A 72,089-nucleotide genomic window follows, 5' to 3' on the forward strand; every position below is an offset into this window, starting at 1 on the left:
CTGGATGGAAAGGATCTGGATTTTTGCATGGTTCTGAAAACCCTGCTGGATATACACCATATCCTGCAGGTATAGAAAGCCATTGTAAGTTTTCTGTAGCAGAGTAAAATGACTAGTGAGGCCACCAGGTTTAATAGACCCAGGGGTCATCATTCCAAACCTAACTACTAGTAGAACACATGGGCTGGCACCAGAGGAAATGGGCAATGTTGGGACATTGAACTGGATTTTGTCATAAATTGGGTTACAGAGAAAATTTACATGAATTTTATGCAGAAATTGTTCAGGCTACATTCTTTGGTCAAAGCAAATCAAATTAAAATGTAATAAAAGAGTAGCTAAAAAATATAACCACAAAGGGAAAAATTGTAAATACTCTTTTAAGCTTATACTTGAAAATGGCATTTAGAAACTACTTAGAAATTAAAAACAAATTTCAGATTTATGTAGGATATTTTCTTATTCTGTTTTGTGTTTCTACAACAAAAGACCTGAGACTGGGTACAGAAGAGAGGTATATTTTCTGATGTTTCTAGGGGCTGGAAAGTCTAAACAACATGGTGCTGGTGATTGACGGAAACTTCCTGGCTGTATTACAGTATGGCAGACAAGCAGAAAAGGGAATGGCTGCCTGCAGAAAGGAGCAAGCACCTGGGGTGGCCTTGTTTCATAGCAATCCACTCTTGCAAGGACTAACCTAGTCTTGTGAGAATTACTATTCATCCCATCCCAGGGTGGTTCCCCCCATGATCTACTCATGTGTCCCAAGGTTCTACCATTTAAAATTTCCACCAGCTCAATAATGTTACATCAAAAAATTATGCTTCAACTTGAGCTTCATCAAGGACAAACCACACTGAGACCATCCTTCCCCTGACAAGGTCTTTTCAACTTATATTACTATCTCTATCCTCCGGCTGGAATACAAGTTTCCTGAGAGCAGGGACATTGTTTGTCCCCTAATGAATCCCCTACTTCTTGAGGCGTGCCTGTACTAGGGCTCCATGTGGCAGTCTCTCTGACTAAATTTTATTAATTTTACAATGTTTCACTGGACTTTTAAAATAATGAATATTTTTTGAGATATAAAACATACATATGTAATTATTAAACAAAATATAATTATTAAATTAAATCTAATGTTAAATTATTTATTTCACTATATCATCCTTTTGCATCTAATTGATCAATTGGATTCTGAAAGTCTCACTTTATTAAAGGATAATATGAAGATTATATCAACTTCAAATTTTCCAGATAATTGTGCTTTCTATGTCTCAATACTGAATCTTTGGGGGACATAAAATTTCAGGACTCTTAATTTTTCTTGTTTATAATTTCTCATTTATACCACATAATCCTTTATCCCTTATAACACATTTAGTCTTTAATTCCATTTTGAGTGATACTAATATTAAACTAAGTGTTTATTTTTGTTTCATTTTCCTGGAGATGAATTTGCCATCCCATTATTTTTAACTTCTGTGTCATTCGGTTTTAGGTGTCTCTCCTGTGAACAGTATATAACTGAAATTTGCCTTTTCACCCAATCTGAGGACTCTATCTTCTCATCCATAGTTTCAAATTTCTAGAAACATTCTTAATAGGGCCACAAGTAAATCTGGTCATATTTTCACCTCTGTATTATATATTTCTTATTTTGTGAATGTCTTAGTCTACTACGGCTGCTATAACAAAATGACATAGATTGAGTGGCTTAACCAATAGATATTTATGTCTCACAGTTCTGGAGGCCAAAAGTCCCAGATGAGGGTGGCCTTCAGCATGCTTGGTTCTGGTGATGGCCTTCTTTCTGGGCTCCAGAAGGCTGCCTTCTCATTGTGTTCTCACATGGCAGAAAGACGAAGATCTGGTGACTCTTCCTCTTCTTATAACAGCCCTAATTCCATGATGAGGGCCTCCTCTAAACATAATTAGTTTCCAAAGATTCTATCTCCAAATACCATCACATTGAGAGTTAAAAGCATCAACACATGAATTTGGAGGTGGGGAGGTGACACATTCAGTCCCTATATGTCTTTGTACCAGGGCCATGTTTCTAAATCATCTTGTGCCTTCTACCCAGTCTCTCTGTTTTTCTCCTTTATGGATGCCAAAATATCTGGCTTTCAGAGAAAGAGCCATGCAGCTAACAGCCTGTGTCAGGAGGATAGGGTCTGTCTCAGCAGCTTCTTCCTGTTGACTTGTTGGGGCACCTCCCAGTACCAATGCTCCCTAGATGGTGTAGATCCTGACATTTGCCCAGATCCAGGGACCCAGCATCTTCTCTTCATGGCCTCTAATTCCTGCTGCCCACCCTCACACCACATACCCCGTTCAGGGGCTTATCCCAAGCCACCACTTACACCAACTCCCCGTGACAGTAATAGAGCCGACCTGCAGGCTTGTGAGAGCTGAATCTGTGCATCCCTTCCCCATTCCCCTTCAGTAACTTGAAATAGGCCATGGGGGTAGCACTATACCACATATCAAGTGCTCTAAATCAGGGCTTTATTTTTCCAGGCAACCTGTTTACCAGTTCACCATTGCCAGCACCTGCATTTTCTAAAAAAAGACAAATTATAGCCATATTCTCTGTCACCTTCTCTGTGTGGTCTCGGAAATTCTTTAAACTTTGTAGCACTTCAGCAGAACCCTTTCCTCATTTCTGGTGCCAAGTCTGTATTTTCCTCATCTTTCCATCCTCTTGCTAAATTAATTGGGTTTCTGAATGTGGGTTGGGGATATACAATGAGATCATGTTATCATCTTTTTCAAAAGTCCTTGTGGTAAGTCTTGATTCCATTATCCATGCAAAACATGGACAGGATAAACCAGGTCCTTGTTTGTTCCCTTAATTATCTCCACTCAGCCAAATAGCACTTGCTCTGCCACTAATGATTCTAATCCAAACTGGGAATTGATGTTGACAAAACACAAGCTGTTTCATTTTTGCAAAGGCTGATCAAATCTACAAAAAAAAAAAAGACTTTGCTAGATATTCATAATCAAAGCCCCAATTATTGGAGAAAGTTCTAATTGATAGGCAGGGGAGTAGAAAAGCAAAACCATTGGAAAAGTAAGAGGGTATTTGCAAAATCGTGAAAGTATAACTATAGTCCTATCACAGAGATAAGATCTGAGCCAAGTTCTCAGTTTGTCCCTCATGAAAATAAGACAAAATGATCACTTAACATACATGCCCTGTGGAAGCTCTCTATGGTTCATTGTTAAAATAACACCTCGTTCAGGGTAGCTCGCCAAGGGAGCTGTGTGTGTGTTTTAGAGCTTAGAAAAGAATCCAGTTGGCATCTGAAGCAAAACTGGGGAGATTATGGCGATTTTGTAAATCAAGAAGAATTTATAGTGGGAAATAGGGAGCCATTGAAGAGCTTAAAGCAGGAAAACAATGCCATAAAAGTTGTAATCAAGCAAGATTAGTCTGGCAGTATTAGGGCAAGATCTATCTTAAGTGCCTTACGTGGAAACAGAGATAGAATTAGCAATGAGTTAAAAAAACAGAAGAAGAAGAAAAAAAATCCTATCTCTTCTACTTTTAGTAGGTAGTTAAGGTAGCACATAGACTGGGAAGTACTCAAGGAGTCTTGCAAAGCTTTCTCAGTTCATTAAGTTAAATTACCTATTTGCTCTCATTCGATATTCATGAGTGTTAAAACAAGTCCTGCAGCCCAGGGAGTCTCCAAGCAGCCCAGGGACCTCTTGAACATTTCTTTTCCTACCGTTCCATGGTTGCAGTAAATGAGCACTATCAACCAACAGCCCAGATACCAGTTTGAACCTCCTGTTGTCCCCCTTTTCTGGAACAATGGAAATCTCTTTCATTCTTATGGGAATAAAAGAATAGGAGCTCATGTCTGCTAACTCTCATTCAAAAGTCATTAGACAGCAGTAAAAAAGGCAGCCAAGGAAACCAAGATGAGTAGGAGCTCATGCAGGCTTGACACATGAAGGAAATTTACTAAATGTAATGGTCAGAGTTCATCCGTGGGATAGATCGGATCTAAAAACTTCCAGCCAAATCGTGTTTGTCAAGCAGCAGGCGTTCTCACCCGGAACACCTGTCCTGCTTGTCTACATTATCTATGGCTTACCCAAGATCCAGCTCACATCTCCACTCATTGGTGAATCCTTCTGATCTCATATCCTCACAGCAATCTTTGACCTTTTCCACTGTAATAGTTGTTGCCTGCACCACAAAATAGCATCTAGCTTGTGTTTCTTGAATGTTTATGTTTTCCTGGGTAAATTCTTTGTCCGACCAGACTATCAGGTTCTTCCAAACAAGATCTGTGTTTTAGATGTCATTCACGCTCAGGAGCATATGAAAAACAGAAGAATGTTGAGTTTAAATTCATTCTCAATAACCCTTGATTCCAAAGTATGCCCATCATGGTGAAGGTCATTTCATGTCTCCCAAGCCCCAGACCCAACCATTGGTCACTCACTCTCAGCAGATGCTCAGCAATTGCTCCTTTCAGGAGCAGTCACATGAATTAAGTGACCACAACTTCCTTCCTCTCTACTTTACAATCCTTATCTTTCCTTCCCCGCTTTCTTAGAAGAAAGTTTGTTCCGGATTGGGAAATCAAACCGCTTCCTTTTGAAATTTCCTTCAAGAGTAACCCTGTCTTTTACCTCAACATCTTCAATCCATCCTTCTGCTTCAAACATCACAAGTTTCCCCTGAACCCACCATTTCCTAGTGTTAGTGCTCTCACTGTTTCCCAAAAAAATATTTCCCCCCAAATATATTTTTACAAATAGTATGACTCCACTGTCCTCTCATAGAAGAACTTTGACTTTGGTTTAATCTTGGGTTTTTCTAATATCAATTATTTGAAGCTAAAGGAATAGGAGCTCATGTCTGCTAACTCTCATTCAAAAGTCATTAGACAGCAGTAAAAAGGCAGCCAAGGATACCAAGATGAGTTAGGGGCTCATGCAGGCTTAACACGTGAAGGAAATAGATCTGCCAAATGTCAGGGTCAGAGTTCATTCATTCTTTTAAGATTTCCAGTTCAATCTCAGGAGTTCTATGATTCATGCCACTGGAGGGGACTTGCTGTTCAGACACAGAGAAAGAACTGATTGTCATTGTCACTGGAGCTTCTTCTCAAGGTACACTGTTCCCTGAGCAGAGAAAGTATAGAATAAATGTTTGAGTAGGCATTTGAAACTAGGGTTTCACGTTCTTGTAAGGTAGGTCAGTATTGTTAACGTTGAGATGAGTTATCTGCAGGTAAGCAATCGTGTAAGTTCAACAGTTAGGAAAAAAACAAGAAGAAAAAAGGACTGGTGACATAATGTTGGGAAATGACAATATGAAAGGGAAAAAATTGAGGAGGGTAGTGAAAGATGGAGAACAAAATAACATTGGGCTGGGGATGTGGCTCAAGTGGTAGCGCGCTTGCCTGACATGCGTGTGGCCTGGGTTCAATCCTCAGCACCACATACAAACAAAGATGTTGTGTCCGCCGATAACTAAAAAATAAATATTAAAAATTCTCTCTCTCCTCTCTCTCTCTCTCTCTCTCTCTCTCTCTCTCTCTCTCTCTTAAAAAAATAACACAAGGAAAAGGAGATGGAAAAAGAGTCGAGAATCAAGCATATAAAATGTTCCAGAAATATTTTTAAAAAAATGAGACTTATGAGAAAAAAATAAAAGTTTGGGTGCTTATGTTATGGGTTTTTGTTGTTGTTGTTGTTGTTGTTTAGTGCTAGGGATTGAATTCAGGGCCTTGGTCATGCCAAGTACACATGCTACCACTGAACTATATCCAGAAATGATGCTTCTTAAATCATAAAAAGATTATTATTCATTGTAAAAAAATTAAAAATTACAAATAATCAAAAGAAATAAAAACCAATAGTCTATAATCTCATCATTCAAAGGTTAAGTTAAATTACAAATAAAAAAGGAATACTTCACTCATACTTATCTTCTCTAACTTTATCCATTTACCTGCCAAATGCCATGATTTTATTCTCTTTTATTGCTGAGTAATATTCCATTGTGTATATATGCCACATTTTTTTATCCATTCATCTATTGAAGGGCATCTAGGTTGGTTCCACAGTTTAGCTATTGGGAATTGTGCTGCTATAAACATTGATGTGGCTGTGTCCCTGTAGTATGCTGTTTTTAAGTCTCAAATAACCAAATGCCAAATGTTTTCTTTGATATAAGGAGGCTGATTCATAGGGGGATAGGGAGAGGAAACCTGGGAGGAGTAGACAAACTCTAGATAGGGCAGAGGGGTTGGAGGGGAAGGGAGGGGGCGTGGAGTTATTAATGATGGTGGAACGTGATGATCATTACTATCCAAAGTACATGTATGAAGACACGAATTGGTGTGAACATACTATGCATACAACCAGAGATATGAAAAATTGTGCTCTATATGTGTAAAAATCATTATAATGCATTCTGCTGTCATATATAAAGAAAAATAAATAAAGTTATAAAAAAGGAATGCTTCTAAAATATGAGTATACCCCAAAAGTTACACAGGGCATACTTATAAGAATCATAATTAAAACCCTATCTGAAAGTCAAATTAAAGTGGACATCTTGCATTTATTTGGCAACCTCAGTTAGAGTTCTGGGACTCTAACTGAGGCAGAGTCTGAAGAAGCTTACAGAGCTGCTACCTACCCACAACACAAGGTCCTCACTTGGTTCCCCCAACCTCACCAGACACCTTGTTGCTGAAAGCAGACTGCCGCCATCTTGGCTCAACATTCTCGTCATATTAGGTGGAGGCAGTGCCCAGATTGGATCTCCAGGGCCCATGGCATTTTTGCAGAAATCACCAGCACTGCGACCACCCACACAGAAATCAGAGCCTCTGGGCTTGAGTAAGTCTCTGGACTCTGGACCCAAGCCCATAGTTTTAGCTCATGCATGGCTCACAAAGGACCTAGCAGAATCACCTATAGTACCTCTGCAGAACTCGAGATTGCGTTCTGCTCCCATGCAGGTCACTCAGTTGCTACCTACCCACAGCACAAGGCCATCGTCCAGCACCCCCCACTTCACCAGACACCTCAGTACTGGAAGCAGACCAACTCCACCTTGGAAAACCTTCCTCACCATTTTGTGGTGGGTGTGGCTATCAGATCAGATCGCCATCTGAGCAGGTACCTGATTTCCAATCCTCCCCCGCCCCCCCCATTGACGTTAACTCAGTACAGTGGCCACCCAACATAAGATCAGCTGTCAGTTGGACAGGAGTGCAGTGCAAACAGGATGCCACCCACCTGGTGTGAGCCTGGGGGTGAGAGGTCCTGCAGTTGGGGGCCTGATAAATAAGAGAGAAGAGACGACTAAAGTCTAGAGCATAATAGAGGGATTAGGATTTAGGAAATCTCCAGGCAAGAGAGGGAGACGATACCAGGGGCTTGGGTCAGATGAGTGGTCACAAAAAAAGACCCACAAGGCGCTATTTCTCTGCTGGGACTGGTGGGCGGCACTCCCCACTTCCAGATGCTCCACACCAGGTCCAGTCTTCACACCCTGGTTACCTACACCCTCCTGAGGGCAGAGACACCTACTGGATGAGACAACCCCACCTACTGGATGAGAAGAAAAGAAACGGATCTTTAAGAGCATTATTTTTTCTCTCTCTGTCTCTCTTTTATCTTCTGTTCTACCCTTCTATCCTCTGGCTCTCACATCCCCAACAAATGTAAAACCAACAACTTTGCATGAAATAGGACTTTGAGGACTATGTCACCTGAATAATATAATTTAGAGGAATTGCATAAGCCCCCCTTTTTTTCTCTTATTTTTTTTCTTTTTCCTCTCTCTTTTTTCTTTCTTTCCATTTTTTCTTTCTTCTTCCTTCACCCTCCAAATTATACTATTTTAACATCCTGTATTTTTCTAAAAACACATATGTGTATGTTTTATGTACTCTACTGTCTTCCCACGTAATTGTCTTCCCACGTAATTATCTACCCCAAATTTTCTCCTATCTATTCTCCTGCTACTAACCCTCTTCACTAGATATCTCATTCACATTTCCTAACATATATTAACCCTATACCCTCACATCTTCTCCCTTCAACATTTCATTCTACGCCTGACCCCCAGTTCATTGTCCACCACCAGAAACTGTAAAGCTTTTTATGAAATTATTGATTATATTTTAAATAATAATTGAATCCAACATTTCTGGACATTAAGGCTAAACTGTAAATGTCTTAATAACAACAATATGTTCATAGGTGATGTATTGTTGATATTGGGATCTGTTAACATTATACTTCCCCACAAAGGAGAGATCTTGGAACCCTACAAAAGCACTACAAATCTATAGGGTAAAAACAATAACACACCAGATCCACAGAGCTGGAAAGGAAGACACATGAGCAACATGAAAAGACAAGGGAAGAATGTACCACAACAAATCAAGACAACACATCATTAGAAAAATTAACAACCATAGCAGAAAAAAATTACAGAGAAAGATTTCAGTATATACATAGTAAAATGTTTTGGGATGTCAAAGAAGACATAAGAGAACAATTACAGGCAGTGAAAGATCACTTCCATAATGAGCTACATAAACAAATCCAAGAAGCAAAAGAGCGCCTCAACAGGGAGATGGAGGTTCTACAAAAAAAACAAAAAAACAAAAAAAAACATACAGAAATCCTTGAAATGAAAGAAATAATAAACCAAATTAAAAATTCAAATGAAAGCATCACCATCAGAGTAGAACACTTAGAAGACATGAGACAATGAAGATCAAATAAATCATCTTGAAAAGAACATAGACCACACAGTGAAAAATGATAAGAAACCATGTGTAGAACATTCAAGAAATGTGGGTTAGCATAAAAAGACCAAATTTAAGAGTTATTGGGATAGAGAAAGGCATAGAGGTTCAAACCAAAGGAATGAACAATCTATTCAATGAGATAATATCAGAAAACTTTCCAAACAGGAAGAATGAATTGGAAATCAAAATTCAAGAAGCCTACAAGAAGCTGAATGTACAAAATCCCAACAGACCCACACCAAAGGCACATTATAATGAAAATGCCCAACATACAGAATAAGGAGAGAATTTTAAAAGCACAAGAGAAAGGAATCAGATTACATATAGGGGAAAACCAATTAGGATAGTGGCAGATTTTTCAACACAGACCCTGAAAGCTAAAAGATCCTGGAACAACATATACCAAGTCCTTAAAGATAATGGGTGCCAACCAAGAATCTTGTATCCAGTAAAATTAAGCTTTAGATTTGAAGATGAAATAAAAACCTTCCATGATGAACAAAAGTTAAAAGAATTTATAGCTAGGAAACTGGCACTACAAAACATCCTTGGCAAAATATTTCATGAAGAGGAAATAAAAAACAGCAATGAATATCAGCAGAGGGAGGTAACACCTTAAAGGAAAAACTAATCAAAGGACAAAACTAATTCAAGTAAAATAACAAAAATAAACAAATATGGCTGAAATTACAAACCATATCTCAATAATAACCCTAAATGTTTATGGCTTAAACTCACCAATCAAAAGACATAGGCTAGCAGATTGGATTTAAAAAAAGACCCAACAATATGCTGCCTCTAGGAGACTCATCTGTTAGGAAAAGACATACACAAACTGAAGGTAAAAGGTTGGGAAAAATCATACCACTCACATGGACTGTGGAAGCAAACAGGGGTTTCAATACTCATCAAATAAAGTAGACTTCAAGCCAAGGTTAATCAGAAGGGAGAAAGATGGACATTACATACTGCTCAAGGGAACCATACACCAACAAGACATAACAATCATAAATATATAGGCCCCAAACAATGGTGCAGCTATGTTCATCAAACAAACTCTTCTCAAGTTCAAGAGTCAAACTGACCATAACACAATAAACTTGGGTGACTTTAAAACACCTCTCTCACCATTGGATAGATCTTCCAAACAAAAGTTGAATAAAGAAAATATAGAGCTCAATAACACAATCAATAACTTAGACTTAACTGACATATATAGAATATTTCAACCAGTATCAAGCGGATACACTTTCTTCTCAGCAACACATGGATCCTTCTCTAAAAGATACCATATACTATGCCACAAAGCAACTCAATAAAATTCTGGCAAATCAAATACAAAAACATATCAAAAAGATTGTGCACTATGATCAAGTTGGATTAATCCCAGGGATGCAAGTTTGGTTCAAAATACAGAAATCAATAAATGTAATTTATCACATCAATCGACATAAAGATAAGATATGATCATCTCAATAGATACAGAAAAGGCATTTGACAAAATACAGCATTCCTTTATGTTCAAAACACTAAAAAACCTAGGGACAACAGGAACATATCTCAACATAGTAAAGGCTATCTACGCTAAGCCTGAGGCCAACATCATTCTAAATGGAGAAAAATTGAAGGCATTCCTTCTAAAAACTGGAACAAGACAGGGATGCTCTCTTTCACCATTTCTATTCAACATAGTTCTAGAAACACTGGCCAGAGCAATTAGAGGAAAGAAATCAAAGGAATATGTATAGGAAAAAAAGAAATTAGCACTATTCGCTGATGATATGATTCTATACCTAGAAGACCAAAAAAACTCCACCAGAAAACTTCTAGAACTAGTAAATAAACTCAGCAAAGTAGCAGGATATAAAATCAACACCCATAAATCAAAGGCATTCCTGTATATCAGTGACAAATCCTATGGAAAGGAAATGAGGAAAACTACCCCATTTACAATATCCTCAAAAAAAAAAATACTTGGGAATCAACTGGAAAGATCTATAGAATGAAAACTATAGATTTCTAAAGAGAGAAATCAAAGAAGACCTTAGAAAATGGAAAGATCTACCTTGCTCTTTGATAGGCAGAATTACTATTTTCAAAATGACCATACTATCAAAAGCACTATACAGATTTAATGCAATTCCAATCAAAATCCCAATGGCATTCCTCATAGAAATAGAAAATCAATCATGAAATTTATCTGGAAAAGTAAGAGACCCAGAATAGCTAAAACAATCATAAGCAGGAAGAGTGAAGCAGGTGGCATCACTATACCAGACCTTAAACTATACTACAGAGCAATAGTTTAAAAAAAATCATGTATTGGCACCAAAATAGACTGGTAGACCAATGGTACAGAATAGAGGACACAGAGATTAACCCACAAAATTACAATTATCTTATATTAGACAAAGGTGCCAAAATATGCACTGGAGAAAAGATAGCCTCTTCAACAAACGGTGCTGGGAAAACTGAAAATCCATATGCAACAAAATGAAATTAAACCCCTATCTCTCATCATGCACAAAACTTAACTCAAAGTGGATCAGGTACCTAGGAATTAAATCAGAGGCTCTGTGTCTAGTAGAAGAAAAAGTAGCCTCTAATCTTTATCATGTGGGATTAGTCCCCAACTTCCTTAATAAGACTCCCATAGTGCAAGAATTTAAAACCAAGAATCAATAAATGGGACGGAATCAAACTAAAAAGTTTTTATCTCAGTAAAAGAAATAATCTGTGAGGTGAATAGAGAGCCCACATCCTGGGAGCAAGTCTTTACCCCTCACACATCAGATAGAGCACTAATCTCTAGGGTATATAAAGAACTCAAAAAGCTAAACACTGAAAAAAAAACCCAAATCAACAAATGGGTCAAAGACCTGAACAGACACTTCTCAGAAGAGGATATATAATCAATCAACAAATATATGAAAAAAATGCTCATCATCTCTAGCAATCAGAGAAATGCAAATCAAAACTACTCAAAGATATCATCTCACTCCAGTCAGAATGGCAGCTATAATGAAGACAAACAACAGTAAGGGTCGGCGAGGATGTCGGGGAAAAGGTACACTCATACTTTGCTGGTGGGACTGCAAATTGGTGCAGCCAATATGGAAAGCAGTATGGAGATTCCTTGGAAATCTTGGAATGGAACCACCATTTGACCCAGCTATCCCTCTCCATGGACTATATCCAAAGGACTTAAAAACAGCATACTACAGGAACACAGCCACATCAATGTTTATATCAGCACAATTCACAATAGCTAAACTGTGGAGCCAACCTAGATGCCCTTCAGTGGATGAATGGATTTTTAAAAAATGTGGCATATGTACACAATGGAATTTTACTCAGCAATAAAAGCGAATCAAATCATGGCATTTGCAGGTAAATGGATGGCATGGGAGAAGATAATGCTAAGGGAAGTTAGCTAATCCCAAAAAGACAAATGCCAAATGTTTTATCTGATATAAGGAGGCTGACTCATGGTGGGGTAAGGAGGGGGAAACATGTGAGGAATAGATGAATTCTAGGTAGGAAAGAGGGGAGGGAGGGGGAGGAAAGGAAAGGGAGGAGGCAGGGGATTAGCAAGGATGGTGGAATGTGATGGACATCATTATCCAAAGTACATGTAGGAAGACACGAATTGGGTGTCAACCTACTTTATATATAAACAGATATGTGAAAAATTGGGGTCTGTACGTGTAATAAGAATTGTAATGCATTCATCACATCTATTCTTTTAGTTACTAAGCCATATTTGCAAATTCATTCAGTCACTCATACATTCAGTGAATGAAGGGTTTGATAAAGTAACAGCATCTAGCCTCAACGATATATGGGAATTGCCCAGGAAGCCTCAAAAGTTGCTAATGCTTGGGGCTGGCATTGGAAAAGTGCTTTCCTAGCACATGCAAGACACTGAGTTCAACAGTAAGCACCACATAAAAATAAATTAGTGAAATAAAGGTTTTGTGCCCAACTATAACTAAAAAATAAATATTTTTTAAAAATGCTAATGTTTGCAGCCAGGTTTGAGGTGCACCAGTAGAGCACTCGTCTAGCACGCAGGAGATCCTGGGTTCCTGGGTTCGATCCTCAGCACCACATAAAAAATAAAGGAGTGAAATAAAGGTATTGTGTCCAACTACAACTGAAAAATAAATATTTAAAAAATTTTTAAAAAATAAAAATGCTGATGCTTGTTTTCCACCTTCAGAGATTCTAATGTAATTGATCTGGGGTCCTATCAGGGAATTAAGAGTTAACATTTCCACAGGTGATTTATGATGTACAGACAGGGTTTAGCCACTGTCTAACAGAAAAAGAGTAGGGCTTAATTACTGATTGCATGAAGAAGGAGAGAGAAAAAAAAACAAGCTTTCAAAAACATTTATTTACTTCCTTTTGATACCATCTGAATTCAATATTTATATTATGAATGGCAGTAACAGAACTTTCTTAGTGTAGTCACCTCCTCATCAAACTCAACTCATCTTTTTACCGTTTGCAGGATATATGGAGAGATATTGATGTTTCTCAGCTTATAATAAGTTTATTTCCCAATAAACTCATCATAACTGAAAACATTTCAAGTCAAAAATGGATTTAATGCACCTAATCTACTGAACACCATAGCTTAGTAACACACTTACACTGTAAAGTGCCGTTGTTTACCATCATGATTGTGTGGCTGACTGAGAGCTGTGACTCACTGCCACTTCATAACATCATAAAAAAAGAATTATATAAGGCATAACGCTAGCTCAGAATATATTCAAATTCAAAATCTAGAGTATAGTTTCTACTGACTACATATTACTTTCACACCATAGTAGAGTGTGAAATATCATAAGTTAAACCATATTAAGTCAGGGACCATCTAGTCATACAGTCATGTAGACACTCCTGTTTTCCAACACAGTCTTCCGACTGTTTGCACACATCAATTAATAGAGCTTTCCATTACTCCTGAGACACTATTCCAACCTGAGTTTGCCTTTGCCTTTACTATTGCTTCCAACTTGGATCTCCTTCACTTCAATCATTCTCTATTCCACCAGTCCTTTATCTGTTTGATGGAGAACCAGCGATGACAGCAAGTACCTCTGGACCCCCAGTAGTAATTCCTCACTGTCTTAAACTCCAAAGCACCCAACTGTACTTCACAAAGTCTGTCTATGAAAAAGTTGTGAAAATACACACCATATGCTTCCAATTAGATTTTAAGCTCCCTGGGGGGAGAAGCTAAAAATTCCATCAATTCTATATAGTGGAAATAAAGGGGTTCAGTGTGAAGGCTCCAGAGTCATCTTGTCTGAGTTTATACTCAAACTCTGCCACTCACACACAGCGTGTGTGACTTATAGGCAGGCAATTGACCTTCTGAGCCTCAGTTTCTCTTCCTGTGAAAGCTAATAACAAGATCTTTCAAGATTTCTAGGAAAGCAAAATGGTAAATATATACAAAATGCTTAGCAAGATTGCTCCAAATGGCATCAGAAGTGATGGGGATCAGCATTTGAGGGACTAAAATATATCAAGAAAGACATTCAGAGATGAGGTTGACAGCATTTCTGTGTATAAACACTCTTGGATTTGGAAAATATTTATTATATTTTCTAATGTTACACCCTAGGACAATTCAAGTTATTACTGGGGTTTTCAATTATTCCAGACAGCTAGTCTTGCTTCCTGATAGTATGTAAATTTCCCAGCTTGGTGCCATCTCTCAGATTCTAAATTTCATTTTTGCCATGACGGCTTTTTTGAAAACTCGGATGCTCCAAGACCCCTGTGTGCTAAATGCTGTTTCTTTGTGGAATGCAACAGTTTTAATCAGGTGAAACAGTGATGGAGAGCATGTCAGATATGCATACAGGCCATGCTTATTTATGAAACATGAAATCCCGCTGTTCAGACGCCAATGAGCCAAGAGAACAACAAGCTATTTCTAGTGAGCTGATAACATTACAGTCTCCGGACCTAAAATGAGATCTATTTTAAATTTAATTCATTTTCTGAAGGATGAATAACAAGAGCCCCTTCTGTCTGCAACTGCATCTGAAGACCATATGTTGTGCAGACAGCTAAGTAAGCAAGGACGAGAACTTAGAGGGCAGGTTTCTTGGGGACTCCATGTCCCATGGCCACCATTTCTCTCAGTACAATGATCATGCTGTGTTTGAAGCCCACTTGAAGTACCAGAGACTTAACAGAGTGAATCTGTGTGGTGAGACTACAAACAAGTGCATCATCTGACCTTACGATGTATCTGCAATTTCTTTTCTTTCTTTTATCCTCATCCTCAATCTCCCTGTAGAATCCATTCATCAGCATTGCAGTGTGTCCATATCCCTCACAGCATTTTAAATTAAAAATTCCTCCTTGATACATACCTCATCCAACTGCCAGTGCACTTCCTACCTCATCTTCTGAACAACCTTGAAAAGCCTGTCTGCACTGTTTCTATTGGCTGTGTTACATGCACTCCTCAAACCATCTCAACATGGCTTCCGAATCCTCATTGTTTTAGTGCCGTGACCAAAAGACCTGCCAAGAGCAATTAGAGGAGGAAAAGTTTGTTTGGGGGCTCATGGTTTCAAAGGTCTCAGTCCATAGATGACTGACCGACTCCATTCCTTAGGGCTCAAGGTAAGGCTGAATATCATGGTAGAAGAATGTAGTGGAGGGAAGCAGGTCAAGACATCATCCCAGGAATCAGAGAGAGAGAGAGCCCTGCTCACCAAGGACAAAATATATACCCCAAATGCACACCCTCAAGGACCAACCTCCTCCAGGTATCCCCTACCTGCTTACAGTTACCACCCAGTTTATCCCTATCAATGTATTAATGCACTCATTAAGTTAAGGTTCCTATAACCCAATCATTTTACCTTCTTGTATTGTCTCACGCAGGAGCTTTTGGGGGACACATAATACCCTAACAATGACACTCCCCTCTAACTTTATCAGAACCACTCTTCTGAGGTCAATAGTGATTTCCAGGTAGCAAAATCCATTTCTGAGCTTCTGTGACACAACTTACCATTTTTTTCTTCTAAAAACATTGTGTTTTCAGATTTTATGATTCCTCATTTTCTAGGCTTTCCCCTGCTTACTTGACCTCTCCTTCTCCATATCCTGTTCAATGGATTTGCTTTCCTATATCAAGGCTGAACCTTGGGCCTTCTTTGATTTATAATCTTTCTTCCCAAGAAATATCAACAACATCCAAAAAGTTAATGATTAAGGACAGCTGACTAGTTCTTCACCACCAAGAGCTCCCCTCCCAGGAGCACATAGCCACGTGTCTGCTCTGCATCTTCTATCTGCATTCTCAAGACTACAGATGTCCCTTGACTTACCACAGGGTTCCATCACAATAAACCCATCATAAGTTGAAAATGCATAAAATAAAATAATTTTTAAAATGCACGTCATACACTTAATACTACCAAGCATACTAGCTTAGCCTCACTATCCAAAATATGCTCCCAACACTTACATTAAACTGTGGATAGAAAAGATAATCTAACACAGATCCTATTAGATAATTAAGTGTTGTATATCTCATTTAATTTATTAAATATGGGGCTGGGGTTGTGGCTCAGTGGTAGAACACTCACCTAGCATGTGTGAGGCCCTGGGTTCAATCCTTAGCACCACATAAAAATAAATAAAATAAAGGTATTGTGTTGATCTTCAACTAAAAAATAAATATTAAAAAAATATTAAATATTATGCTGAAAGTGGAAAATGATATGCTTGCCTGGATATACTTTTTGCCCCATCATAAAATCAAAAAACCCTAAGCCAAAGTCAGAGATCATGTGCATTCTAAATTAACTGTCCCCTCCTTTATTTAAATGATCACTCCAGAAACCCAAGAAATACCTTTAACCTTTGCCTTGATTCTGGTCCACCCTAACATTTGCAGGTTCTCAAGCTCATATGCATACATGTAGCTTTTATGTGTATGTAAAGAAACAGTACCATGTTAGGTCTAGCTCAGTGTAATATGAGTGGTATATTATAGCAAAGTATTCTTTAGCTTATACACACAATACTGTAACGAACATACTAACTTTTGGAATTCCAGCAAAAGAGGAAATGCACAAGGTGGATGCTGAACACGTTGACAAATTGCACTTTGCTATGAGAATATATCTCATTCATATCATAGACTAGGCAAAGATTTGGATAAGGTGGTAAATTCTTCTTTTATTTCACTTATGCATTTCCTTTGCCCAATTCTTCCTCACACTGGAAAGCAGTATTAGCCATTGCAAGCATCAAAATTGACACAGCATTTAGGTACTTTCATTTGCAGGAGCTGGAATGAATTGATGGAGAGAAGCCCCTCCTTGGTGCCTGGGCAGCCTTAGTCCTAAAGAATGATGGTTAGGGTTATGGTCAAGAGATTTGCCTAGGCTGAGAGAGACCTATTTGTTTCAGAACACCTTCATTTTTTTGTGAATATTTGTGGTAAGAGAAGACTTCTAAAGCAGGGTCGGCACATTTATCCTGTAAAAAAATCAAACAGTAACTATTCACTATTGTGAGTCAGACAGTGTCTATTACAACCTCTCAACTCTGCTGTTAAAAAGTAAAATAGCCCGAAATAAAAGATCTTCTCTGTGTTTCAATAAAAATTTATTTAAAAAAAAAAAAACTCAGAACAGGGAACAAATTTAATCCCCAGGCTGAAATTTGCTAATTCTTCATCTTTTTAAAAGTACAAAAGCTCCTCACCTTGCAATAGGGCCATGTTCTGAAAAACCCATCAAAAGTTGAGTTGTAAGCCAAAAAATACATTTAATACCCTTAACCTACGAAATATCGTAGCTTAACCACGATGTGCACAGTAGAGTAGCAGTTTTTTTCCACTCTTGAAGACATGGCTGAAAGTGAGTTCCAGATGACTGCTGATGCCCAGCATTATGAGAGAGTATCATATTGTATATTACCTGCCCAGGAAAATGTCAAAATTTAAATTTTAATATATGTTTCCATTAAATGCATGACTCCCAGATTACCATAATGTCAAAAAAATCATAAATCAAATCATCATAAGTCAGGGACCATCAGAATGAGGGCAAAGTAGAGACACCTTTGCCCAAAGATAAGGGTGGTATTGCCCTCACCATCTATTTCTCATAAATAATCCTGTTCTGTTGTATACCTTATTCTATTATATATGTATACCTATCCTGTTTTGTACCTTAAAGCCTATTTCAAATCCACTTCTGAACTTTTTACCATCACCAACCTGGCCAAAACTGCATTTATTTTCCACATTTTGAAATAAACGTATAACTGACTTCTCATTTCATTATTGCTCATGTAATCTCTGCCCCCCTCCCCACCTTTGCAGCTAAGGAGATCTGATCACATTGCTTCCCTATGTTAAACTTTTATACATTCCCTGGTAACAAGTTGATGGTGGGTGACCTGTTGGCACCCAACCAGCCTCAACAAAAGCTTCCCCTCTCCTGATACCAATCCTCAAGCTCTCTTTCATGTCTTGCAATGCTCCTGTGTCCTTCCTTCATGAATGCCACCTCTTCTCCTCTCCTGACTGTGGCTCTTCTTCAGCCAGTAAATACTTGGGTCTTCCCCACTAAGAGAATTTCCTGGTCTTCCCTAACAAGTCTTGGCCTGACCCCATGCTCTCACCAAAGCCTGCATCATTTTAGTTTCTAATCACAGTGATAAGAACATAAGACAAAGAAAATCACTCAACTCATGACCAGGAAAGAGAAAGAGAGAGAGAGAGAGAGAGAGAGAGAGAGAGAGAGAGCACAAGAGCGCAAGGGACTGGGTCCCACAGTCACCTTTGAAGGCATACCTCCCACTGTCTTCTAAAGATCCACAGCACCTCTCAGTATGTCACCCTCGGCACAATTCCTTTAACTCATGGACCTTTGGGGGACTCTTATCTAAACCATATCTCTACCTAAGGTTCTGGCTGCCTTTCAAGAATAGGTTGGTTTTCTGGTTCAATTTCTTTGATTGTTGCTGTTGTTTTATGCACGGCTTGCCCTCTGCTTAGCTTAAGAACAGAAACAGAAAACAGTTCAAGCTCCTAGAGGTTTCTCCTTTAACCCCCCAAATCACATTCTTTGTTGTGGGTTGAGTTGTATTCATCCAAAGATAAGATATATTGAAGTCCTAATCCCCAGGACTCTGTACCTCGGAATGTGATACTGCGTGGAGATCCAGACTTTATGGAGGTAATTAAATTAAAATGGGGTCATTAGAGTGTGTCCTGATCCAATATGACAGCTGTCTTTATAAAAGAGGTAAATTTGGACACAGAGAGACACAAAGACACATATGGAGAGAAAATTATGTGTGGATGGGGGTTGAGAATGGAATACAAGGACTGTCTGAGGCCACCAGAGGCCAGGAGACATTCCAGAGCAGATTCACCTTCAGAGTCTTCAGAAGGAACCAATCTTGAAGTTATAGGCTGAATTGGGCACCCACCCCCCAAAATCCGTATGTTGAAGTCTTAATTCCTAGGACCTCAGGATGTGAGTGTTATGGTTGAAATATGAGGCATTCCCTAAAAGCTCACACGTGACATAATGCAAGACTTTTCAGAGGTGAAATGATTAGATTGAGATGTATAACTTAATCAGAGGATGAATCTACTGGTATGAATTCACTGGGGAGTAACTGTGGGCAGGTGGGGTGTACTTAGAGGAAGTAGATCCCTGGGAATGTGCTTTTGGGGTTTATTTTTTGTCAGCTTCCTGGCCATAATTCCCTGGGCTGCTTCCCTTGGCCACGCCTTCCACCATAATGTTCTGCCTTACCTTGAACTCAGAGCAATGGAATTGGTGACCGTGAACTGAAACTCTGGAACATGAGCCAAGATAAACTTTCCCTCCTATATACTGTTCTTGTCAGGTGTTGTTGTTGTGGTAACAAATAAAACACTGACTGAATTTGGAAATAAAGCCTTTAAAGAGGGAATTAAATTAAAATATGTTCACTATGGTAGGTCTTAATCGAATCATACTGGAGTCCTTACAAGGAAAGTAAGACACATGAGAGGCACTAAGTGTTCAGAATAAGTGTCCTGTGAAGACACAGGGAGAAGGCGGCCATCTGCAAGCCAAGGAGAGACACCAAACCTGCCAATACCTTAATCTCAGACTCCAATTTCCAGAATGTGAGAAATAAATTTCTCTGTTGTTTAAGGCCCCCAGACTGTGGTATTTTAGTATGATAACTTCAGGACACGAATACATTTTCCCTCAGCTCGATTTTTGCATATATTGCTTAATAATTGTATTAAACATGCATATTCCTGTAAACGATATGTAACACTGCTTTGCATGAAGCAAGAAAGGGGTTGCCCCATGTTGGAGTTTTATAATAGCAGAGACTGGAAATGTGTGTGGTCAACTAAGTAGAGAACAGTTCACTAATAAGTCTATAAAGAAGTCTAGGATGGGAGGTGGGTACTGCTTAATAATAGAGCACACATTTAGCATGTATGAGACCCTGCACTGAATCCCCAGCATAGAAGAAGGAGGAGGAGGAGGAGGAGGAGGAGGAGGAGGAGGAGGAGGAGGAGGAGAAGGAGAAGGAGGAGAAGAAGAAAAAGTAGTGGGAGGAGATAGTTGAAAGGTAAGTGAAGCAAGATTCAGATGTGTGGGGAGTTTGAACTTGGTCCTGTAGCAAAAGGACTGTTGAAGTTTACCTGTAAGGTAGCATACCTACCTCTGGAAAGTGTCTGAGGAGAGGACAGTTACTGTATTTAGGGAATGACAAAAAGCCCATTTCTATAATAGGATGAGGTTGAACTACATCCTTTCTGAGACCTCATGCTCTGCATAAACAGGCCATCTTTAAAAGGCATGAGTGTATTAAGAGGAATGAAGGAAAGGCACAGTGGATAGTGTTGGAACATAAAAGTTCCAGACTTGAGCTCAACCCCTATCCATGCCATGTACTGTGTCATTTTCTCAGCCTCAGCTGAGAAACTGTAAAACAGGGAGGGTTACTATAAAGACACATGTTGTTTTTAGCAGCCTTAGGTGGAGTCTCTGTGCATTGCTGCTCTGTGATGAATATTCATCAATTTTATAGTCATTGAAAGGTCAGAAGCAGCAGTTTAGTGAAGATGATCTGACAAGACTTTTGATGAGACATCTAACACCAGCCATCTATATAGTGCTTTGATACCAAAGTGCTTCCAATTTGACATCCGGTTTAATTCAGTGTTTAATACCATGAGTTAGGAATGCTTCTAGAACTTTAAGTTCATCAGAAATAGACAAACTTAACCAGACAGGGTGGTGCACGCCTGTAATCCCAGCAATGCCAGAGATTGTGGCACGAGGACTGTAAATTTGAGGCCAGCCTAAACAACTTAGTGAGACCTTGTCTCAAAATAAAAATAAAAAAGGCTGCGGATGTAGCTCAGTGGTAGAGTGTTCCTGGGTTCGATTTCCAGTACTGGAAAAAAAGAAAAAAGAAAAGAAAGAAATAGACTCATTGGTGAGGAAAGAATAGTGCACCATTAAAATTCTTCAAAGACCAAGCCATTTTGGATTGCTTTGTTCCTGAAGATCCTTCATAGCTGGCAAGGCAGACCATAAACCAAGTTGTCCAATACACTACATTTGTCATCCTGCTCCAGGAGAAAAATCCCCAGGAGGTGATGCGTAGTCCTGGCCCTTCCCATCACTGGACAAACTGCTTTTCCACATCTGGAAACACAGAAAGAATCAAGCCCTCAAAACTCACTAGAATGAGTTGCACAAATGAAAACTATTGTAGTCAGCTTTGTATGCTCAGAGCCACATCAGGGCTTAGCTAAGTACTTGTTTGAAACACAGTATGGCCCCCTAAGAACATGGGCTTTGGATCAGGTAGGCTCAAGGTTACATCTCAGAGCAAGTCACTACTAGCAAAGAGCCTTTCAGCAATGACCTCGCCTCTGTGTTCTTTACTTTCCTTCTTCAAGAACTGAGCCACCAAACTGGCAAAGCTGGTGAAGATTGGTAGGTGCTGAATCTCAAGTCTCAAGTCTCTGACTTTGGACAATTTGTCTTAAAATACTTTCTTCTGAGTACTGGTGTCAGATCCACGTGGAATTTGAAGGTTAACATGCAGATTCAGAGTTCTGAACAAAGCAACTGAATGAGGCATACAGAGATAAGCCTCTTTAGTCTGCATTTTTAACAGGCTTGGGGTGTGTGTGCATATTTGGAAGTGTTCAGTGCAGGGACTTAGGATCTATTTGAAAGGCAATCTAGCCCCACTAAACCATTTCACCTGGTGTTTGTGCTGCATGGGGAATTTGGGGTAAGAAGATTCTGCCTCGAGGAAATGACAATAGCGCTGTTGGGTGCTTGCAACACAATGAACACTGTTCCAAAACTCAGTGCCTCTGGCTTCTCTGTGCCTGGAAGCCTCTATGACCACCTTCCACAGCTCCCTGAGAGTCAGACAGGCATCAGGAAGTCAGAGACTTTTTGCTCCTGGCCTGCAGCAGACTGTCACTTAAACACAACTGTGCAGGCTACCTGCATTGGTAATATTCTCTCCTCATTTCCAAAAATCTCAGCCAGCCAAGGTGTCTATGCAAAGCACAGACAGCCCTAAATCCCTTGTTCACAAGCATAAAAGCAAGCATCATTCTTAAAATTTCCTTGAAGTGACAAAATTTCCTTGTGACATTTTTTTAACGACAGTAATGAGTACAGGGAGAAAAAAATCTAACTTTGATAGGAGGATAAGATTTTAATCCTGCCCTTTTGAATAACAGCCACTTTAAAAGTTTTTGTTGCATAACAGTGAAGTTAATTTCAATGTTATTTCTCTTCCCTCTTGAAATAGCTAATAAACTATTTCTGAAGCTTCCAAGAAGGCTATTAGAGGATTTTCCAATATCTCTGCAAAAGGGTGAACTACTCTGGAAGCAGGTAGATTGTGACTTCCATCTATCTAGATGTACACACCGCTAAGCATGAGTATCTATATAGGATCACTTGCTCAGACTTCAGAGTAAATGGATCATATTTTAGTAACTCCCAAATCTGATGTCGCAAGATCACAAAAGTTTTCCTATTCATTTGCAAAAGGTGGGAGCCAGTGGCATTTGGTGGTTGTCCAGGATGGGGGATGTTTGCTGGTAATTCTGGCAAGGTGACCCAATTTTTTAAAAAACAGTATATTTCAAGAACTTAAAGGAGATATGTTAGTGACTGTTGGAAGCAGTGTTCAAGGAAGGTTAGCAGGCTCAGTGTGAGTTTGAATCAGAGGGGCCAGATGAAGGCAGGCAGGCAGGGCTGAGGCTGTGAAAATGTTCTTACCCCCTATACAATGTCTTAAGGTCTCCCCCATTCTCAAAAACTAAGGATGATACCCCCTTACAACACTTGTAAACAAGTGATGCCAAAGCCTTACTTGATTTCTAGCAGGGGGTACAGGTAAGGGTCAAGAGGGTAGGAGAAATTAAAGACCTTCAAGATAACTAGTCCCCTGTTGCAAAAAAATGTAAACTGAAGATGAAAAATATATTTACACTTGTTACTAAAACAGAGGGACCTGTCCTAAGAAATTTCAAAAGTGTTTGCCACTATGAAGATATTATTGATGCCCTTCACATTTAGAACATTGTCTACACCAAGTGTCTCAACAGTCATACCTGCCCCTTGAATGGAGTAAAAATTATATGATTGTATTCTGGCCTCCATTTCACACAGCAATAATTCCCAAGCGGACTGTATAGGTAAGCATGACCATCTTATTCCCTTTGCCAGTGGAATTAGCTTAGAAATGTGGAAGTGAATCAACTCTGGCCAATAAGATTAAAAAGCAAGTCTTTGGGGAACCCTCTGGGAATGATTTCCTCCATCAAAATAGAGAATAGAGAAAAACAAAGAAGTCTCTGTCTGTCCTAGACACTGTCCCGTGTAGTTGGAATTGCTGTAGCCACTCTGAGATCATAAGGGGGATACCACAACACCAAAGCAATGAAAATGGAAAAGTTGTCCAGCTGCAGAGTCAGACAACCTTAGAGCTACCCTATCTCAAGTCTCGTTAAGTTACATAATAAAATTTCCCTATTGCTTGAAGCAAATTTAATTTGAGGTATTATTTCTTGCAGCTTAAAGTATACCAACTAATGCAAACTCAAACATTCACAGGTGGATGGTTGTGCTATTCATTGAGTTTGTTCTCCTTGAAACAACACACATGCAACAGCCAACACCAAGTGGGAGCTACATAAAAGGACAGAATAACATCTCTGCATAAGAACCTCTTTACCCAATCTTACCAAATTGAATAAAAACTAGGCACAGTGATGGACATTTCATACCAAAGATTTCTTTTTCTTTTTCTTTTTTTGTACCAGGAATTGAACTCAGGGACACTTGACCACTAAGCTACATCCCCAGCCCTATTTTATTTATAGACAAGGTCTCACTGAGTTACTAAGCATCTCACCGTTGCTGAGGCTCGCTTTGAACTCTCAATCCTCCTGCCTCAGTCTCCCAAGCTACTGGGATTACAGGTGTGCACCACTGCACTTGGCCCAAAGATTTCTTTTATCATTTATTAATAATTTTGATTATTATGCTATCATTTTGATGGCAATAAATTGCCTAAGAAATGCTGAGAACTCTTCTAATTAATCATGGAGTGTGATACCTTTCACTTGAATGCTTTTTGTGAAATACACTCACCAACGTTCAGGTGAATGATTTTCCCAGCTTTCTAGTCCAAGAAAATTAACACAGAGACCACACAGCTAGTAAATAGCAGACACAGAAGCAGAATCTCCATCATGTCCAGGACTCTTCTCACTCACACTTACGCCACTGTAATACTGCCATTAATGGTATATAACTGTTTTTAAAAGTGGAGTAAAAATTATATACTTCCTTTGGTCTAAACCTTATTACTTAGAGCAGGAACTGAAAAATCTCAGGCTCCACCTTGGAACTGTTTAATTTGAAGCTGCATTTGAACAAGACTCCTGAGATTCCAGTGCACATTAAAGGGTGAGAAAGATGCAGCCCTCCAAAAGAAATGAAGATGGTAGGAATTGCTTAATGTGAATCAAAGCGAACTCTAGAAAGACCATGGAAGTGACACCAAGTGTCTGCTGGAAGCCACCATAGGCTGTCTGGGCAGTGTTTCTACTAATTTAGTGGTGAGTCTTCTGGCAAGGGTCAATCCAGCATTTGCATTCCAAATAACAGCAGATCATCTCGGTTTAAACACTAGTACTTCGGCTGAGAAGCACACTTCTGGCTATAAACACAAAATAAATCAAAAGAAAATTAAATTCAACACCTGAACCCAACAACCTGAATCCTGGAGCCAGGCCAACCAAGCCCAGTTTCAGGCAGTCAACCCCTGGTGGACAAGCAGAGCAGCTTGGGGAACATGCAAGTCAGGCTGTCTGATCTGGTCTAAGCCACTGAGTTTGGAGTGAGAAGCTGACTGATAGACCAGCTGAACCTTATTCTGCCAGAACTGCTCGCTGCACACGGACCTCATAACAATAGGGTAAAAAATGTACATATCGATTATTTTTTTTATGTGTGTGGTATTGGAGATTGAACCCAGGGATACTCTACCACTTTACTACATCAGCCCTTTTTATTTTTTATTTTGATACAGGGGCTTGCTAAATTACCCACGGTGGCCTCTAACTTGCAATTTTCCTGCTTCAGCCTCTTGCATTATTAGGATGACAGGCAGGTGTCATGGTTCCTGTTAAGAATTATAAAAATGGCAAAGGTGGGGCTGGGGATGTGGCTCAAGTGGTAGTGCACTCGCCTGGCATGCGTGCGGCCCGGGTTCGATCCTCAGCACCACATACAAAGATGTTGTGTCTACTGAAAACTAAAAAATAAATATAAAAAAAATGGCAAAAGGACAATATTTTAATAAATAAAAAGATTATTCTCCTATGAACCTCAAGAGAGGTAACTGAATAATTACTAGGAAAATAATTTTTAATTTATTAATAATATTGATTTTTATATTATATAATAGCATTTATATATATTAACCATAAATGATTAGAAATGAGAGGAAAGGTTAATATACTATATTCACAAGAGCAACAAATATGGACTACTTGGGAATTTCAAGATTAGTACAAAATGCAAGTGAGGTTAATTAGCCAAATGTAGTGGCAGGCTGGGCCCTTGATGGTAATACTCACTATGTCACTTCTCAAATTGTCCTGTAATATATAACTCCAATAAAAATGGCAAAGGATTTTGGATAAATTGATAATACTGGAGTTCTTGCCAAAAAATATGAAAATATACATGAATAAAATCCAAGGAAGGAAATCACCTGAAACGTATTAAAGTATGTATTTTTAATACATTAATGTATTGTATATAATTCCATATCTTTTATCTTACAATGTACTACTATGTTACATTATATAAATAAATATGTTAATATATTTTATATAAAATGTAAGCTACAAAAATTTAAACTGTAGGATGATGACAAATAGATCAATAGAGCAGAATAATCGGACAGACTTCACGTGAAGCTCAGTTTCCTCATCTAAAATACAGGAAGTGATTACAGGACCTACTTGAATGAGCTGTTATGAGGATTTAAAGAAGCATACAAGTGCTCATCATGGTGCCTAAGTAACAAAGCTCACCAAGAAAAAACCCTTGAGGACTATAGTTCTCCAAGGCACCGTCTGATATGGAAGGAAGAGCCAAAACCCACTTCGTGGAAGTGCTCTGGCACAGATGGTACGTAAAAATTCAGAGAACAGAGGAGTCCAAGTTCACTAGGAAGGCTGAGGTCCTCCCCAACTGTCTTCTCTCACTGTCTCCAGGCTCAAAAAATGGGCCACAGGGAAAAAAATGGATGAAAATAAATAGAAACTTGAACATATAGTTCAAAAGGGAGGTTGGGTAAGAAACATGAATAAGCTAAACTAGGACACGTCATGTTGATTTTGAGTATAATTTCCAACAAGAGACATAATAAAAGAGATAGAAGGAATACATGATCCACAGTGATAAAAAGAACATTAAAAAAGTAGGCAAAGAAACCACTCTAGAGAAAAACATAACCCAAAGAATCCAAATGCACTAAACTATAGAATATAAATTCAATAAAAGTGTAATTGAGAGTCAAGATAAAACAAAGAAATAAATAAAAATAGAGAGTAAGAAACAATAAACCGAGGGTCAGAGCAATGTTATTTGGGATCAAATTTGATTTTTTTAGAAAGAGCAAAAAATATAATACATAATATTAAATATTAAGATAATGGCATGGAATGAGAATGTGAGGTATTCTCAATGAATGGAAGTGATGAGGAAATTGAATTACAGAGTGGTTAATATTGAATTATTAATATTAACTAGATCAATATGATTAATATAGTTCTCCTATAATGAAGAACTCAGGCATTGGGAAACAAAAGCATTTGGAGAAAATGAAAAAAACCAGAATCTGAAGATTAGACACATATAGCTGTATGAGGAATAAGTGACAGAAAATTATTGGCATCAAAATATAAACTTATTAAATCGTTTAAGGATAAAAATGGAATCTTCAAACCTACTAACAAGAAATAATTGGGAGCAGAAGGAAAAAATAAGGCTAGTTTCAGAGTTATTACAGCTACATTCCACATGCCAAATGACTAAGGAGCAATACCTATGAAGTAATGAGGGAAATAAAGCGTGAACCAAGAATATGTACTTAAGTTCATTATCAAGTCTAAAGTAAAGAACTCCATAATCTACTGTTCTTAAGCCACTGCAGAGTGGAAAAAACAAATTTCCCTGGTCATCTCTCTGGTTTCTAAAATCTTTCTTCCTGAAAATGAAAGAAATGTATTAGGATCTAAAGTTTCGTGTTGTGAAACTTGCTTCAGATTTACTTCATCTCCTCTTTCTTCAGTTGGATGAAAGTTGATATGTTTTATTAAAATATAAAAACTTTAGGAGAATTTTATGCCACCTAAGAGTTGGCAGGATTATTACTTGAACAGGAATTTTTAATTAGCAAATGCAAAGCAAATTCAACACAGAACACACACACACACACACACACACACACACACATACACACACACACACACACACACAAATGTTGTATAAAACTAAGAGCTAGAAACTCACTAGATTGCACATGCTCCAGTCTATAATTAGATATTTTGTTTGTCAAGATAAATGAGAGAACAATTATTCCCCTGACATATCTGAAGGGCACTGGTTCTAAGACCACGTAACACTTCCCCCCAAAAGATACCAAAATATGTGCATGCTCAAGTCCTCTATATAAAATGGTACAGTACCAGCATACAGCCTATCTACATCCTTCCATATACTTTAAATCACCTCTAGATTACTTGCAGTACCTAATGCATTGCAAACCTTACGTAAATAGTTGTCACACTCTATCACATAGGGAATAATGACAAGAAAAAAATGTCTGTACATATTCAGTACATTTTTTTGGAATATTTTTGACCCATGGTTTGTTGAATCCAGATGCAGAAACCACACAGAGAGAGGTCTGGCTGGTGTATCTTATAGTAGGTGTGTATCTTCTCTCTACTTTTCCTTGAGTTAATGGCTTGCAACCAGAATTGTGTATTAGAATCACGAGTAGAGATTTTGGTTTTGCTAGGGATGGGTTCTTTCCAGTGATATTTTATCCAGTGTCCAGAAATTTATTTCTCCCATACCTGCACACAACTGCTAGTTCTTGCAGGGTCTTAAATGTTCTTAATTTGTAGGTGGCCAGGAGAAGGCAACACAGAAATATATGGCCCTGTTTTCTTTTCTTCCTTTAAAAAAGGGGGGAATAATAGGGTAACAAATGAGAATGGCTATGCTGTATCTTCACTAAATGATTTCAGTTCTTTGGAAATGCACCTAAATTATTCCTTGGCATCCTTTGGATGGGAGGAGATATCTTTGGGAGCGTGAAAGCGCAGGGCCACCCCTTTGTAGGGAGATGCAGAATTTTTTCCAAAGGAAATGTTTTTCATCATCTTTAAAAAGAGATCAATCCTGGGATAAGAAAGGAAGACTTCCTTAAAGGTGACTTCCTTCTCTCTTTGGAGAATTAATATTGGAACTTCTTAGCAGGGAAGGAGAAAATAGAAAATCAACCCAGATTCGGGCCACCTGGATTTGGATCCCATTTGCCGGGTGGATGCCCTGGAGTGAGTCACTGAATCTTCCAGGGCTTCAATTTCTTCTTCTGTCAAATGGGGATCATAATAGCACATTTCATAGCTTTTTTTTTTTTTTTTGGTACAGAGGCTCAGAATAATACTCATAAAATTCTTAGAATTGTGTCATCATAGGCACCCAATGTAAGCTGATGATTTCATTACATGAAGCAAGAGGAGAATTTTCCTCTGAATTTTCTCCTTAGAATTTTTCTTAAAATTCTCCTTCGATGTGGCCTGGATGAATCTAGAGAATTACTTTAGGTCATGCCTTTTGGTAAAGCCACCAGTGGAGTTCCAGTCCTGCTTTCTACTTGGCATCATTAGGAGGGAATTACCAGGGGGTGGCAGTGGGCCGCCTGGTTAATTCACAGCTATGACCTCACAGTTCTCAGCAGCAGCAGACTTCTCAGTGTGACAGCACTAGGCTGTGTCCAGCATCCCATCTGAAACAGCCAGGGTGCCCTTTCAGGGGGCTTGGTTTCCTGTTATCAAGGCAGTGAGGGCTCCTCTTCTCCAAAGGAGGATTTTTTTAAATATTTTTTTTAGGTGGACACAATATCTTTATTTTATTTTTATGTGATGTTGAGGATGGAAACCAGCACCCCGCGTATGCCAGGTGAGCGTGCTACCGCTTGAGCCACATCCCCAGCCCTCCAAAGGAAGATTTTAAAAGGAAACCTCAACAAAGCCATGAGGCCTCAATATTTGAATTATTCCAATACCTGTATCTTGAGACAACAGGTGTTCCAGCTGGGGTACCAGTGACTAACAGCAGGTACATAACACCTGGTCTGTGCCAGGGCCTGGGATCCACCCTCCCCAGCCCACCCATCCTGCATCACAGCTGTGGAGGTATGAATCGCTGACAGACCAGATGCCAGGAGCACTTCCCTGCCTTAGATTCATCCCCGAGGACAATCACAGCAGTAGGACAAATAACACCGTGCAGAGGCGGGGTGATCATTCATTCCTGGAGCTTGGGCATCCCCTCCAGCCAGCGCTAAAATGATAAAACAACAACAGAAAGAGCCTCCTCCTGTCGGTCGAGCCCCGGTAACCTTTGCCACTGTCTCCTGCTTCCTTTTCCTGTTAGGTAAAGAAAGGAAGTAGGTCACACCTTCTGAGTTTGTACCTGGAAGCAGCAAGGGAACTGAAAGAAATCCCTGGGACCAGTTCCCTTAGGATCATGATGGGAAGCTCAGGAGGTCTGAGGACCTGTTTCAAGACAGGAGCAAGTCGGGTCCAGCATGGGGCGGCCCTGAGGTGAGGTGTCCAGCATATGGGAGGGCGGGGGCCCTGCAGGCCTCCACAATCCTGTGCTTCCCCAGCCCCAGTTCACCTGGTCTTTAGTGCAGAGGAAACAGGAAAAGCCAGCCTTGCTGAGCAGTGGGAGAGAGAATTCTACCACTTAATCTCCTGGTGATTTAGGGTTCACAAGTGTCCCAGCATTTCATGAAAACCTTTTGTTTGCTTATTCTATATCTTTAAACTATTTTAATACAATAATTTAAAGAATAAATCACACAAACAACCAAATGGTCTATATAACAAATTTTAACACAATTTAACAAATGTTTTGAAGATCGGCAAAACCTGAATCTGTTGTTCAGTTCACTTGCTTTGCTGCAGACCTCAGAACAGAACAGGGGTCTCAGAGTAGGACCACAGAGACCCAGAAGTATCATGGGCACTGAAGGCCATTGAATCTAGGAAGCATATTTTTGCCTGAGGATATGTGGGCCCAACATTGCAGATCTTTGTTCTTTCAGATGGAGTTCTATGCTGTATCATTATGCAGTTATGAAAAATAACCACTAAGGATCCAACCTGTGACCAGCTTCATTACCACCTGCTCAATGAACTGTGAATACTAATCACAAAGAAAAAAGAAAATCAAATGAAAGTGGAGTCACATAGTTTTCCAAGATTGGCACTTAGTGAAATGAATAAAAAACCAGAACTTTGCATTCAAAGAAAGAATATCAGTATGACCACCTCTAGGAAAAAACTTTCTTTTTTTAATTAAAAAATATTATGGCCAACATGGTGTATTCATCTGTAATCCCTGTGACTCTGGAGGCTGGTGTACAAGGATCTCAATCAAGTTCAAAGTCAGCCTGGGCACCTTGGTAACACCCTGTCTCAAAGTAAAAAATAATAATAATAATTTAAATGGCCTAGGGTTGTAGGCTTCTGTCAAAGTGCTTGCCTAGCATGTGAAACAGCCTGGGTTCAATTCCCAGTATCACAAAAAATCTTTTTCTGGGACTCCAAGGAGTTTGTTGAAACACACAAACAACAAATTGAGACTGGAATCTGCTGCAGCCCCTTTTCCCTTTGCTACTATGGGCAGGGTAAAATATACATTTCTTTTGTTGTTTACAACATCAACCAATAAAGATTCATTGGAGGAACCCCATATATTGAAGATTCGTAAGAAGAGGCATATATATTCTTCCAAGTCACACAGTGGTTTGAATTTTTTCCATGTGTCTGTTTGTCATATTTCATGATGGCTGTGTTCGAGGCAATTAGACAGAAGATTTCCTTAACGCTCACTATGTTAGCTTATGTTACATATCAAAATATTCAAAAAATTAGTGGCCTTAAAGACCAAACTGTTATAGTTGTGAAAGTTCCTCCAAAAACAACACTTGAAGTGCCTGATTCAATAGAGGTAAGGAGCCGGCATCTGATCCCTCTACAGAGGGATCTCTGTGGGGCCTGGTGCTCAAGAACCAGTGACTCTGGTTGGCATCTGCCCTTGCTGAGCACTTGACGGTTCCTTCCCGTTTATTTTGCTTAACCCTAAATTTAAAAACATTTTTAACAGTTCACTGTTTGTTCAATATCCAAAAAGTCTATTTTCAACCTACTGGGACATTTAACTAGAGCTGTCAGGTGCCTTGTCCCTTCCTGCTTTCTTGTTCACAGTTGACTCTCTACTGGTTCTGATCAGTTAGAACCACTTGGGAAATTCAACATCGATTCCCCTGTGTGTGGGCCCCCACCATGAACAGAGATACCCGTGTTTTCAAGTATCTCCATAACCTAGCACATTTTAAGATTTTTAAAAAAATTATTCATAGTTTTAAAGAACTTAAACATGACTTTGGGGAAATGGAAAGACTTAAGAAAGTAGGGAGTATACTTTTCTGATTGCTTTTGGATATTCTTTGATAATATAGACCTAAACTATAACCTATAAGACAGAGATTGCACAGAAGATAGAAAGAGACTGTGGTCTAAGTGCCAGATGGTGCCTGGCTGTGGATTTGTTAGCCGTGCACCCTCTGTGTTGGCTGTTGGCTCCTGAACTCTGCCGCTGGTACATGAAAACAGTCACAAACGACTAGAACCATCTTGATTAAGTTCCAGTAAAATCTTATTTGCATGGCCAGTCAGGGGTTGGAATTCGGCCTTCAGGCTGTAGCCCTCTGGCCCTGCTCTAGCAGTTGGCAATTGTCCCTGGAGCTGAAGACCCAAAAGGAAGAATGAATGTTACCCTCACAGTCCACTAATAGATGAAAATGGCTAAGGTTTTCATTTTTAAAGGAGCTTCTGGGTTGAACTTCTCCCACTTCTGTTCCCAGAGCCTACAAATACATTTGGCAAGTACCCAAGGACCCATTGAGGTTTACTTGTGTCCAGAAGAGACTGAAACCCACAGTCCAATGAAAGCAAACAACCAAGACCACAATGGGAATATCCCTAAACCCACTTAAAAAGGTAAACACCCCTTTTGTCTTTTGGAAACAATGTTAAGAATGAAGGTAACTAGAAGGATCCTGTGTCAGAACTTCTCCTGATACTAAGGGAGTAGTTTAAGTCAGGCTGTTTACAGTTTAAAATAATGATTTTGGGCACATGGCTCCTCCTCTGCTACCAGAGTCCCTTAGGCTTCTGTCATCAGCAGAAACCATTTCCTCAGTGCTTTGGGGGCTGCTGAAGTGAAGACTGAGGTCGTGCCACTCTTGGAGGAGGGCATCAGCTACACCTGGCCATGCACCTTTGAACCCTGTACAGAGACTGAGGGACGTGAAAATGTGTGGACAGAAGAGGCTTGGCTGTCGAGTTTTTGGATATGGGGGGAAAATAAACCTAACTTCTCCTTCCACCTCTGTGGCTAAGACAAAGTTTTTTACATTTTCTACCCTACCGTCTCCTAATATAGCAGCAAAAATAGGAGTGATTTCAGTGAATTGGTCTGATTTAATACTGAGCATATACACTGCACCCGAGCTGGTAAAACAAAAGACCACCCTTTTCACCACTGAGATTCCAAATGGATGTGTCTTATTCTATGCAATATTTCTAATAAGCTGATGGTTCAAAAAAGAAGTTAAAATTAGTGAATTCCTACTAGGGAGCCGACTTTTAACTCTGTATGTTTCGTTTTTCTCAAAACAATGAGTAGGTACTGGAGAGAAGTCTTTGAACTCATTAGCCTCCAATCTTTGAAGCTGCTGGGTTCTTGTTTTCTGACAGTGGGTGTTTGAAAGGATGATTTAGGCTAGGACATACTCTTCCATGCCTGTTAGCATAAAAGGTGATCTGTACCAGAAAGCCATCTTGGGGCGAGCAGACCAACGGTGACCTACTCATTCTTCTAGAAAAAATGAATTTGATTTCTCTCCTAACTCTTTGTTTACACCAATTGTTTCCCTTTCAGACTTAGCTTCAAATAACTCAGGACATAGCGACTGCTCGGTTTCTATGGCGAACCTCTCTCCCTTGGCCTCCCCTGCCAACCTCTTACAGCAGACTGAGGACCAAATCCCTTCCAACCTGGAAGGACCCTTTGTGAACTTGCTGCCCCCCACTGCTCCAGGAGGACTACCTGCTGAGCCTGGGCAAGAAAGAAGGCATCAGCGATCTCTTTGATGCTTATGATTTAGAAAAGCTCCCACTAGTGGAAGACTTCATGTGTAGTTGATTATGTTTTTTTTTAAGAGCGAGAGACAGAGAGAGAGAGAGAGAGAGAATTTTTAATATTTATTTTTTAGTTTTCAGCAGACACAACATCTTTGTTTGTATGTGGTGCTGAGATCAAACCTGGGCTGCACGCATGCCAGGCGAGCGTGCTACCGCTTGAGCCACATCCCCAACCCGTTGATTATGATTTGTATGAACTCTCCTGATAAACCGATATTTTTTTATCATGGAACCAGAGCATCTGTCATGCAGTGTTGACTCTTCCTACCTTCTTCCTCTAAGAGAGTATCATGAAGTAAACTACAAACTTGGTTTTAAGTCTGTTCTGTTGTGTGCATACAAGGCTGTAAATATCCCTCTAAGCATTACCTTTGTTGCATCTCACAAATTTTGATAAGTTGCATTTTCATTTTCATTTAATATCTTTAAATTCATCAAGAAGTTGCCTTTGACTCCTATTATTTAGAAGTATGTTGTTGTTGTGCCGCAGTCTGGTTGGGCACAAAATCACGAGCCACTCACAGCCTTGTAGATTCAAACAGCAATTCTTTATTCCCGAACTCACACTGGCACTCAACAAACATGTTCTGGGCAAAATCCACACACTCCACCAGGCTCTGAATCCCAAATACTCTCTGAATCCCGCGAGAACACAACGGGAACTCTAGGAGTGGGAACTCTAGGAGCGGGCGCGCCTGAGACAGCAGGATACGCCCTATTCCCATCAGGGTACACCTTAAACCTGGAACTGCCCTAAACCCAAGGAGCGGGATACTCCCTAATCCCAGCAGGATACACCCTAAACCTGGATTCGCCCTGGTCCTTGAGCAAGGTCACCTTACACGCAATGTCACTGCGAATGACCTGGGTCCAATATGGAGAGTCCTTCCTCTAAGCAACATTGGGTAGGCTGACAAAGAAATTGCCATGTGTCATTCCTACTTGGCAATGGCTCTCAGCATTGTTGTTGTTTAACTTCCAAGCATTCGGGGATTTTTAAGCTAGCTTACTGTCAAGTGATTTCCACTTTTATTCTGTCGTGGTCTGAGAGCAGACATCATGTGATTTCTTCTCTTTTAAAAATTTAAGGTATGTTTTATGGCCCAGAATATGGTGTTTCTTGGTAATGTTTCATGTGATCTTGAGAAGAATGTGCACTCTGCTGTTTTGGTTGATGTAGTTTATGGATGTCAATTGTATCCAGTTGATTGATGGTGCCAGTGAGTTCCACTGTGCCCTTAGTGAGATATATATATATATATAAATATTTGTTTGCTGTTGCCCATTTCTGATAGTGACAAAATCTCTCACAATACTGGATTCATTCATTTCTCTGATATTTTTCCTTGCTCTGAAGTTTGTTCTGTTGGAAATTAATATATTTACTCTTGCTTCTTTTTTGATAAATGTTAGCATAGTAAATTTTCTCCAACTATTTACTTTAATATATTTGTGTCTTCATCTTTAAAGGGGTCTTTGTAGATGGCATACAGTTGAGTCTTGTTTTTATCCTGTTTGTCACTGATTTTAAAAGATTGTCAATCTCTTAACACTTTAAATGATCATTGATATTCAAAGTGATTATTAATATAGTTGATATAATCATGTGGTTAGTTCCTTGATAGCTTATGTGGCTTCTGTAGAGAAATTAAATGTGATTTCTATCTTTCCTTCTGTATGGGTAAAGTATTTCTCCCCTTGGATTCTTTCAGGATGCCTCCTTTGACTTTGGTTTTCTGTCATTTGAATATGAATTTAAATGAATTAATAGTCATTCAGTGAATGACTATGAACTCATTGTTGCGGAACATCTCCGGTGTTTCTACTACTGTTCCTTTACCTCTCTTTCTGCACTGGTATCCCAGTGTATGTTGTTCATTTTGTTTGCAGCCCTCCATTTCTTGCATATTCTGTGGTTTTCCAGGGGGATAGCCTCAGTCCCACTAAGCGCAGACTTAGTGTCTTCATTAAGCCATGCCTAGTGTACTGAGGAGCATCAAAAGCATCCTTTATATAGTAGCTTTGCTCTTGGAATTTTATGTCCAAATTAAACAAAAAAATATATCAACATGGAAATTTAAACTGATTCCCAGGGAGGCTAACATTATGATTTAGATAGGTGATAACTTCAAAACAACCACAATAACCACAACCACAACCAGGATAATGAATGCAGATTCTTATCTGAAAACTTGGGACAGGTGACAGGTAGACCAAGGATCAAAAAAAGAAACAGAACCCTCCAACACACAGCCTGATATCTAGATGAGCTTGCTGGACTCCACAATTCCCTTCACTAGTTGGGACCCATGCTTGTTTCTGGAGCCCAGCACAGAATCTGATATGTAATGGTATCAATAAACTAAGAAGTTTCACTACCTATTTCAATTTCAAATGGAAAGAAATCTGTTATTTACCCACTTACTTGGACAGTACTATGTTGTACTACAAAATAAGAAAAAAAAAAGTTATCATAACCACCTGTAGTGTCAGCCATGACAGAAAACCAGATGTGTATACTAGTCAGAAAAAGAGCAAGGGCTTGAGGTTAAAACTTGAGAAGAAAAAACCTTTGAGAAGGGTATATAAACAAGTTAACTGAATTAGATCTTGCTCTTTATAGAGGCTGGGATTTTTTTCCCCCTTTCCCTAAACTCCCCTCTTTCCTTTGCCATTTTGAATTGAAAAAAAAAATCAAGAACAACATTTAATAATCTCCCTCCTATTATAGTAAACACAAATGCCAGAGGCCCCTAGAGGTTCTAAGAATACTTGTTTCACATCCAGAAGTAGGTCAATTTCTCTAGAAAATGCATGTGTCTTCCAAGTACAAGTAAAACACACTTTGGGACACCCATTTCCAGCATCGACAGAGGCTCCCTTCACCAGTCCTCAGGCTGAGCCAAGCCTGGGGTCAGAAGTAGAAGGTTCCCAGCATACTGCCTGACACCCAGGACTCAAATTGTAGCTCTTATTTTTTAGATAATAGCTGAAGAATTAAATTAAGATACTTTAAACTCAGTTTAGATCTTCCAACTTCAATAAATAAATGAAGCTATTATTTTCTCAAGGAAAACTGAAAGGAAAAGAATAATACCCAATTTAAGAGTGGCAGTCCTGGGCTGGGGATATGGTACAGTGAGAGTGTACTTGCCTAGCATTTTTGAGACTCTGGTTTTGAGCTTTGGTACTTCAAAAACAAAGAGTGGGAGTCCTTAAAAAAATTCAAGTTGCAGTTATCAGAATAGTTACAAATTATAATTATTTATAGAATAAAATAATTGAATAATTCCTGAAAACTGGCCCTTCCTTAAAAGTATTACACATGTCCCTTGCTGCGCTGCCACAAGGACTTATTTATTTTTTAATATTTTTTAGGTGTAGATGGACACAACACAATGCCTTTATTTTTATGTGGTGCTGAGAATCAACCTGGGTCCTGCCCATGCTAGGCGAGCGCTCTACTGCTGAACCACAATCCCAGCCCCAGGATTTATTTTTAAAACATTTTTCTCTTCCCCTCCTCCTCCTCCTCCCTAATCTCAGGGGAAACAGGATTATCTTTCTTCCCCATCCTAGGCAGAATTATCAGTCCTTGGGCACACACCCACCACAGGAATGAAGTAAATCAAATTTAGGAATGGTTCCAAAAGATCTAAGAAAAGACTGTCTCCCAAATTAACAAGTAATTACAACTCCAGACAGAGAACTGGAATGTAGCCTTTGAATCATCTTTTTAAAAGGACCTCTTTTCCCCTGATGGGCAGAATCACAGCCTCTGGGACAGGAATCCCCTGTGTTTCCCTTTTGCTAGCAAAGCAATAAAACCCTTTCCTTAAAAAAAATAAAAATAAATAAAAACCTACATGTCAATGACTTAGAGATTCCACTCAGGCACAGCCCCAAGGGAACAGGGGACCGTGATGTTCATACCAGCACTCCTAACAATCCAAGGCAGAAATAAGTCCAAAGCCTTCAGTGATGAATGGATACACAAATGTAAAAGAGCTGCGAGATTTACTCATCAAGAGAAACAAGGTTCTGACAGTACTACAAAGACAAGCACAAGACATCACCGCATGGCAAGAAGCTAGACACAAGGCCTTGTGCTCTGCAAGTCCATTTACACCAACAGCCCATCAGAGACAAATCCAGAGACAGAAAGGAGACTGCCATGGACAAGGGGAGGGGAATGTGGAGACTGAATGCTAGTGGGAACAAGGTGTCTTTTTAGTGATGAAAATGTTCTAAAATTAACATAGTAATAGTGGCAAAACTAAATATACTGAAAACCACTGAACTGTACACTTTAAAATGGATGAATTCTTTTTCAATAAAACTAATTTTTAGAAAGTGTTCTACAATGTAAGTGTATTTACATATGTATCCCATACAATAAGTTTTAATGATTAGAGACAGTTTCATATCTATAATTAATGTTAATTTTTTAAGGATTCTAAAATATTTAAAATTTAAAGGTACACTATAGCATCACATAACCTAGTTTGATAATCACTGAAATCTTCATTAAATTGGCAAATTTAAAGTCCTAAAATCAGTAGCAATCTGCTCTGAGTTAGCTTTAATTTCCATTTTGTATCTGCATGGAACCAAACCCTCTAAGTAAGTACATCATGACAGCAGGAGCTACGTCTTTCATACCCTCATAATCTTTGTGGTTTGCAGCACAATCCCTTGTACATATCTTGGACTAAATAATGAGTAAAATGATTTATTAATTATTTATTTATTATGTTGGGGCCATAATGGTCAAACTTTCACTGTTCCTTTTGATCAGGTCAACAGCTGCCTGTGAAGGCCACATGGGAAATACTTCAGGCTTTGTGGGCTAAACTGTTTCTGATGCAACTACTCAACTCTGGCCCAGAAGAAGAAGGCATTTAAATGAACCAATACCTGCTTAAGCCAGCACTGTCTCTGGAACTTTCTACAGTTACAGACACATTCCAGTATCCCACTACTGAATATCTGAAATGTGGCTAGGAACTGAATCTTTGTAAATTATTGCTGTCCTTCAATATCCAGGACCTCCTCCATACCAAAATCCAGATTCTCAAGTCTCATATAAAATGGTGCAGCATTTGCACATAACCTAATGCACACCCTCTCATACCCTTGAAAGTCATCTCTAATGATTTAAAACACCCAGTGCAATATGAACAACTGCTATACTACACTGTTTGGGGAATGACGACAGGAAAAAAATTATGCACATATTCACAACAGAGATCAAAATTTCCCAAATATTTTAAATGGCTGGTTTGTGGAATCCATGGACATGGAGCTAGTAAATGTGGAGAAGCAACCTATTTTAAATGTGAACATCTACATGTAATTGGTGGCTACTATACTGAATAGCAATGCATGAGATTACTAGTCAAATCTTACTTCTGCTCAAAAATTAAAGCAAAAAACAAAGTTGGTGACTGTATTATAGGATGAACTGGGAAGAGTAAACATGAAGTAAGATTTCTAATGATTCAAAAATCAAAATAGTAAATAATCAAAATTCTTAACAAACAAATCTCAGCTCAAGCAGGAGGATACGTGTAGAGTTCCATGTATCTTGTCTTGGCCATGCTTTGTCTGGTGTACACTTGCTGGATTCCAGCTCTGAGGTCATCCGAGATCTGGTCAAGGCCAATCTGCTTCAATCCATGGGGATTCTGACTCCCGTTTGATGACATTGTGAGCAATGTTCTGAAGTCGTCCAGGGCAGCGATCCTTATTCAAGACACAGCTATTTCTCCATTAGTTGAAAATATACAGTATCATTCCAAATTCATTCACGGCAGCTCAGAAAGGATGGCCTTTAAGTGTGAAGAATGAAATCTCATTGCAGGCAAACCTGAAGAAGAAATAAAGGGAATTAAGTTTTTCTAACATCCCTGAGCAGGTAACATGGTGACACACGCTGACAAAAAGACTGAATCTGGGCATCAGGAAGCACTGCTCTTGCCCTGAGGAAATGTGAAACATTCATTACACAGTCCATGTGTAGAAACATGTTTACTTGACATTTCATCCATAATCCCTTCACTCATGAGAAAAGTTGGGTAAAACTTTGCACAAGTAGAAACTGTTGCCTTTCTTTACTTCTAAATTTATCAATATTTAAAATATCATAACTTGACCTATATAGCAATTAGGAAAACAAACTTGAAGAAAAAAGGTCAAAGGACATGCTCAAGAAATTCCCAGAAACACAAATAGCAAATAAATAGGAAAACTCATTCAATCTCAATAACTATGAGTTTTAGTAATTTTTTTGCTTAGCATTTGACAAGAAGGTGAATGTTGGTGAAGGAGAAGATGAGAGGATATGGGCACTTTCTTGTAGAAGAGAATTTGGCAAGAACTATCAAAATTTACAATGTGTCCTAGACTTGAAGCTCACCTCCTCACCTTCTAGGTAGATATGGGCAAGCTGCTTATATTCTCTAAGCTTCAGCTTTCTACATGACAAATCACTTTCCTCAAACGGCTGTTGTAATACCTAAAAAAAGATAACATATGTAAAATATTTATACACAGAAAATGTTTAACAAGTGGTAATGGCTATTATTTCCAAGCACATGAAGCTATTGTGAAACACAATCTATGTTTCAGATCTTGGATCCATAAAGGCCCTTGGTAGTCAATATATATTTTTTAAATTTTTATTATTAGGTACCAGGGATTGAACCCAGGGGTGTTTTAACCAGCCCTTTTTAATATTTTATTTAAATACAGGATCTTACTGAGTCGCTTAGGACCTCACGAAGTTGCTGGGGCTGACTTTGAACTCACAATCCTCCTGGCTCAGCCTCTCAAATGCCTGGGATTACAAGTGTGTGCCACCATACCTGGCATCAATATTGTATAACGCTTCTCAATACTGTATAATTTAATGCTTCTTAATGCTGGATAAGTTAAGGCTTCTTGATACTATGTAAGTTAACACTTTTTAATGCACAGCATATTTCAGGCATACTTGTAAGGGTTGTCTGTGTATACCACATCAAAATGTGAAGGTTTTGAATACATATTTTTGGTTTAAATCAAGAAACACTTCTGAATTATTGTAATGACCATTGGAGAGCTCAAGGGATCTAAGACAACAAGGGCAACAAGGTTGCCAGAGCCTGTGGATCCAGGTCTGAGTTGCCATCTGGAGTTCAGTACATCCCATGTCTCTCCACATCACTGGGCTCTGAGTAGCCCAAAGCACATTTAAGGACCTCAGGGGTTGTGCCTATGGATAAGTTTGAACTACCAATACCTGAATCATCTCTAATACTTATAATCTAAGCTTGTAGGAGTTAACATTTTCTGAAACCACACCACTGAGTTCAAATAGATATGTTCAAATGTGAACTGAGAACATATCTAGCAGAAGGACTCCTTGAGTACAAAGAACTAACAACTCAGCAATCGCTCTGCAAATATTTCTAATGTGGATCTTGAATCGGTCCTTCTTTCCTCTGCCTGGGGAGGATCATAGTGACATCCCACGTAATAACGCTTAGCACATCTGGACTGGCACTTGCCACCTGACCATGGATGGACCTCTCTCTTCCCCAACCCTGTTCTAATTTCCCACTTTGACTGCCCAAACTAGAATTAACAGTACAGTTAATTCTACCTTGGATAAGCTTTCTCACATGCATCTAGATGTTCTTTGACTTTTTCTTTTCTAATTTCCACCAACAACTGAGGAAAATGTTCTCTGCCTCTAGCTCCATTCTCCACCATCACTGCCCACCTGTGTAGTGGCAACACCACTGTATCTAAGCATCAGAAATTTGGGAAGGATGCCGATTGCCTCATCTTTCATATTCAAGCTATTGATGTTAGCTGCCAAGGCTGACTTGCTCAATGTCATTTCCTCTTACAGTGATCTCCATGATCCCTTACCTGGGCCACTGTTTATTTTAATAGTCTAAACAGAGTATGGTAACTGTGTCCATTTGTATGCTCTCATCCCTTTCTGACCTACCTATCAGTCTAAAATTGTTGTCATCCTAATTCTGAATAAGCTGTCATCCTAAGAGCAATGGGGACACCAGAGAGTCAGAACAGGAAAATACTAATGCAGCACAACCAGACCCTTCTTTCTGCCCACTTGCATCTTACAAAGCTCCCCTTTTTTTCCCCAGAGTCGACACACAGAATCCTCTCCTTCCTGGGCTGGCTTGAAATGTGCCTCCCCATCTCCAAGCCACCCTGGTTTAGACCTTTCACAGGGAGCCATTGAGTGACATGACTGACTGCGTCAGGTCACTCAAGAGTTAAAGAGCAACAAGGTATTCACCAATGGCACACAGACATGCACTGTTTTTGCTGTACTGGGAGCCAGAGTCTAGAATCCTCAGCATAGGTACATGGTCAGAATATTCCTGAAGGCCACCTGGGGCAAGTGGTAATGGTAGACACATCTTACATAAGTGGCAATGAAGACAGTGTCACTGACAGCAGCACAGAATCCTCAGACTCAGAAGATTAAATATTGTTAAGTGCATACTTCACCGCATGGTAAATTTTCTCAACTTTAATATTTTGACTAAACATATGTATTAATGTTATTAATGAAACTAATGTATTAACTTTTTTCCACACTGAAAAAATGTTTGCTTTAACTGTCACAAAGAAATGATGTGCATAGATTCGGACTATTTAATTATAATCTACAGGGGCTGAGGATGTGGCTCAAGTGGTAGCGCGCTCGCCTGGCATGTGTGAAGCCCGGGTTCGATCCTCAGCACCACATACAAACAAAGATGTTGTGTCCACCGATAACAAAAAAATAAATATTAAAAAATAATAATAATAATTATAATCTATATTCTCAACACCCTAATCTTGCACCAAAGACAGGTAAAAAATTATTTTTAAGTACTACTAGGGTGAGGAAAAAGAATCTTCATTAATGGTTGCCCCTTTTGCAAAAAAAAAAAAAAGGCATAAAATGTGACAATTATGTGGTGAAATATGATACTCAGGTGAGATTGACTGGGGAGTCAGAGAAGAGGTCAGGGGACCTTCCTTTCTTAACACTTGTCCAAAGTGGTGGCCCATGCTTGTTTCCTCACTGTGACACACTGCTTCATGGGTGTGAAGATCCAGGACATACTTTTTCTTTTGCCTACCAGGTTATATTGAAAACCCAGTAGAGAGCCCAGCACAAAGCTCAAAGTTTTGCACATATAAAAGAATAAATTAAAGAACTAAATAGTTGTAAATTTTTAAAAGATCTACAAATATGAAAATCCAATACCATAGAGCATCTAAATTTGCTCAAAATCCCTTGAGAATCTCTACAACAATCTCTATCTAGTTTCTTTTAAACTTCTGCCTTCAAACATTCGATTTTAGACTAAAATTTACTTCCCAGCTGAGCATGGTGGCACACACCTGTAATCCCAGCAACTCAGGAGGCTGAGGCAGGAAGATTGCACATTTGAGGCCAGCAACTTAGTGAGACCATAAGCAATTTAACAAGACTGTTTTTATTTTTAAGAGAGAGAGAGAGAGAGAGAGAGAATGAGAATTTTTTTTAATATTTATTTTTTGGTTTTGCGGCAGACACAATATCTTTGTTTGTATGTGGTGCTGAGGATCGAACCTGGACCGCACACATGCCAGGTGAGCGCACTACCGCTTGAGCCACATCCCCAGACCCAAGACTATTTTTAAGAAGGGCTTGGGAGGGTCCCTGGAGAGTGTCTCAGTGGCAGAGTGCTTACCTTGCACATGTGAGGCACTGGGTTTAATCCTCAGTACCACATAAAAAAAATAAATAAAAATAAAAAAGATATTGTGTCCATCTATAACTAAAAAATAATTTTAAAAAAGATATTAAAAAAAAAGGCTGGGGATGTGGCTTTGTGGTAAGGCACCCCTAGGTTATGTGTCTGGTACCACCCAAAGAAAAAGTGTTTTTGAAAATAAACACAAACACTAAAATATCAAAACAGTAAAAAGGAAAAGGTCAGTATACCACATGTCCTTTCGAAAGTTAAAATACACCAAACAAAAACAGCCAGTGTGGATTCTCCTATTAGCACCACTGCTCTCCTGTCCTGCATATGCAATATGTCTGACGTGTGTTCTTCATGTGTTGTTCTTTATATTATACTTCTGATCCCTTGAGTCATATGCATCCTCTTCATGTTCAATGTTAGATTTATTTTATTATACACTCCTACATCCAGTTCTACATGTGATAACTGAGCTACACATTCAGCTTACATTCAGAGTAAGGTGAGAACTTGGCAAAAACTTCTAGTCCTGATGTTATATATTTATTATTCTCCATCTATCCATTCCCTTTTTCTGGTTGAAACTACTGAGTATTCAAAATCTACACGCTGATGTTCTGAGGTTTTCAAACATTCACAAGTCCTTACCTATACCTCATACCTACATACATAAAACATTTTTAGCTAATACAGCAAAGGAACCTAATAGTAAGTCTAAATGAAAATGTCAAATGTAAGCACCACAAAAATGTCTGAAAAGAGAAAAGTGGCTGATCAGCAGCAGCAGATCTGCTGATCTCAGGCTGTGTTTCTAGGGCAGATGTTGAGACCCAGCTAGGGTGCAAGATGCTTCTTAGGGATGCACACCTGTGAGAGGAAGAGCAGGAGCTCACCGGGCAGAGGGAAGAGGACTATGGTGTCGGCCCGCCAAAGCTGTTGTCAGTTCTTCACCTGGTGCCGCAGGCCAGCCTTCTAACTGAATGAACTGACTGCAAAACTCCATGGAGCAATGAAGAACACAGGTGCCCACAAAAGGCTAGTCTGGCCAGGCGTGATGGCACATGCCTGTAATCCCAGTGGCTCAAAGCCATCCTCAGGAAAAGGAAGGGGCTAAGCAACTCAGTGAGACCCTGTCTCTAAATAAAATATAACATAGGGCTGTGGATGTGGCTCAGTGGTTGAGTGCCCCTGAGTTCAATCCCCAGTACCCCCGCCCCGCAAAAAAGCTGGCTTATCTGGCACAATGTTGAATTTCCAGAAGTGTACCACTTTAGGTACCCTCTACCTCATATCCAGGCCATCAAAAACCATCAATAATCTTAAGCAGACTTCATAAAAGTCAAGTCAAAGGCCAAATGGTTTTAGGTAAAAGGTTAAGATCTTTACCTAATTACACCATGTAGCCAGAAAGCTTAGGAGGTCCGCCTAACCTACAGATAATGACAAAAACAAAAAACAAAACACACTTAGCCCATCAGGCTGTTTTGAAAGTACGCTTGGCATTAGTGTTCACCAAACTATGGTATGAAGGTCCCCAAGTTTCAGGACACATCTTCAGATCCTCTACTGCATGACTTTGGAGCAAGGCCCCAGCAGCTGGCAGACAGGAGGTCACCAACAAGGGAAACAAATGCCAGTTCAAGTGGCCACGGGTCCCTCACCACTCACAAGCCCCCTTCAACTCCACAAAGACCGTTTTCCTGATAGGTGATCAAGGACAGGACACCCAATTGTACCTTCACACACTCTGGCCACTGGTTACTCAAAGCTGTGCAGATTGCCACAGCATATGCTGTTGTCCTCCTTCAGTCATTTCATCTTAGGACAATGAGAATGGGATGGAACACAACAGTCAAAATAAGCAGGTCTAACAGAAGAAGGGGGACTGGATATTTAAGAACTCATCTATCAGAAAAACCTCATTCCAAAAGGAGATAAGTCAACTGATTCATTAAACAAGCTTTCTAACAATTTGAACTGTGAACTAACTAGCCCATTTCAAGATTCATGTTGTATAAGATTCCTTCACTGAGCAAAATTATCTACTAACTCAACAACTAAAGGACCTCCAAGAATCCTGAAAATGTATTTCCTCTTTGATACTAGAAATTCAAAGTTTTACCCATGCATACTGAAAGGCCTTTTAAAAAGTACACTTACAAGACCTTCCACAAAACACTAATTGGAAAGTCAACTGAACTGAACATCAAGGGAATCTGGGAAGTAGCAGCTTCAGTCAAGTGAAATACTTTGTTGCTACAACACTTCAGAGGCCTTAATGACTGAGCATGTCTTATGAACTGCCCAGAAAAAAATATTTTTAGTATACAACATTTTCACTCAAACTCACTTGGCCATAGCATTTATTTTCCAGAAAGTATCTTGGATTGTTTCTCAAGAAAACTCTAGAACTGTAAGGAATTCCCCCAACTCCAAACAGTGTTATTTGTGTTGACCACCCCCCGCCCAGCTCTCTAGGTACCACATACTGTTCTGCAAACTTTTTCACTTAAAAATGAGCTACACCTCACTTTACTTAATATAATACAGAGAGCTATATAATATTTCATACTCATTGAACTAGTAGTCTTCTACTAAAAAGCTTTCAAGTCTTTTAAACAATTTTAAATAATACTGCAAAACACGCCTTGCAAGTATTTATTTTTTGCCTACTTTAGGAATGCAGATAAAGACCTACCTGTATCTACATGACAACTATCAGGTGAATTATGACGCCACCTATTGGGACAGGAACAAAGACAGCAGACTTGAAAGTTACCTGGACAACTGGCCACAGGGGACTACAGCACAGAAGAGAAGACTGGACTGGCTCTGGGTTTATTTCTAAAAGATGCTGCTTGATTCTGGGAACCACCAAAAATCACAGAAATCACAGCTAATGGATGGTCTTAAACAGTTCTGAGTAACATTTAAGAACCGACTGGGGGACTGGGATGTAGCTCTCTGGTAGAGTACTTGCCTCACATGCACAGGGCCATAGGTTCAATCCCCAGCACTAGGGTGACAAGGAACCCAGAGAGTTTGTAACTGTGAACTAGAAGTCAGGAGATGAAAAGGCAGTGGTTTGGTGGCTGGGCCTAATGAGGCCACATAAAACTGCCATTATCTTTTCCTATGACCTTGAGCAGATTCCTTTACGTCTCTTCACCTGCCTATGGACTTGCAGTAAGGCTGTTAAATGAGGCGACAGTGCTTGGCAGATGCTATTACTGTCATTGTCATTATATCTGAATGTACCTTCTCAGTTGAGTTTTGTGTAAGTTGGTGGTGACCTTAACAAGGCAAGAGTTCCAAACTAGAATGGGCTAGGTCAGCATGCCTGTCATCTCAGGCGTGGAGGATCTCTGCAGGCTAAGGCAAGAGGATCACAAGGTCAGTCTGGGCAACCCATAGAGATCTTATCTTAAACTAAAAATGACTGGCGGTGTAGCTCTGTGGCACAGCATCCTGGGTTCAATCCAAGAAGGAAGGAAGGGGTGAGGGAAAGGAAGAAATTGGAACAGGATGGGAGGGCTAGAAAAGCAGACTAGGAACACTGAGAAGGATGAACAAACAGAAAGACCATGTGATCTGCCCCCAGACCCCAACAATTCTCTCTCTGCCTTTAGAGAAAATGGCACAGGATGGAACAGGAGGCATGGCTGGCAGGCAGACATGCAGATCACTGCTCTGCAGGGCAACATCTGGGTGAGAAACTCAGGCAGGGCCATGTCTATGAATGACAGGAACAAAAAGAACCTCAAGGAAAGGAGGCAGGACACCCTGGCAGGCTTCCCATGTGAAGGGCTGCCTATGACAATAGGTGTTAAGAGTGAGGGAGGCTCTGGACAGGGCCAGAGGGTCCACTGAACTTCTAGATCTGGCAATTAGTGGTGGCCACTACACAGAGGAGAAACAGGCAAGCCACAGAGCTTCCAAAGAGCCACTTCTGAATTCTCTGTGGTATGAACGAACAGGTGTGAATCATGAGGCCCAGGGATGCTGGAGGACAATGGAACAGGTGTACCCTGAAATACCTGTGAAAAGTCTTCGTCCTTAGTAAGGGCTGGGAGGAAGGTGACAAGAGGCCACGGGTTGTTTCCTACTGGTGACTAGGACTCCAGAGTGCTCCTAGTCACAAGTGGAGAGAAAAGTGAGGGAATGGGGCACAGGCCTTGGCCAGAGGACATCCCAGGCAGCTGGGACACACCAGTTCAGACGATGGAAAGATGACCTGAGGCTCGCAACCAAATACGAGAGAGACAGGACCACTGGTTTCAGGAGGCTGGCCTCCACCTTGCAGGATCTGGCCCCAGAGGGCCAGTGTCTCTTCACCATATCTGACCCAAACAAGTTGCATTGTCTCCTCATGTATCACTCCCCTGGCAAGTCCTAGAGCTCCAAGAAGAATGCTACGGTCCCAAGCGATCAATGAGTATGAATAAATCTCTACTTGCTGCATCACAGATGTAACTGTGTCCCTCCTTAAATTCTTCAAAACCCAGACACCATTTTTGCCCATAAATGTGAAATATTTGCCTCCATTTCTATAAATTAAGACCAAACACATGTCTCAGATACTACTGCCAAAGCCAATGTTGAAGAGTGTTAAACTGAGATGATTCAAATCAGAGTTGTGACAGGAACACAAGAAATAAGCTCTTTCAAGAAAAGATGACAACTACGCTGGTACAAATTGGTAGCTTTTGAAAAAATCTACAAGTATAAAAGCAGCAAGACAAAATGTTTTGGTATATCATTAAAAAGTCTATATTTGAGTTAATAAAAATAGTTAAAATTCACTATTAAATATAAAATAAGACTCAATTCAGCTTATCTAGCTCAGCGACACTTTAAAAAATGATCCTAGACACTACTCAATAAAGTAATTTTTAATTTCCTAACACCTGGTGGGAGCATGCACAACACTCAGGTGTGAGATGTGAAACGTGCAGTGAGCACCTCAGACCTAAAGAACCCCCATTTCTCCTCATCAGGAACACACAGGCACAGCACCTGTGCACTGCTTAGAGAAGGAAAAGAACACTCTAGAAACAGCCCTCCATGCTCCCTGGCAGGAGACTCACACGGAAGCCATGATAGGACAAAGCCATGATGGGACAATCACACAACACCATACACAAACGAGTGGACTGCAGCTACTGCTTGGCAGACGCATCTCTCAGAATCCACGTGAAAAAGTCACAGAAGGCCCATGACATATGGCACCATTTCCACACATAAGATTAATTTTTTAAAAGCATTTTTACAAAAGAAAAGCAGGTTGGAGCTCCCCCTGCCATTAACTACTGGCCACCATGGTTTCACTGCACTTATGTTTTAGAAAGAAAATAAACAAAACCAAACCCCTACTGTTGATGGTACATGCTTCTGTGGGTAAAATGACACGATGACTGGTATTTACTTCTAAATGCTACAGGAAAAGAACTATGAGATGCAAGGGGCACTGTGATTTCTACACTCCATAATTAAAAGCTAACAAAAACTCAGCCGAACCACACAACATATAATGCGATGAGAGAAAGAAAAGCAAAATGAGCCAGGGGACAAGTAGCCATGAAAGACCTGGGGTAGGAACAGCTCGGGAAAGCCTTCGGAGCCTTCACAGCTGGGGTCCCAGGGACTGGCTGTGGGCCTGTCACAATCCACTTGCTTCTCAGCTCCTTGTGCAGCACCTTATGTTTTATTACCATCTCTTTGACATATCCAAAAGGAAACTATTAGCGGCTGAAGGGTTCCTGGGTGTGAGAAGAGTGGGGGACACCGCAGTGGAGGCCATTCACACTGCCTGGAGGAAAGGAAAGGAACGCCTGGAGGTGCAAACCTGACCCAGTTCCCGTCAGCATTTTAGGAACAGGCTTCTTAAAAATCTGAGTAAGAAAAATGGCAACTAGCAGCAGGTGCTGCTGTGACACCTCCGACCTGCGTGGTCACCGCATGCCTTGGCCAGTTCCTCTTCCCTCCTTTCCCCCATGTCTTTCAAAGGCCACAAACTCCCATGTTCCAAACTCTTGAAAAGAAGCCTCAGTTACTCCAACCCGAGCCCCAGGAGTGAAGCCAGGGCTGCCCTCCCCTCCGAGCCCCCACAACCCACCCACCCTCCCTCCCCAGGCCTTCTGCAAAGCTGCTCATTACAGGCTTAGCCTGTGGGTTGGTCTCTCCACCCTCCTGGAGGAGCAGCAGAAGCTGCCACCTGTCCTCACCCTCTTAAACCCATTCACTTCTCTTTATTACTCACAACTGCTGGGGTCTGGACATTCTCTCTCCTGGAGTCACTAACTAAGGGGTCTAAAATGCTTTGTCACCAGTCTCTCCCCTCCAGTCCACACTGCTGCCCAAGGAACTTTCTTCCACAAACAGGCACTCGTTTTGAATGAGGGCCAGTGACCTTCTATACTCTGCTTATGTACCCCACACTCACAGCCACCTCCTCCAGGTTGGAGCCACAAACAGAATCATGCCATGGCCATTTATCAACTACGCAAGGGAGAACTCCTGCTCATGGGGGCTCCTCCACACTGTGCCACCAGAAGCTCTATGCACTAACTCACCAATCCTCAGACAGCTACACTCTCTACATGACACTACCGACATCTCACAGATGAGGGCACTCAGTCTCAGAGATGTGAAATCATTTGTCCAAACCCACTCTGCCACTCATCGATGGCAAGGATTCCAACCCTGGAACTACACTCTAAAACCCAGTTCTTTCCACCCCTTGCTCAGTGCTGCTGCCATAGGAAGGTGAGTGTTGCTCATTCCATTTCCCTAAGGACACTGAGAGCTACCCTTCAATTTCAAATTACAAGCTGACTTCCAAGGGAACCATGCAAAAAGACAGTGAGTTTCCTAAAATAACTGGGTAATAAGTCCAAACTGCTACTAAAGAGCAGGACAGGGAGAACCATCAAACTCACAAACTTGACTTTTATTTACACTAAATTCCAAAACTACTTTAAACTTTCATTTCGATTTTCACTAGTTTACATCTGATTATTAATTATTTTTAATTTTGGTCAATTTTCTTTAATCCAGAAGGAACTTTAGCTTAGATGACAAGACAAGAACTAATATCTTATAAAGACAGAATAACAGTTTATGCATTCAATAATTAGAGTTCTACTTATACAACAGCCAAGAAAGGCATTTACTAGTTTAGGTAAGACTCAATGACTTGATTACTGAAATTCAAGGTTCATACCTCAACATTGTAAAAACTATCTATGCTAAGCCCAAGGCCAACATCATTCTAAATGGAGAAAAATTGAAAGCATTCCCTCTAAAAACTGGAACAAAACAGGGATGCCCTCTTTCACCACTTCTATTCAACATAGTCCTTAAAATTCTAGCCAGAACAATCAGACAGACAAAAGAAATTAAGAACTCAAACTGCCACTAATCTGCCAATGACATGATTCTATATTTAGAAGATTAAAAATAATTCCACCAGAAAACTTCTAGAACAAATAAATTCAGCCAAGTAGCAGGATATAAAAACCAATACCCCTAAATCAAATACACTTCTATATAAAAGTGATGAATCCACTGAAAGAGAAATTAGGAAAACTACCCAATTCAAAATAGCCTCAAAAAAAAAGCAAACCTTGGGAGTGACTAACAAAAGAGGTGAAAGACCTCTACAATGAAAACTACAGAACACTAAAGAAGAAAACTGAAGAAGACCTTAGAAGATGGAAAGATCCCCCATGCTCTTGGATAGGACAAGAGTTAATATCGTCAAAATGACCATACTACCAAAACTCTTATACAGATTTAATGCAATTCCTATTGAAATCACAATGACATTCTTCATAGAACTAGAAAAAGCAATCATGAAATTCATTTGGAAAAATAAGAAATCAAGAATAGCTAAAGCAATCCTTAGCAAGAAGAGCTGAAGCAGGAGACATCACAACACCAGACCTTAAACTATACTACAGAGAAACAGTAACAAAACAGCATGGCACTGGCACCAAAACAGACATGTAGACCAATGGTAAAGAACAGAAGACACAGAGACCAAACAACAAAAATACAGCTATCTCATACTAGACAAAGGAAACAAAAACATACAGCGGAGAAAGGATAGCCTCTTCAACAAATGGTGCCGGTAAAACTGGAAATCCATACATAGCAAAAGGAAATTAAACCTCTCTCTCTCATCATGCACAAAACTTAACTCAAAGTAGATCAAGGACCTAGGAATTAAACCAGAGACCCTGCACCTAATAGAAGAAAAAGTAGGTCCAAATCTTCATCATGTCAGATTAGGCCCTGACTTCTTTAACAAGACTCTTAAAGCTCAAGAAATAAAATCAAGAATCAATAAATGGAGGGCTGGGGTTGTGGCTCAGAGGTAGAGTACTCACCTGTCATGCGTGAGGCACTGGATTCAATCCTCATCACCACATAAAAATAAAGATATCGTGTCCACTTATATCCAAAAAAATATATTAAAAAAAAGAATCAATAAATGGGATGAAGTCAAACTAAAAGCTTCTTCTCAGCAAAAGAAACAATCAATGAGGTGAAGAGAGAGTCTACAATATGGGAGCAAATTTTTACCACATGCACATCAGATAGAGCACTGCTCTCCAGTATACATAAAGAACTCAAAGAACTTAATACCAATAAATAAATAAATGAACAACCCAATCAATAAATGGGCTAAGGAACTGAACAGACACCTCTCAGAAGAAGATATACAAGTGATCAACAAATATATGAAAAAATGTTCAACACCTTTAGTAATTTGAGAAATGCAAATCAAAACTACTCTAAGATTTCATCTCACCCCAGTCATTATGGCAGTTATCAAGAATACAAGCAATAATAAGTGTTGGAGAGGATGAGGAGGAAAAGGCTGGGGCTCAGTGGTGGAAGGAAGGAAGAAAGGAAGGAACGAACGAACGAACTTTGAGTCCAAGGCTATAATCAGAGAAGCAATATAAATAATGCCCAAGTAAATTTTGCTTCTAGAACGAATTCAAAGTTGAGTTGTCAGTACCTGAAAATATCATATATGCCTACATTGCCTCATTTATCTTTATTTAAAGCTAGTAAACATCAGGGACATTAAAACAAATTTACCATGACTCAATTCTACTACTACTCCCCAAGCAACAAAACATACATGCACTCAAAGACTTGTACACGAATGTGTTCATAGTTTATTATTTATAATAGCCCAAAAGTAGATAACCCAATGATAAATGGATAAGTAGACCACAGCACAGTCACACAGCTGCAGACTACCTGACAATAAAGGATGGAGTACCAATGCAGCAGGGATGAACTGCCAAACATTGCTCCAGGTGAAGGCCACATGCAGAGGACCACGTGTCATACCTGATTTACTATGTGTTATGACCAGGATAGAAAGTAGATTAATGGTTGCCTGTGGGTCAGGGAGTGACAGCAAACAGGCACAGGAATCTTTTGGGGTAATGGAACTGTTCATACATTAGGTCGTGGTGATGGCAGCACAACTGTGACTTTCCTAAAAATTCTTGACTTCATACACTTAAAATGAGTGAATTTTGTGGTTATTAGAACCATGTCTTAATAAAACTGTTAAGAAAAAAGACCAAACTTAAAGCATGCTAGCTATGAACAAACTGTCCAGGTCTGCTCATCCACAGAAGCGAATGCACCTCTCTCTACAAGATGGCAGGGATCTGCAGACACATAGGTCTTAGCATAAGCACCAAATGAAGTATTCCACCAGAAGCAAGCCCATTTCTAACAGAAGAGCTTGTACTGTCCTACAACAATATATAAACAGCTGAAAATACATAAAGAAGACTTGCCTCAAGGTATGGGAAGAGGTACATGGTATACAGGGTTTACCTCCTAATTACACACAAAAATGGCAGCAACTAGTTCAGGGGGAAAGAACTCATTCTAGGCACAATGGTCAAGAAGGCTTTGGTGAAATCAATATTTTCCACAGCTTCGCAAAGAACAATTAGGATTTGAACATAAGAGGTACAGGAAGGGTGTTGTACAGGGAAGAGCAAGAGGCAGAAAAACAAATCACACGAGAGTATGTGGGGCTGATGCAAGCAGCTGGGTGGCAGGGCAGGCGGGGTGGGCAGGCAGGCACAGGTAGGCCAACTTGAGGCCTTTGTTCTGTGTGGTAACAGTTATGAAGGCTTCAGGAGGGAAGCCCTTCAACAGACGTGATTTTAGAAATAGCAGTCTGCGCTCTGTGGAGTTTGCATGAGAAAGGACACAGGTGTGGCATTAATGGGAGCATCACTCAACTTAGACCAGCACCATGCAAAAAGAAAAGATAGCAGCAAAGACAACCCAAAGTAGAAATCACAGTCACAATCACTCAACTGACTGGATTTGGGTGGCTCAGGGAGAGAAGAATTAAGGATGACAAAGGCTGTGTCTCAAATCTGTATTTCCTAACCTCCAATAAACTATCTCTGTTTACACTGGCAATTCAAAACAACTTTCCTGGTGGAAAATGCTCAATGATATGAACCAGAGTTTGGCCATTTCTAATAACAAAATAGACACATTTACCCTCTGACCCAGCAATCCACTTCTAGGAATAAACCAGCCAGGGCTGGGGCTGTGGCTCAGTGGTAGAGCACTTGCCTAGCCTGTGTGAGGCACTGAGCTCGATTCTGAGCACCATATATAAATAAATACATAAAGGTCCACTGACAACTAAAAATAAATAAATGAATAAATAAACTGGCCAAAACCACAAGAATTGTAAATTTAAGTTTAGTCACGGCAAAAGACTGGAAATCGACCCAAAACTCCACAAATGGGACAAGAAGACTGAACTCTGGCAGGTTCACATAACGGTGTGAAAAGGAAGGAGGAGGATATCCAGGCATGGGCACAGGGACTTCCCAGCAGAGATGACTGAACAATGCTGCCTTTCCTGTAGCTGCTACAATTCCAAAGAGCATGGGGAGGGGAGTGAACACAAGCACAGAGAGATCTGCTTTTCTTTTCAAAAAAAACTGGGAGGACAAGCTGATGAAGATGGCTCCCCACTGAGGAGGACCCAGGATAGGACCAAGGTGGAGGTGACACTTCAGTGGGGCCCATAGAGAACTCAGGGGCCTGTAAATAAAGACAGAGAAGAAATAACATCTTTATTTTCACTACCCCTGACTGAAATCTGACAATCCCATCACTTAGCAGGCTGATAACAAACCACAGTGGTTTCCGCAGGGCTCTTTTTCAACAAGAGATTTTCCATTGTCCCATGACAGTAACTGCCAGAATCATTTACAGTCATCAATACTTTGAAATTACAGTAGTGACAGAACTCACTCACTAGACCTTAAATACACAGCAAATAGGTTAAAAGTGGAATTCTTCATCTTTCATGATGAAAAAAGTAAAAAAAAGTCACAGTGCAAAAGCTATAAAAACATCTTGGGACTTATTTGCCTACAGGATCTCAACCAATCTCTCAACCAATCACATCCTCTGCTTTAGGGAATCACTTGGCAACACTATAAGGGTAAATAAATATAAACTCACATATACAAAATTCAATGTGGATCATTCAGATATTCCTAACTGTGTTTACTTGAAAATCTTTATATCACTAAACTGAGCACTCAATTTAAAAACCCTCATTGCTGGCAAAATCCCAAGGGTAACGGGAATTTGAGAGGAACTTTACATAAGAAAGTTGGCATTATTAAGAGAAACGGCTAAGTTATGTGAAGAGAATGAATGTAGAGGAGGTGAAGAGCATGATCTTAAGACATGTTGAATGTGAAGTGATTATAAAAACACCAAAATGAAAATGCCCAAGCAGGCAGTTTAGAAAACAAAACTGTAGCTCAAAGGAAATCACCTCTGATTAAATAAATTTAGTAACAGGGGGAAAAAAAGGTAAAATTATAGGCATCAGCCTGGATAACATCTTCAAAGTATAAAGAATGAACAGAGATGAGAACTAAAGCTTATAGTAAGAGGACTCAGGGACAGCGAGTCCCTGTCTCCCCTCCACCCCCCCCCCCCAGAATATACAGGTAGGAGAACCAGGAGGCCAGGAACAGCAAGTAAAGAATAGTTAGTTAATGCAACTTCTAGTTCAACAGCAGCAAAGGTTGAAGATACATCAAGGAAAGTTCTAACTAAAAAAGTCACTGTAGTGAGTGTCAGAAAACTGGTGGCTTCAGAACAATGCTCCAGTTGGGTGCTGTGGTGGACACCTGTATTCCCAGCTACTTGGGAGGCTAAAGCAGGAGACCTGACAAGTTCAAGGCCAGCCCGGGTAACTCAGTGAGATTCTGTCTTCCCCCAAAAAAAGTAGAAAGGGTTGGGGATGTAGTTCAATGGTAGAGCACATGCCTAGCATAAATTCAATCCTCAGTATTAAAAAAAAAAAAAAAAGCAAAACTCAGCTCCAGGCAGTAGATGTAATTCAGTGATGGAATGACTACACTTAAGACCCTGGGTTCAACCCCCAGGACAGGCACAGAGAATGGAGCTCTAGTAAAGTGGAAGGCAACAAAACCAGCTGCAGTCCCGTGGAAAGAGAAAACGGCCTGTCAAAACAAAGGTGAAGGGAGGACATCAGCTCTGTTGCTAACAGAAACAGACTAAGAGAGGGGATGACTATTACCCCCCATTCACCATTATACATACAGTGACAGTGTGAAAGGGACAGAAGGCTTCCTTTTAAGTTCTAAAGCTAGGATATAAATATAAGGATTATCAACATACAAACATCTGACAGCTCTCATGCTTCAACTTCCAAAATAAACCACATACTTCATTCAAAAATAATAATAAAAAACTTTTTTATGCATGTTTCAAAATTGAATGAACTTAATCCTGAATTCAAAATCTGGAACAGGGTCGACCACATCCTGCCTAGGTGTGTTCATGCTTCCTACTGCTCCTGATGACTTCTAGTAAAAGATGATCCCAACTCAGATGGCACCAAGAAAACAATACCATGCACTGCAGAGAAGAAACAAATAGGAAGAATCTGAAACAAGTGAGTATGCTAGTCAGATTCACTTAGGTTCCGAATTCTCTTCACTCACTTTAAAAATTAAACACAGGGGTGGCAGTGGGGAGATGTCTGTCAAAGGTATAAAATTCAGTTACACAGGATGAATGAGCTCTGGAGATATACTGTACAGAATACCGAATGTAGTTAATAATAATGTTCTATATACTTGAAACTTACTTTAAAAGGAACAAAAAGTTCTAAGAGTAAACCTTCAAAGTTCTTACCACAAAAAAAAAAGTATGTGATTAGCTTGATTTAATCATTTCACAATATACACATATGTCAAGGTATATATATAAATATATATATATATATATCTCATAAACAAGTTTTGTCAATTATACCTTAAAAAGGTTGGGGGATGGCTGGGGTTGTGGCTCAGCGGTAGAGTGCTTGCCTAGCACATGCAAGGCCCTGGGTTCGATCCTCAGCACCACATAAAAATAAATAAATAAAGATAGTGTATCCGACTAAAAAATAAATATAAAAAAATAAAGTTTTTTTTTTTTTAAAAAGGTTGGGGGATTAAACACCAAAATATCGAATTCTCAGAACTGCTGTATAAAGACTAATATTGGAGACATCATAAACATCCAATCCTATACCTTGTACACAGCAGGAATGCCCCAGTGGTAGCTTGCTTCTTTGTAAACACTAGAGGGGTTGGAGAAAATTCTTAAGGATCCATCTAACATGGTTTTAACCAGGAAATGATTAAAACCCATTAAATACAAGGCCATTTTTGTTGACTATTACAAGCCATAATTGCTGAATAATTATGCTTGTAATATTTGTAAACCCCTCCTTAAAAATCAAAGTAGCAGCTTATTTTTGACTTTTATATTTTGCACTCATGATACACACTTATAATTTTAAAAGCTAGAAAACTTTAGTAAACAAAAGCAAGTATTTAATGTTATATTTATTCTTCTTAATTCAAAATTAGGCTTCTTGATAATTATTGCTATTTGAAAAATGGATATTTTACTAAGTGGATTTTACATTTATATCTTTTTTATGTACAACTGGAAAATGTACCGGTAAAGGTTATTCTTTGTGTAGAAAAATCTAGAGATTTAATGGGAGCAATACTTCTGATCTGCAGGCCCCTGTTCTGTGCTCGTGCCCAGGTAACTTGTTCACAGTTTAATCCTCTCCACTCAAAAGTGGGTGTCTTGGCCAAAACACGTGTTCTAGAAATACAGATAAGTACTCCAAATATTTTAGGGACATACTCAAATCATTAAGATACATCAAAAAACATACCAAAACTCCTGGCATTTTATTTTCCCTTGGCCTAGTTAGAATACTATTACTAAAGGGAAGGCCACAAAGTTTATATTAAATAAAAATTTAAGAGGAATAAAATTATTCAAACAAGCCATGAAAACTATTAATACTGATCATTTTAAAGACTTAAATAAAACCAAGATCCACATCCTGGAGTAGTATAAGAGCAAATATAATTCAAACTTCAGTTATCTCCTGTTTCTCCCACTTTCTAAAAGCCAACTGAGCTATGAAATTAGCAGCCACTAAAATTTACTAAATGAATTAATATATTGCCCTTCTAGCTGTCAATCTTTGGTTCTTCTAATTACATAATATAAATACTTACACTAATTTAATTCAATCCCCCACACACATTTTACAATCATGAGAAACAGATCAAGTATGAATTTTCTCACTTTCTCCTATGAGCACTTCAAGAATTAGAAAACAAATTCTGTTCTCTGGTTTTTGCTGTCTTGCCCGTGTGTGTGTGTGTGTGTTGCTGGGGATTAAACCAGGGTCTTGTACATGCAAGGCAAGCACTCTACCAACTGAGCTATATCCCCAGGTCTTGTTTTCTTGCTTTTTGAGGGCCTTCACTATTTGTTTCTGCAGCACGAGGCATCAAACCGAGGTCCTTGGCACACTAGGTAAGCGTTGTATCACTGAGCTACAGCCCCAATCCACAATTTTTATTCTCTTAGACATGGTACCTGGACAATTAATAGAAGAAGCCCCTGCCCCTTTTTAATTGTTCTTAGTTGTAGATGGACACAAATACCTTTATTTTTATGTGGTGCTGAGGATCAAACCTAGTGCCTCACACATGCTAGGCAAGCGCTCTACCACTGAGCTACACAAACCGAGCTACACAGGCCCAGCCCAGAAGAGCACCCTTTTAAAATTTAATCTATAGACAAAGCCCTCAAAGTCTTAAAATTGTTTGTAACAATTTTAATTCAGTCAATATCTATTATTTTTTCTACTTTAATGACTGCAGAACTTGTAAGTAGGGTACTACAAGCATTGCTGGTATAGTTGCTGTAAAAGCTAAAAATGTACAAAAAACTATGAGCACATTACACCTGATAGTTGTTATACAGATTAACCAGTTTGTCCAAATAAACTATTTGGAGCTGTGGAGAACTAGATTTCAATTCTCAGTTCCAGTGCAATGCTTTTCCTCAATGATGGAGATTGGTACTTGTATGCATTTTACTGCCAAGAATTTTCATTCATTGTAAAACAAGAAAAAACGGAATTACATTTGATCATCTAGTTATACCATGTTTGTTTTTTCAACAGAGGGCTTTAATCCATTACTGTGTAGATCATAAAACCAACTTAGCAAATGGCAACTGGAACTTCTTAAAAAATTGAAATAGGCAAAAAAACCCATAGGCTCTAACAAGGTTAATAAGTATTATAGGCTGAGTAACCCTTATCTGAAATGCTTGGGACCAGAGATATCTCAGATTTGGGAGTATTTGCATATATACAGTCATGTATTTTGTGGATGAGAACCAAATCTAAACCAGAAATTCATTTATATTTCATATACACTTTATACACACAGACTGAAGGCACGTTTACATAGTATTTTTAATGCACCTATGTTTTCACTATGACAAGTCATGTGAAGTCAGCTGTGGAACTAACCACTAGTGGCATAATGTTGGTCCTCAAACATCAAATAATGTTAGATTTTAGAGTATTTTTGGATTTAAACCTTTCAAATTAGGGATGTTCAGCCTGTGCCACTCAGTGCCTTTTCAGTTCTGACCGTTAGTGCTGGGTAACCCTAAAAAACACATTTCTTGTCAGGTGTGGTGGCACATGCCTGTAATCCCAGCAGCTCAAGAGGCTGAGACAGAAAGATTCCAAGTTCAAAGTCAGCCTCAGCAACAGCAAGGTGCTAAGCAACTCAGTGAGACCTGTCTTTAAATAAAATACAAAAAATGGGCTTAGGATGTGATTCAGCGGTCAAGTGCCCCAAGTTCAACCCCTGGTACCAAAAACAAAACAAAAAACCCCACATTTCTTATACAGAAATAGCTTAAGGGCCTCTACTCATATCACCGTGAGTGACAAAGACTATTTCAAATACCTAACATGCAAACATATATGCATGTTTGTGGAACTTAACATTTCTTAACTTCTGTGCCTGTATTTAATTTTCTGTAGTGGGGACAATACTACTAATTTTTAAGTCAAAATGAAGTAAATTAACATTGCCAAAACTTCACAATACTTTCGGTAATGGATAAAACTAAGGTAGTAATTCTCCTAAATCCCCACCAAAATGTTCCTATCAGAAGGGGGGCATTCCTTTGCATTCTATCAGATCTGAGGATCCAGTTTAAGAAGCTGATGAAGATCACATTTTCTTTGAAATATCATTCTATCTTAAAACTCATGCAATTTGGGGGCTGGGGATATGGCTCAATTGGTAGCATGCTCACCTGGCATGCGTGCCCGGGTTCGATCCTCAGCACCACATACAAACAAAGATGTTGTGTCTGCCGAAAACTAAAAAATAAATATTTAAATAATTCTCTCTCTCTCTTAAAAAAACAAAACAAACAAACAAAAAAAAAACCTCATGCAAGTCGGGTGTGCTGGTGCACACTTTAATCCCAGCTCCTTGGGAGGCTGAGGCAGGAGAATTCGAGTCCAAAGCTAGCCTCAGCAATAAAAAATGGGCTGGAGATGTGGCTCAATGGTAAAGTGCTCTTGGGCTCAATTCCCAGTACAAAAAACAACCAAACAAAAAACAAAGACAAAACATCACTCATGAACTCACTCTACAACAAAATACCTATTTGAAATAGATATCATTCTACCATGAAATGCTTATTTGAAAAGCGCTTGCTCCCTGTCCTTCCTGGCTAGTGATGGGAGAGCCATTACTGCACTCAATCTACTAACTATAAAAGCCACGTCAGTCTTGGTGCCACAAAGGATCCACAACCCAGCCAAACAGATGCACGAATATTCATCCTGAGATGACCAGGATGCAGAGTCCAGGGAATATCTTCAGGCCACTGAGGACAGGGACTCAGATGTGCTCTTAGTGTACAGAGGACCAATCCCTGGCATACCCCACTGGCAAGTCTCTCCCCACCTCTCGTCCCAGCCAGATGTATGCTTGACCACTGCTTCAGCAAAGGATGCACAGATGCTGTGATAACTATTTAAATATAAACTCACTACAACTCATAGTTCCCACAATTCTTCTCAACCAATTTCCCAAATTCCCTGTGCTGTGACCCGTTTACCCCATAGCTGGTGGATGCTAGGCCTTGAAACTACCTGCTTCATAAAGAGATTTTAAAAGCTAGCACATCTTGAAGTGATCAAGAAGCTCATCACCTCAATGGGATTTTCAATTAAAAAAAAACACACAAAACTTTTCCATTACTTTTCTTTTTAATAAGATAAATAATTTACTTTGGATAATGATGTCCATCACATTCACATTACACCATCCTTGCTAATCCCTGCCTCCTCCCTTTCCCTCTCTCCCCTCTTCCCTATCTAGACATGAATTGGTATAAATGTGTAATAAGAATTGTAATGCAAAAAAAAGTACATGTATAAAGACACGAATTGGCATGAACACACTTTATATAAAAGATAAATTGTGCTCTATATGTGTAATAAGAATTGTAATACATTCATCTGTCATGTATTTAAAAAATAAAATTAATTTTTAAAAAGATAAATAATTTAATCCTAAGTTAAAAATTTCTGATTAGCAACTTTCCCTAGCTAAGCAAATGTTGAAACTTGCACCCCATTTCACTACAAACTAGCTGAAAAGGACGTATACACCTACCATTCTCTTTATTTCATTTGAGCTTTAATGGTTTTTGATTTGCAGACAACTTACCACTCCATCCTAGGGAAGGCTGAGAAATCAGAAGGAAGGCTTAGAAGTCAGACCTAGCCCTGTTAGATGAGACATTTCCCAGGCACTAGTGATGGTCCTGAAGAACTAAGGCTTCACACAGAGCTTGTTATCAACCCTACACCTACCTCCATTCTGTGTACATGGTCAATGCTGCATTTAATCAAATCCGTCTTGATGAAAATCCCTTTCTGACTTGTAAATTCTGTAAATTTTCAGACATTGTAAATGCTAGGGAAAGGGTGTAAGGAGATGCATAACCAGACTGCATATTTAAACATGGACATCAAAAGACAATTAGATTAAATGCAATCTATGAACTGACTAGCTGAACACACCTTCTGAGCCCATGAAAATGTCATTTGGTGACAGCTTTCACTAAAAAGTGGTGTTCTTTGGGGCTTTTAATTCAAACTTGCTTTCTACGGAGATCTGGTCATGTGTATCTCAAAGGGGAAAATTTGGTGAAGCCTGAGATGGTTTGAATCAGGGAAGTCTCCAGCATTTTCTACTTGAGTTTTTACACTGAGCACCCCTAATCAAGATGCGTCTTTTTACTTGCAAAGATTTCTCCTGAAATTCCCACACAGCCTGTACAACTTGTTCTTATCTGCAACTATCAAAGTGGTGTTGTTTGTTCGATTAGGTTGGGGGGGGAGGGTTATGGTTGCTGTTCTGTTTTTGTGATAGGGAGGTGTGGGGAGGGTGTCTTGCTGTGTTTCCCAGGCTCAAGGGATCCTTCCAACATCAGCCATACCAGAAGCCAGGCAAGGGCATTGTTCAGAGGCAGAAGAGATATAAAAGCAGCCCCTCTGCATCTCTACAAAAACCAAAACCCATATTTTAAGTAAAAGAACACTCCACTGTGGAGATGTCACTAGTTTCTATTACTTCTCAGGCTATGACTGGTGCATCAGTCAATCAGCTTTACTGTTCAGCTCAAGGTTAGTGTGGGGGTCCGCATAAGCCTACCAGTATTCTTGAATTCATATAACTGACTTCATTAACAGTGTATTTTCTCAAGCACGGCTTTCAAGCTTATATTCCAAGTAGCTTATTTTGAAAATTACCATTCATGTTCCCATTTGAAAGTATACTTAATGTTTTTAAAAGTAAAGAAAAAACACCAAGGACTGGGGATGTGGCTCAAGCAGTAGCGTGCTTGCCTGGCATGCGTGGGGCTCTGAGTTCAATCCTCAGCACCACATAAAAATAAAATAAGAATGTTGTGTCCACTGAAAACTAAAAACTAAATATTAAAAAAAGAAAAAACACCAAGCCAGTATTAAAGAAAAGAAGAGAAAAAACACCAAGCCAGGCATGGTGGCACATGCCTGTAATCCCAGTGGCTCAGAAGGCTGAGGCAGGAGACTGAATTCAAAGTCAGCCTCAGCAAAAGCGAGGTGCTAAGCAACTTTGTGAGACCCTGTCTCTAAATAAATGGGGCTGGGGATGTGGCTCAGTGGTCAAGTGCCCCTGAGTTTAATCCTAGTACCAAAAACAAAACAAAACAAAAACACCAAAATCCACCCAATTACAAAATACAGATTTTTCCATAGTTTTAATAAAATCAAGAGCTCACATTAACAGACATATTAGAGGAAACATGATTCAATTTTCTAAGATAAATGTGACATATCAAAACCGCAAATAAATCAACTTCTAAAAATTACAAATAAAGAAAAAATAAAGTGTGCTAGTTACTTAGTACATTTTAGGACTAATTTTTCCCCAAATCTCACATAAACATACACCCAAAGTCTTGTGGTCACTTTACTTTACTGTCAATCAAACAAATAAATCCTCTGCACATGGCAGGAGGATCTCCTTTTTAAGAAAAACTACAGCTGGGGATATAGCTCGGTGGTAGACTGCTTGCCTAGCATGCATAAGGCCCTGAGTGCCACCCCAGCACCAGAAAATTTTTTAAAAATGCTGATAATAAAGTAAAACTGCAGTTTCATTCACTGTTGTCAAGGGAGTTATCATTTTTTTTAGAGAGAGAGAGAGAGAGAGAGAGAGAGAGAATTTTATTATTTATTTATCGGCGGACACAACATCTTTGTTTGTATGTGGTGTTGAGGATCGAACCCGGGCTGCACGCATGCCAGGCGAGTGCGCTACCGCTTGAGCCACATCCTCAGCCCTCAAATTTTTTTTTCAAATCACTTTTCCTGCAACTATTATGGGAACTAGTGTCACATATATATATATATATATGTATGTATGTATACACACACACACACACACACATATATATACATACACTCACCTTAGTATCTACCATAAAAAGCAAAGGAGACATTCATCTGACACATCATACTTTCAAAATAATTCTAATAATCTATAAATTCTTTAATCAAAATTTTTCATGGATTAGCTTTAACAAAAGAAAGTTTCAATACTTATATATACTATGGTACAATCCTAGTTAACAGAATTTCCACAAATTGATTGCTTTATTGAAATTATTTAATCTTTGTTCTTCAAAATCGTAAAGCGAGTTTAAAGAACAAAGATTGAGAGAAATAGCAGAACCAATGCCAGCTACTTTCAGGCAAGAAGTGTAGTAGAGCCTGTTAAAAAGAAAAAAAAAAGCAGCAAGTTAAAAATGGAAGGGGCTGCTGTGGTGAAGGACTGAGACACCGAGTAGGGTCCACTTGACCAGGCCATGGTGGCTCCGCACCTGCCCTGGAGAATGTGTGGGCCAGGGAGTCACGGCAGGTCCTGCATCAACACAGGCGATACAGGCTGGGGGCACAGAGCATACTGAAGCCCTGACAACAGGGTGAACCCTGAATCAAGAGCTAATAAGATCTGGTAGCTACTGAATACTAACAAGAAAGAACACAATTTTAGGCCTCTGTCTAGATACAGTGCTAGACACAGAAAGCTGGAGAGGGCTGAGGGAACAAGCTAAAGAGAGCAGTCTGGGGCAGGCTGAAGGTAGCAAGGGCAGGTTAGCCTAAGAGGAAAGCCCTGAAGGCAGTGAGCAGGAGGAAAGGATTTCTGCTCAAGCTGCCCAACCTAAATAAAACTGAAAGACACAGAACAGAAGTACAACAGGATCAAGTCAAGAGAGCTACCAAACCTCCACCAGGAAAAAAAATGACTGCAGTAAGGATTCCCCGCTGAATCCTCATGTCCACAGATCGCCTAAGAAAAAATAAACTGTGATCTGGCACAGAACATGGAGAACCGGTGCATATTACAACCCCTCTCTAGAGGGCACACAATGTTCTAGAAAGTAGACCTGACTACGAACCAATCTGACCTAACATATCATGTGAGCAGTAATCACCCTCTGAAGGCCACTGAGTTTAAAATGCAGACAAACCAAACTAATGTGTCAGGAAAGCACCTAAGAGTACTTTAGGAGAAAGAAGTACCAAGATACCATTAAAACTTAATGTTTCTAGACTCTTTTATGGTGTTGGAGACCATACACAAGACCTAATGCCTAGGAAAGTGCTCTGTCACTGAGCTATGCCCCCAGCCCCTAGACTTTTAAAGAAAAAGATAATCTGAAATGTCTGTAGTTACTGTTACACACCAGTATTTTCCAGGTTTAAGAAGTTCTCTCAATATTTGATACTACCAATAAAATGTGATGAACACAGGCTTTAACTTTCTTGTTTTCTCAGTACTAATTATGGATTAATGCTGATGAATATACTTTTAAAAAATGTTTAAGATACTTCCTTTAACAGCAGCTAGAATTTAGGATTGAGACAAAAACTAAAGTCAAGCAAAAATCCCTTCCTGACAACTAAACCTACAACAGTTTTTCACTGGGATCCTGACCTCCAAGGTTCATACACACTGTGCTACAAAGAACACAAGAGCTTCCACATGCTCATCACCCTTCATCAAAGACAGAAAAAAATGAACACATAAATTTACTATATAACAAATCTTGGGCTGGGGTTGTAGCTCAGAGGTAGAGCGCTTGCCTAGCACGTGCAAGGCACCACATATAAATAAATAAATAAATAAAATAAAAGTCCAGCAACAATTTAAAAAAAATATATTTTTTTAAAAATTACTATATACCAAATCTTGACTGTAAAAGCACATGATTTTCCCATATTCTGATTTGAAAATCTATATGTGTTCTACAAAACATGCTCTTTTAACATGTCAGGAGTAAGCTGGGTATGGTGGAACATGTCTATAATTCCAGTTACTCCAGAGGCTGAGGCAGGAGAATTCCAAGTTCTAGGCCAGCCTCAGCAACTCAGTGTGTGTTGTGTATGGGGGGGACAACAAATATCCCCCCCTTACAAAACTGCCAATGCACATTAACATATTAAATACTGATGCAAACCAGCATTACCTAAATTTATTCACAGATCTTCCCTCCAATTCTTATACCTTAAAAGGGACAAACTCTAATTTAAGAAAATAAATAAAAATCCTGAAAACACAGTAACATGTAGAGTGATAGAGCAGAGCTCCTTTATTGTAAAAATGATAGCAAAGCAAAATAAATAAACCAAAGCTTCCTAACGTTCAAAGAGATAACATATATTAAAAAGAAAAAAAAAAAACCCTGTTCAGGGCAAAGTCACCTATACTTAGGACACAAACAAAGCTACTACTGAAAAGATGAACTTCAGGCAAAACTGTTCCAGAATCCCTAGGCCTGCCTTCCCTTCTGTCTCTCTTGGGTCACTTGTTGGAAGCAACCTCCTCTCGGTATCAGGTGCCCAGGTAGACTTTCATCAACATGTCAAATACAAGACACTCAAATTCAGTAGTCGACCTGATAACTAATGTCATAAAACAATCCTATGCTGCATGTCAAAATCTACTTTCAATCAGGACAGCAAAGATGGAATTCTGTTCAATATAAGGCATTTAAGAGCAGCAGAAAGTGGACAGCCAGCAGCTACTAAGTAACAAAAACATGGTCAGCAGGTCTTCAGGGAACACTCAGTGCTGAATACTCCACTAAGTGTTATCATATGAAGGAAGAATCTGCAAGTAAATTTTCTTTGAATTTTTTTTTCCATTTAAAAATGGCATTGAGGATTGAACCCAGGGATGATCCACCTCTGATCTATATCCCCATCCCTTTTTATTTCTGAGTCTAAATTGTTGAGGCTGGACTTGAACTTGTGATCCACTTGCCTCAGCCTCCTGAGTCACTGAGATTATAGATATGCTCCATCATATCCAATCATTAATCTTTTAAAGATTTTTAATATTTAAAATGGGGAAATCAGAAATTACCCTGCATTTTTTCGTTTTTCACCCTCCCCCAAGCTGTATCTCCTAGTTCCCAAAAATACACTTGGGGTTTGGGGAGGAGGAAATGGCCTGGCCTTTGCATCTATGCCTCAATCTCCCTTTGGATTGTGGAGTCTGGTCTGTACTTTATTGTCTCATGCAGGATTCCTAACCTTTCTGATCAGAGCAGACCTCCTTCCATCTCACAGGAAGAGGGATCTGAGCTCTTTTGCCTTCTTCCCACACCCTGACTTGGCATGCCCCTGAGGCAGATATAATTATTTAGTATAAAATTTCTATGTGGCAAAGGCATTCCTCCCCCAATTTGGTGACAATGCTGTGTGCCTATTTTCCATAATTCCAACAGTATTCCTAATTTAAGCCATCTAGAGTAGCACTCTTAAGATAATCAATAGTGACCTTTCCAATTTACAAGCTGCAGAACTCTGCCAAAGTAATTAACTTTCTAATTTTTAGCAACTTTATATTCTTAAACATAATGACATCAACTTTAAACATTCCATTTAAAATGCATGTCCTATCACTAGGAAGCAAAAAGGATAGGAAAGTCACAATGTCCCTAAGAAAAGGAAACTTCCACTCCAAAGGCAACTAATCAGCACCTAATCTCTTTTTAAAAATGGCATTGGGGATTGAACCAGGGATGATCCACCTCTAATCTTTATCCCCCCATCCTTATCTTAAGTAAATCAATCAAAATGTAAATGAATTTCATTGTATTAAGACAACCTAGTGAAGGGTACCTAAGTACTGAAGGATTGCAATATGAGAAATGAATGGGAAGACAAAGGCAAACCTGACCACCAGAATCACAGGCTACCAGGTCAGACATGTCACCTGTACAGCACACAAGAGCAAGTACAGGTAAAGCAAGCACCATGTGCGGCCAGCATTAACAAGCAGAAGCTCTGCCTTTCCAGTGGTCCCTCTGCTTCTGTTTTCTTGGGATTTTCATACTGAATTACCCAACCTTTCTGGGGATGTAGTTCAGAGGTGGAGCACCTGTCTAACATATGCAAAGCCCTAGGTTTGATCCTTCACAATGCAAAAGAAAAATCTGTCTACTGTAACATAAATACATCTGCACTGTAAAAAATTGGAGGAAAAAATAAAAATAGCCCATAATCCCAATGCTCAAAGACATAATCAGATGCCAAAAACAATTTATTACATATAGCACCTTGTAGCACTCATGAAATGCTCATTAAATATAGTATTATGGAAATACAAAGATTTACCCAAACAATACTAAATCATCCATAATAGCACAATAAGAAGATATTAAACAATAGCATACCCAGGACAGACTACTAATCTATGAATCACTTTTTAGTTTCTTAACTAAATCCTTAGAAGCACATTAGCTATTTCAAGGTACACACATATTTTTATGCAAGTTGTTCTTGCATATTTTCTCCTGAAAAATCCTATTCGATTACTCTTTCTAGCAATGACTGGATTCATTATTGTATATTCTCAACAGATATGGCTTATTTTATTAATTTTTGCTCCCCCATCCCTCCAAGGAACCCCAGTATCTCATAGATCTGCATCTTGGGGAATACTGCTAGTAAAACTGAAGACTTTTTTCATGTTTCCTGCTCCCTTTTTTTCCCAGGAGGCAGGGGACTATTTTATTGGTTTATAAGCCATCCTTTCATAGCTTGGAAAGTAAATTTGCTTGTAAGTTTCTATTTTTCTCAGTTTGCTATTTGCCTTGTAATTCTTTTAGGATTTTAACTTATGAAGTTTTATTACTCTAAAGTAGCCAAATGAATCTTCTCCTTTACCGTCTCCACTTTTGATGTTACGGTTATGTTATCTTCACCCTACTCTTTTATAAGTATTTAAAAAAAATAATTTTAGGGCTGGGGTTGTGGCTCAGCGGCAGAGCACTTGCCTAGCACGTGCAAGGCCCTCAGCACCACATAAAAATGTGGGGGGGTGGGGTCGCCGCATGAGGCGATGCGCAGACGCCGAGCCGCCTGCGGCTGGGAAAGGCCGGAGGCGCCAGGCCGCCACGGCTGGGGCGATGAATCGGGCTTTTTCCCAGTGCGTAGCCGGGCCTGGCGGCCGCGAGCCTCAATCCAGAATCCGAGGCCCCCGACAGGCTCGAGTTGGCCTGCCCGGTGACTCAGGGCCGGGGCCCGCTCGCCGCCCTCCGCCCACGAGTCCCCCGTCCCAGCCGCCATTCCGCCCCACCGCGGCGCGGGCCTTGCCCGGCACCTGCGCTCAGCAGCCGCGGCCCCAGTCACTGTGACACCGCGGCTCGGGCCAGGCCTGCGCCGCCGCAGCCGCCGTCGCTGGGCCCCGGCAGCTGCCGGCACTCACCTGCGTCTCCCGGGTGCCTCCAACGCTCCGGCGACGTGTCCGCTCGCTCGCTGGGCCCGGGCCGGAAAAACCCCGTCCCGCCAAGGTCTGGCTGCGTCCTTCAGCCGCCCGGGCTGCCCCGCCTGGAGCTGCGTGCAACATGGCGTCCGCCTCCGCCTCCTCCCCTGCCCGCCCGCCGGCCCTCCTCCCGCCGCCGCCGCCGCCGCCTGCACCACGCAACCTCCGCCCTCTCGCCTTCCCTGCGCGGCTCCCCGCCCTCTGGGCCTCACCAGCTCAGGCGACCGCGGGAGAAGCCGTGGGGGAGGGCCGGAACGCACCGCCATCGGCGTCCAGGGAGGGGGAGCCTGGAAACCGCCGACATCTCTCCTCTTGCCCGAGGCGCGGGAGGGGCCTGGAAACCGCCTGCCCGCCTGCCCGCCCGCCCGCAGTGGCCAGCGACCCGGCTGGCCCTCGGCGGAGGCCCTGCTCGCGGGGCGCGGTCTACCTGCGAGCCGCGGCCTCTGCCCGGGCGCCCAGTGGTCCCGCACGGCGCGCCGGATCCGCCGCCAGGTTTTGCAGCCGCCCCCACCGCCGGGCCACCTCTGGAGGCCGGGTTCCCGCCACTTTGGACCTGTCCAGTGGGCTGACCTTGGGCGGGGGGCTCCGTGTCCTGGAGAAACTTCCCGAAGGAGAGGTGCTTCCGCTGCCCCTGCGCGCACACAGCCCGAGCTGAAGCGCAGCTGAACCCAGCCATGTGCCTCCGCTCCGGGCGACAGACCCCGGCAGAGCCCGAAGCCCGAGACTCGCAGAAATGGGCCAGGCTCCGAGAGCCGCGCCGGGCCCTGACCCCTGCACCTGCCCGCTGTTGGGCCTCAGGAGACCCGGGCTCACCTGCAAGTGTGTGTCCCGTCTTTTCTAACGCTTTCTCCAAAAGGACTGAACCAGGCTTCCCTCTCTAAACCCTTTAGCCCACTCATTTTTGCAAGTTTTAACAAAAACTCAGCTTACCCTTAGTCTCCGTCAGAAGAGATGGTGGCTAGACTTGGAGGCTTTGATGACACAAAGGGGTGGCCTGCGCTGTTATTGTGAGAATCGTTTTCACGTGTAGTCGGAAGTAGTTACTATCACTGGTTGGAAATTAAATCATGATTGGGGCTTTGGAATGTTCAAACTAAGTGGGAATTTTGGCAGCACGACTAGCCAGTGGGCTTCCTGTGGTGACGAGCTGGGGAGAGAGTGGACTTAACCCGTACCTAGGTGGAGGCAGGTGCTCGGATGCCCTGGCTCCGCGATTCCTTTGACAGGGCCTGGGCAGGTGTTCAGATAGCCTGTTGTCTGGGTCAGACATGTGGCTGATGCGATTTCCTGTTCTCTGCAAACTAGAACACTGCGGAGACCCCCTGCCAGAGCAGGGGGCGTCCCAGGGTCCTCGCTGTGTCCTAAATAACTTGGGTTTCTTGAAGAAGAAACATTCCACTGGTATGTAGTTCCTTGGATAGAAATGTGGCTTTTGTCAACTTTTGTTAAGTATCTTTAGATTTTTTTTGTGGGTGGCTGGGACTGTCAATCACTGGTAGAGTGCTTGCTAGCATGTGTGAGGCCTTGGGTTCAAGCCCCAGTAGCTTCCCCCCCCCCCACCACCACCACCAAAAAAAAAGTATTGTTGTATTTACCTGTGTCCAAATTATATAATTCTTCAATTAATGATGGAGTTTATCGAATTTATTCCTGTGGACAACGCCATCCCATGTGCATATGGCCTGTTTTGTTTTGTACTGGGAATTGAGCCAAGGGCACTGAGCTACATTCACAGCCTTTTTTAAAAAAAAATTTTTTTTTAAACACAACAATCAGGTTGTGTCCACTGGGCAGATAAGCTAGCCTCTTAACCATCAGGACAAGACAATCTGTTCTCTTTCCACTCAGAACCTCCTTCCCTTCTCTTTCTCCCCTATCTCATAAATCCATGTCTCTCAGATGACCCAAAGTTTGGAAGTATTATTAATTTTTTTTTAAATTTTTTATTAGTTATTGATGGACCTTTATTTATTTATTTGTTTATATATGGTGCTAAGAACGAACCCAGTGCCTCACACATGCTAGGCAAGTACTCTACCAACCCAGCCCCCGGAAGGATTTTTTTTTTAATATTTATTTAGTTGTAGTTGTACAGTATCTTTATGTATTTTTTATGTGGTGGTAAGGATTGAACCCAGTGCCTCCTACATGCGAGGAAAGCACTTTACCACTGAGCTACAGCCTCAGCCCTGTGGAAGGATTCTTAATTTAATGTCAGAATCAAAGTTCAAAACAGTCTTTAAAAAAATAGAACATTAGACCAAAACCAGTGAAAGAAAATATCACTTTACATTGTAAAATATGATGTAGTTGGAAAAAATCTCAAGTTTTAGATTTAGGTGGACCTTGGTTTCTACCCAGACTCAATTTTTTGGTCAAGTTCAGTGAACTGTAAATTGGGGATAAAAAGTATCTACCACTCAAGAGTGTTATTCCGTTATAATCTTGGATCATTCATTGTTAGCTCCCTTCCCTTCCTCATTTTCCGGAGTGGAGGCCCATGGGCATCTCTGTT

General features: G+C 40.1%; 1 pseudogene; it reads left to right on the forward strand.

Annotated features, from left to right (window-relative positions):
- The first annotated feature begins 22,160 nt into the window (after positions 1-22,160).
- On the forward strand, positions 22,161-33,961 carry LOC143385825 (transcription factor E2F3-like; annotated as a pseudogene).
- The last annotated feature ends 38,128 nt before the right edge of the window (positions 33,962-72,089 follow it).

Source organism: Callospermophilus lateralis (assembly GCF_048772815.1).
Source record: "Callospermophilus lateralis isolate mCalLat2 chromosome 11 unlocalized genomic scaffold, mCalLat2.hap1 SUPER_11_unloc_3, whole genome shotgun sequence".
Lineage (NCBI taxonomy): Eukaryota > Metazoa > Chordata > Mammalia > Rodentia > Sciuridae > Callospermophilus > Callospermophilus lateralis.